At 38.0% G+C, this 72,089-nt stretch overlaps 2 protein-coding genes across 3 annotated transcripts; both read left to right on the plus strand.

Moving 5' to 3' along the window:
- Nucleotides 1-890: 890 nt before the first annotated feature.
- PPIP5K2 (diphosphoinositol pentakisphosphate kinase 2) lies at nt 891-42,687 on the plus strand. 2 transcript variants are annotated; one of them, XM_059833845.1, is made up of 31 exons: nt 891-1,250; nt 2,770-2,965; nt 3,686-3,776; nt 4,673-4,758; nt 6,149-6,303; nt 6,710-6,811; nt 8,634-8,795; nt 9,996-10,117; nt 11,662-11,763; nt 12,323-12,409; nt 13,361-13,436; nt 13,518-13,627; nt 14,660-14,745; nt 15,435-15,560; nt 15,661-15,782; nt 19,264-19,446; nt 21,445-21,586; nt 22,676-22,899; nt 24,455-24,582; nt 24,776-24,890; nt 26,217-26,324; nt 26,411-26,527; nt 27,286-27,459; nt 29,779-29,952; nt 31,181-31,250; nt 33,298-33,417; nt 34,472-34,534; nt 36,246-36,305; nt 38,407-38,550; nt 40,096-40,224; nt 40,885-42,687. In XM_059833845.1, exons 1-31 carry the CDS (start codon nt 1,107-1,109, stop codon nt 40,986-40,988), a joined length of 3,822 nt encoding a protein of 1,273 aa, XP_059689828.1. In that variant the 5' UTR covers nt 891-1,106; the 3' UTR covers nt 40,989-42,687. The 2 variants fall into 2 exon arrangements, with proteins under 2 accessions (XP_059689828.1, XP_059689829.1); XM_059833846.1 differs by lacking the exon at nt 36,246-36,305 and having other exon boundaries at nt 38,407-38,538.
- Nucleotides 42,688-53,170: 10,483 nt separating this feature from the next.
- On the plus strand, nt 53,171-64,178 carry MACIR (macrophage immunometabolism regulator). Its single transcript, XM_059833964.1, has 2 exons — nt 53,171-53,221; nt 61,792-64,178. The coding sequence occupies exon 2, from the start codon at nt 61,813-61,815 to the stop codon at nt 62,434-62,436; it is 624 nt and encodes a 207-aa protein (XP_059689947.1). The 5' UTR covers nt 53,171-53,221; nt 61,792-61,812; the 3' UTR covers nt 62,437-64,178.
- Nucleotides 64,179-72,089: the final 7,911 nt, after the last annotated feature.

The following is a 72,089-nucleotide window of genomic DNA, read 5'->3' on the forward strand; positions in this document are numbered from 1 at the left end:
GTAGTAATGGATTATAATTAATGGTATATAGCCATGCTCAACTTACAGCAAGAACAGTTACCTAGCTAAAACAACAGAAGACTGAGCTCTGAGTCTATATTTCTGTATACAAGTTATTTGGCCAAGATTTTATTTTCACATGACTAGTTAAAAGGGTACAATATGTGTTCACTTCACTAGTACATTAGTGCTTAGAAGTACTTTTGACAGAAGGCAGTACTAGTATATGTCTCTGTAAATATTAATTTTTCAAATTAATAAACTAAAGCAATTGTTTGTTGGAAATAAATAAGCAAACATCAGGCTGGCATATACATTCTGCTTTCACACTGAAAATTCACTCAGTTCTTGAAAGAACAGGTTTCTCTTTAAGAATAGTCCTAATGGAGGCTTTGTAGTTTTCATTAGCATTTTTGTCCGTTTGCCGTTGCCATTTGATCAGGAAACTTTTGGGGAAAAAACAGTTTATGAGAGGGATGGTGAGATAAATATCGCAAAGATTGGAGAAGATTTTTGTTGGTTTGTTTTTTGTATAAAAGATATACTTTGCACTTTACCCTTCTTAAGTCAGGAAAAAAATGCATTTGATAGTTTTTACTTCTGTGAGTTATATTTTTAAAACGTCTGCGTCAGTAGTTTGAAAATACTTGAAATTATTCCCCCTGCTCTAAACATACATGTAAAAGTGTAGACTGTGGGTAGTGTGCATGGTTTTATGTCTGATGCTTTCCTCAGGGGTGTGTAAATGTCTAAATGTTTTTTGTCAATGAGCAGGATTTATTTTTATGTGCCTTTATCAAGTGGGTTTTTTTCTTTTTGTTGTTTGTTTGTTTGGCTATTTCTTTTAGGTTAAAAAGTTGTTCTGTCATCTCAGAGAAGCAGTAGCCTATTGTGGGTTACTTGGAGCAGCAACTCAAACCAATAATGAGCAGATGATACCAGTTAAGCAGTGTCTGGCAGACAACGTCATTACAGTGGCAACACCGCACAAGCAACATCGAAGAGCAGGGGACTTTTGTGTTCCCGAGTCAGCGGGAAACATGCCCAGTATCTCAGCTGCCAAAGTGGCTTCAGCTTCCACATAGATCTCTATAGAACTTGTAACCATGTCTGTTAGCGCAACAGAGAATGATCCTCCTAGGTTCTTTGTGGGTGGAGAAGATGGAGAAGAATTACTGGATTCAGCCAGATCTACAGATTATGAACATTTCTATGACCATGGGGAAGAAGAGGAGGAAGAGTATGACTCTGTATGTACTGTAGGGGCATGTGTGTACTATTCTGTATGTTTTCTAGCATTAATTTACTTTGAAATGGCATTAGATGACAAAAGTCTAATACTGAAATGGTGTTCTGAATTGGGAAATTATTCATATTCAGATAATGATCTGTCAGTTATGTCTGGAAATGCAGCACACTTGAAAAGTAAGTATACCTTGAACTTTGAAGTAGATGTGCTTGACCTTAGGGCAGCTGAGATTGATGTGCCAGCTTTGCAGACTTGATTTGGATTCTGGGAATGAACTTGATGGCATAAGCCTTCATTTTATTTATTTGGATAATTAGTAGCAAAAAATGGAGAGTTTTTCTTTTGTGTGTGTTGTCAACGGCTGCAGAGTTAACTTTTGATTTTTCAGTTTGAAGAGATTCAACATTTCTTTTTTCGTCTTACTGTTGTTTTCATTGAGATCTGACATGTTTTCATTCTTCCTTGTCTTCGTGTATAGAAAGTGCGTGCTGAATCAATCTTAAGTTATACATTAATTTTCCTTGCAGAGTGTTCTGAATTGTATTTTAGCACTGTGCTTATCAATTTTTAGTTTGTTTAAGACAAACTTTATTTTATTATGCATAAGTCGTCATGTTATGTCATTTTTTTAGGTGTATTTTGCTGTTATTTTAGTCTGTAACAGTTCACGTTAGGGAATAGATTGGATTTTCACTGATTGCAAGCATGTCTAAAAACTTCAAATGCAAGGAAGCGTTAATAAAACACTTCACCATGATTAAAAGTAACTTGGAAATGCAGAGAAGTAGTGCAAAATTAGCAGCTCAGACAGCTCAATTCAGTCAGTGTATTTTAGCAAGGGAAGGTAATTGGCTGTGTTTTAAAAGAACAGTAAGGTGAAATAAAGGATGGCTCTGGGTTTTGTTTTTTTCTTTTTAAACAGAGGAGTAGGTTGGCTGTTGCACTTAGGAATGCCACTGGGGGAAAGAAATTTTTAAAGGCTTATAACATGAAAGAATATATAGAATATGCAGAAGAAAAGTGAAACCGTCTCTGCACAAAATAGCTCAGAAATCTATAATAGTATTTTCTGGTTTACTAGTTTTCATAATTCACTTGTAATATTATGTATGAATATGAGAAGCCTTGTGGCTACTAAGTAGATGTAGAAAAATTAAATAGTTTAAAAATGAATTGCTAGTTAATTTCAGAGTAAGCCGTAAGTATGATTTCATTGAGATTTGACATTTCTGACTTAGATTTTGATCCTGTGTATTTGTTCCTGATACAATACGTACAAAAAGTAGTGTATAGCTATTGAACAGTTTCATTTTTTGAGGCATTTTTCATAAGGATGCAGTGAAACTTACTGTCATGCTGCATTTTGTTACCTGATAGCAATTTACCTGATTGAAAAGTAAATTAAAGGTAGTATGTGAATTTTAACAGAAAATATCTGCTTTAGTATTGTGCTGCTAAAACCCTGTTGTGTTTTGAGAGAACTTAAAAATAATAATTGCTTTTTTTCCCGCCCTATTCAGCCACCAGAAAGACAAATCGCAGTTGGGATTTGTTCAATGGCTAAGAAATCTAAGTCCAAACCAATGAAAGAAATTCTTGAACGCCTCTCCATGTTTAAGTACATAACTGTGGTAATATTTGAAGAGGATGTTATTTTGAATGAACCAGTAGAAAATTGGCCTTTATGTGACTGTCTCATTTCTTTTCATTCTAAAGGTAAATCTTCTAATAGTACCATAAATATTTTTGACATCTGAATACTTCAACCAGTTTAAGGGTCTTTTTATTTTTTCTGTCTTGTAGTTTTATTGGATTTTCCTAGGAAACAATTAATTTGTCTTGTTTAATATAATACAGCTGACTTTTAACATACAAGCTTTTTAAATGATACTGTTTTCATTGCTTGAGAGAGCCCTGTCTGACTTGGTATTTAAAATAGCTATTCCATTGGTATATTTGTGGAGCCAGTGGAAATGGTGATCTAATACTTGGTCCAATAACTGTGAAGGCATACTACTTTCTCTATCGGAGTGTTGGGTCTCTGGCCCCCTTGTTCATGTATCTCTGCTAAAATCTAGGGTTTTTTTCTGGGCTGGGCAGTGAATCAAAGATGAGTAGGCTGAAGTTAAAAATCATATTTTCAGGCAGAGGCAATAAAAGCCTTAGTTCTGGCCTTATGGAAGTGGAGGGCATGTGGAGGGAGGAGGAGGGAATTGGAGACAGGACCACTACTTTTGGCAACCTATACTGAAATTAGGCTGCAGTTTCATGATCGTCTTAAGCTGATGTTATGTGTGTAGTCTATACTTGAAGGAGCAACCTCCCACTTCAGAGGTATCTCTGGTTGTACTCTAAAGCTTGAATATGAAGGTTCCAAACTATTTACCAGTGTTGTGTCTTGTAGTTTTAATTTATTTGCCTTAATAAATATTTTAGGATTTCCACTGGACAAAGCAGTTGCCTATGCAAAACTCAGGAATCCATTCATAATCAATGACTTGAATATGCAGTATCACATACAAGACAGGTAAGTAACACTAATTGCCTGTAAACAGCAAACTACTTTTAAGTCGGAGACTGTGAGGATCTGTTGGTATTGCATAGCAAGAGTTCCAGTGTATTGTACAGTGGAACTGAATAAAATTACAGCGAATGTTATGTTTTATTAATGTATGCATAGTTTCCTGGGATATGTCTTTAGGTGTGTTTTTTCTTTTGCTACTTTTATATTGATAAGTCTGAAGATTTGCCAAGGTAGAAATTTTGTGATAGATTTGGCTAAAGCTTAGCAAATAAAAAAGTTTAAACTCTGAAAATATGTATAGCATAGCTATGTATAGCAACTGTACCACCTCCTATAATTGTAGAATTCATGTGACTTACTAAAGGTCTTTCTTTCTGTTAAGTGGATACTTAACAGAAGTGGTTGGTATTTGAAGATCATGTGGTTATTAGTAGTGAGTTTTCTTTTGGGGCTGCAATTATGCATAGCAAATATTAACAAAACAATAGTGAGCAAAATACATAAACATTGGAACCCTCTGAACAGTGAGCAGACTTGCTATTTTGGATGCCCTCAGTTGCTGTCCTGTATAAACTTTTTCAACCCTTCATGTTAATCATCTCCTTTAACACGAGAATTATTCTATGTAAATTGCTGTTGTACTGCCAGCGTGGAGAAGACGGCACTGGCAGAGCAAATTACATTTTTATTGATATTGATGAGATCACTGCAAAGGTACAGCTGTGTCAGTGAACTTTAAAGCATTACATTAATAAGTAGAGTATTATATATGTAATCTTATCCTGTGTGATTTAAAAAAAAAAAAATGTATTTTTCTCTTCCCTTATTCATGTACTGTAAAATACAAATATTGGCAGGTTTTTCTGTCTTACTGTGCAACTTTTGTTCTTTTCTTCTAGGAGAGAAGTGTACAGTATTCTTAAAGCTGAAGGCATTTTACTTCCTCGCTATGCAGTTCTGAACCGTGATCCAAACAATCCCCAAGGTAAAAACTGGTGACTAAAACATCAACCATTGGCACTTCATTGTTTCTACTGGAGAACTGTACCTACATAGTGGAAAGCTAAATTTCACTTGCTAGACAATTAATTCATTGGTGCAGAGGTTGATTTCTCCTCCAGTATTTAAAGTATTGTTGTGGATTAACCCCTGCTGGCTGTGGGGGCAGTATGTGGTACAGAAAAGGCCTTGAGGCTGTGTGAGCACTGTTCAGCAACAGCTAAAACATCAAGACTGTTTTGGTCACAAATTCAAAACATAGCACCATACCAGCTGCTGTGAAGAAAATTAACTCCATCTCAGCCAAAGGCAGTACAAGTATGCATCTGAAAAGCATGATTCTGAAGCCTGGGGTCACAATCCTCTTACAGTCATCATAGAACAGCTAGAATATGAAGGCCTCCAACCTCAAGCTGAGATTCTAATATGTCACCAAAGAAAGCAACATTCATGATCTTACATTACGCACAATAATTAGTTATTTTACTTAGGAAAGCGATATTGACAGAAACAATTCAGGCTATTGAATACTTTCCCTTCTAAGTACAAGCAATGATGCAAGGGAAGTCTAGTCCATACAGATCTGCAGATTATATACTCTGAACATAAAGTGGAATTCATGTTTTCTGTATCTGAAAACAAATGAGACAGCTTTTTCTACTAAAACGAAAACTTACAGCAACAATAGGAGATTGCAATGACAGGTCAAGACACAAGAGTAAGAGATAAGAAAAAATAAAGAAAGTTGAAGTTTTGGTGTGGTGTAGGTCTTAAGAGGTAGGGAATTTTAGGTTAAAACGTCTGTGTAATCTAGGGGGAAAAGGACTCATTTATGCTACAAAAGTCAAGTAAAAGTCATGAAGCCAACCGGTAGTGAAGAGATTCCTGATCCCTGATTCCAGATGACCTAATCCTCTTCCAGGTGCGTCAGTCACACAGTATGAGACAGTTCTCAGCCTATTAAAAGTACTATTGCATCTGGAACCCACACCATGTTCACTGTCTATCTGCCATCCCCCTGGTATTTCAGAGAAAGGCACTGAAGAAAGAGACAAACAGCCCTACCCCCTGTCTTCAAAACATTTCCAAAAAAATACCACCCATGCAAGTTTATGCATCTGTAGGAGATGATTTCCTGTCTGACACTGAGGGAATCAACAGAAATCCTGAACATAGTATTAAAGTAACATAATACATGTATAGCAGACATGTTCAGCGCATGATCATCAAGTCTTTGTGCAGTCAGTAACAAATCAGTGAGACAAAAATGTAATGTAATCTTTTTATTTCAACCTACAAAATTACCCCAAATCTCTAATCATTTCATTCCGTGAATATATATTATTATATCTCTGTTGTTTGCACTGTTTCTTCAGAATGTAACTTGATTGAAGGAGAAGATCATGTGGAAGTGAATGGAGAAATTTTCCAAAAGCCTTTTGTAGAAAAGCCAGTTAGTGCTGAGGACCACAATGTTTATATTTATTATCCAACATCTGCTGGGGGTGGAAGCCAAAGGCTCTTTCGAAAGGTGAGGGTATTGTATTAAAGCTATTGAAAAGTTGTAGATGTCTAACAGAATTGCAGAGTAATTTTGTCATATCCGTGTGTTAGCTGGGACCTGTTTTGTCGTGTTCTGCTTGTGTAGGAGTAGTGGCAGATCAGAGAAATTAATTTCAGGACAACATGTAGATTGAATGAAGACCCTTGTTCCTTGTAGTAGATTGTCAGCCACTGGAGATTGTTACAAGTAAAAGAAACATACACTATCAGTGCACTTTTAGGATCTTATAAAAATCTTTTGGGAACAATCAAAACCTACTTGTTTCATTTGGTACAGGAAGTGTTTTCTCAATACAAGTGTGTTATTTTAAGGAGTTTTAAACTTTCTCAGACAGTAGCCTCTGAGTCTATTAATAGAAAAATATTCATTTCAGATTGGCAGCAGAAGCAGTGTTTATTCCCCTGAAAGCAGTGTGAGAAAAACAGGCTCCTATATTTATGAGGAATTCATGCCTACAGATGGCACTGATGTGAAGGTATGACAACTGCATGTTTTTATTTATATTTAGAACAATCAAATACTCTAAGAGCTTGTCAGTTTTAAAGATGAAAGTGTATCTTTGTGTCAAGGTTTGATTTTAATGAAGTTTTGATACAGTTCATAAGTAAAGAATGTAATTCTTATTCTAGCTAAACACAGTACTTGTAACGTAGAGCAGCTTTCCTTTTGTTGTTGGAATCAAGTGCTGGAGGCTTATCACCCAACACATTGTCTTTCTTTTTTGTGTTGTATTAGTGCCAAAACAGCATATAATTTCCTGTGTAAACAGATAGATGCTGCCTAGATATTTTGTCTGTAGTTTACAGAAAAAGATTGTAATTGAAAAAAGATTTTACCAACTATCTTAGTATTCTAATTAATAAAAAAAATTTACTTACTAAAATTATATGAAGTTGCAGAAAATAATGCATTGACCTTATCTGTAATTATTTTCACTCTTTTATTAATTTATTTTCTTAACAGATGTAAATATTCGGTATTGTAAAAGAGTGCTAAAATAGAGCAATAACAGAATAGATGTTAAGCCAGCCATGTATGGAGATTGCTTTCTTTCCCTTTGTGTTAGTTCTGGCTATTTTAAGCCCATCACAAAAGATGCAAAACAAATGTTTTACAATATACATGAGAGATCACCGTATTTAGACAAAAAGTGGAGGTTTAGAGAGTGTGAGATCTAATCCAATCTTAGGCCAAAGAGCCCTTTTATCAATTGCAGTCAACTTCTTCCACTTGGATACATGAGAGGAATGCTCGTTTTATGTTCTCAGACAAATTCCCCATTCTTTGAGTTGCTACATCTTCATGAGCTATACTCCTCAGATGGTTATACTGTGCAGCGCTTTGCAACAGGTTAATCTGAGTTTACAGACGTCTGTGTAAGAGCTTTACAAACTGTTTCTGAAAAGAGAAGTTTCTTGCAACCTGAAGAGATGACTTGAGGGGTGGGGACTATTTTGACCACTTGTTGTACTGTAGTCATCAACTAGCAGCTGTGGACTTTACCACCCCAAATAAATAACAGATTTTCGTCAAGTAACAAGACTGTCAGCCTTATATTAGGCAGCTTCACTCAACTTGCCCTCTTGCCTGAATTGACTAAATCGGCAGTATTTGCAATCATCTGGTTTAGCTGAACACTTTTTTAGTAAAGCTTAGAGTTTTGTTTTTAATTAAAGTGATAGTAGCCCATTTTTGAGAACTGCTGACAAGTCTCTTCTGCATATGCCCCAGTCCTTTCAGTGAGCATCAAAACTGTGGCAGAGCAGATAGCACAATCATTCTCTCAAGCCCCTGCCTTGTCATGCTAAAACTGGACAGATTTTGCTTTGTTTAGTCCTGCCTAAAATATGAGACTATTTTTTAATGAAGAGAATCACTTAGTCCTGCAGCCAGATTTTCATAGTCAAGTAAACTGAAATAATTCTCAAATTAATCTGCTCTCCGAGTTCAGCAGATGTTTTGGAGAGAAGAATATTATTCTTTACCTCTCTACCACCATAATTAAGAAACTAATATTTATTCATCAGATTTTATAATTACTATTTTTCTTTACCTGTGCTCCAGCTGTTTTCTCCTCTTGCTTTATCCTAGGTTGTCAGTAAATGATGGGTGTTCTCTGAAGGCAGAGAATGCCATTGAAGAAGGTACTTTGGAGTGATCTTATCAATGATGAAAGCAACTTATATCTTTTGAAGTCATTATCACATTTGAGATAAATTTAGCAAGATGTATGCATATGTGTAATGTAATTTAATTACACTGAATCAAGTGTAATGAAATCCTGTTTTTCAATAAAGGTGTACACAGTAGGTCCAGACTATGCTCATGCTGAAGCCCGGAAGTCTCCAGCTCTGGATGGCAAGGTAGAACGAGATAGTGAAGGAAAAGAAGTGAGGTATCCAGTCATCCTGAATGCAAGAGAGAAGTTAATTGCTTGGAAAGTATGCCTTGCCTTTAAAGTAAGATGATTACTTTCCTATCTGATCAAACATTTAGTGTTAATTAATTGTTTATTACATGAAAATTCTGCAGGGTTTTAGTGCACAGAGCCAGCAGCAATAATTGCTGCAGATCTCCTAGGAAGGTGAAAAGTTGAACTTCCACATCCACATCTTTTTGTAATCTAGAAAAATTCTTCCTTTAATGCATTGAAAAATTCTGGATGGGTTGCTTATGTTGCATAAGTTTCCTGAATTCACATGTTGCTATGGTGCTTTGCTAGTTGTACTGTAGTCATCAACTAGCAGCTGTGGACTTTACCACCCCAAATAAATAACAGATTTTCGTCTTGTGTATTGATTCTATGCATAATATGTTCACACATTTTGTTAATGGTTTCTAAGTTGGTGAAACAAAATTTCAGTAGTCAAGTTTTTGTAACTTTTGTTACCTAGTGTTTACATTGGGCCCAATTAAATGTTAATTTGGTACTGACATGACTAGGTGTTCTTTATTTGGAGTGTTTGATAGTTTCCATTTTAGTATAGTTCTAAGACCCCTTTGTTCAAAACTTCATTCAATCTCTTACCCTCCTTATACCTGTCTTATTACAAGGCTGTGTTTCAGTCTGTCTCATTACCTGTGTATAACTATGATGGCATTCTGGAGCCTCTAGAGTGTGAACTTCTGTCACCTAGCAAAGTGGGCTTTGAGATCTAGAAAAGTTATCTGTTGAAATAGCATCTGGTATCCTGTACTAATAATGTCAATATTATGTCAATGTCAAAACTATCCTGTCAAATTTAAAATTTGACAAAAACATTTTTATTGCTATTTTGTCATTTCTTGCCTGCCACTCTTAAAAACTATGTGTAGGGGGAAACTACTGTCAGAATGGGGAATTTGTAGGCCTATCATTGCTTACGCTGTAAATCTTGAAGGTTACATTTGTGCACGTGTGACCTTGACCCTCAATACTGATACTGCTAGCGATCTGTAGGAAGGGTAAAATCAAGTTGGGGATATAAAGTTAAAAACAGGAAGATGTTTGCATGACATGAGCAAACCTAACATGGAACTATCAAAAGGTACTAGGTATAAAATCTGTCATATTTTTGTCATGTTTTCAGATGAATACCGTGTTAAAATATAAAGTTTATTTAGAATAAGCAATCCTAAGGAAGGTGATCAATGACTTGAACTTTCATTCTTAAAAACAGCAAACAGTTTGTGGCTTTGATTTGCTGCGTGCTAATGGACAGTCCTATGTCTGTGATGTGAATGGCTTCAGTTTTGTGAAAAACTCCATGAAATACTACGATGATTGTGCTAAGATACTGGGGTAAGAGTTTCCTGATTTATTTCAGGAGTTTTGCCTATTCACTCAGTTGTATGCGACTGTAGTTTATGTACTAGTTATTCCTTATTCCTAAATGAAATATTTAAAATTAAATGCCACATAAAATAAGTCATTAAGTTAAATAATAAAATAAATAAAATATTAAAAAGCATCTTAAATCAATAAATAAGTCCTAAATAAATTCCTTATTCCTAAAATCATTCAAAGCATCTGAGTCTGAGTGTTTTGTGAACGCTTAAAGCTAACTGAATAAGTGTTTTGAAAGCTGGATTAAGTTCTTAATTTTCTTCAAGTAGAGAAGCTCCACTGGATGGTTATGTTTGCTGCTATTTAATGTGTGCCCAAATTAATGTACATTATCCTTGATCTGAAGCTGGTGTGGATTGTGTATTTGTGGATTTCATACTGGTAAATCCAAACTGATGTAGTACCAAGGTGTCTTGTGTCATAGCATCTTCTCTCTGCTACTGGGGGCAAAAAAAGGTATAAAAAGGGATCATACAGAATTGGGTAGTGAACTTTGGGCCAATGAAATATTGCCCTCAAAAGTAGGCTGATCCCATTTTGGCTAGTTAAACTGGCTTTACAGTAAGATTGCACTGATGAGATACAGCATGACTTTCTGCATTGTCAAATGGTCTAGGATCTTATTAAATGGAGTAAGAGCTAAGCTGAAATCCTAGATATGAACTGTAGTCCTGTTGTTTTAGGCCACTTTTTGGGTTAGAGTTAAAATTCTCAGAGCCATTTTGATTTCTCTTTATTCAAATTGTTGTAGCTGTTGAATTCTCTGAAAAAAGTTATCTCATACTTTTTTTTCTTATGCTTTATTCTTAAGGTAATATGTTGCAGTGTTAAGTAACAGCAGGTTTTTTTCAAGCTTTTTAGAAATTAATTTTTGGCTTATGCTACTTTAAGTTGCACAGGTTTTTTCCTCAGTTTTATTACTTCTTATGTAGATATTAATCTGAAGTTCAGTATATTTTTATGAATATTTGGGAAACAGAACATTAGCAGGACTTAACAACCTTCTGTAGGTGGAGGCAGTGTTACAGTTTTGTAGTTATGACCAGAGACTTTACCTGTTTTTCCAGTTCTATCACAGAAACTTCTGAGAAATTACCACTAAAGGTACCAGTTACTCTTTGATGAGAATGACTTGCTGATTATCAGGGACTTTCAGTTAGGCAATGGAATCAGGTATCTGAATATTAAATGAACAAGACTAAATCATATCCAAGGAACTCTTTTAGGAACTGGAATTAAAAACCTGAGGTTTCTTACAAATCCAGGGCCATTAGGCTAATGTTGTCTCTGTAGCAGTTGTAGTAGGTTTAAATTGTTAAGTAGGTTTTTATTACACAATTAAAAGAAAAATATGCATCTAGAGACTCATGACAACTAGTACTCTAAAACTACATTGATAAAAATGCATGTGTATATTATCTATTTGGTTTGGAGTGTGTATGTGTTGTATAAGCTGTGCTTTAAACTTAGTGTTTTTTTCTTTTTAACCCCTTTTTTAGAAATATCATAATGAGAGAACTTGCTCCCCAGTTTCAGATACCATGGTCGATTCCTTTGGAAGCTGAAGACATCCCTATTGTGCCAACCACCTCTGGAACAATGTAAGAAAATAGTAGCTACACCTGAATTGTGTAAACACCTAATGCAACTTTTGTGTGAAATCTTTTTTCTCTTCACAAGGTGTGCCCACTTTGGCCTATGAACGCTTGTTTTGTGTGATGAAATCAAGGAAGGAATCACAATCACTATGCCAGCAATCAGAGTTTCTGACCCCTAGTCAAGCTGAGTATAGAACAGCAGATTTTCAAGTGTAGCGTCTTTTATGCATAGCTTCTTTCACTGCTAATCATTGTTCCAGCACCAACTTAATATGCGCTTCTAATAAACATGCTCTCTCATTTAATGAACCTCAAAATTGTTTTTTTAAAAACTACTTAAAATAGATAATCTGTAGTTACCCAACTCTTACAATAAGTATTTATATTTTATATCTTACACCATTTTCAGTTACCCTTATATTCTAGCATATGCTTCCATTACTTCTGTAGTTATGTCAGATAACTACGACTTTGTCAATTGTCTTGATTCGTGGTGGTTTTACTACTAAATAAAAGACCCTCATATATAGAATTGTGAAATGTAACTCTCTTGAAATTTCAGGATGGAGCTTAGATGCGTTATAGCTGTGATACGCCATGGGGACCGAACACCAAAACAGAAAATGAAAATGGAAGTAAAACATCAGAAGTAAGTAGAACCTTGGTAAAAATTAGTTTGGATGCTTTAGAGCAGAGCTCACTTCTTGGGGATGTGCAAGCAATGAATTGAGCACAAATTGCATCATACAAGTTGGTTTTTGGGTTTTTTGTTTTCTTTTAAATCTAACTGATGTTGCAGCTAATTAACAAGCATGCACCTCTCTTTCTAACAGGGCTGTCAAATTACTTGTGCAGACTTCATCACACGGTGTGCCTTGTGAACAATTCTGCTTGGTCTTAATGAAAATGCATTTGTCTCTATAGATGTCTTTTTTTCAAAATAGTGCAGCAGAGAGTATTTCTGGTTCACCATTTGACTGTGACTTCTGCGTTTCTCTTTTTATCACAACTGATCTTGTGTGAGCTGTCATCTTATTGCACCACCTTTTTGTCTTTTACTTTTGTCAAAGTTTGATAACTCTGAATTTCTGGTAGATACTATCTTTATGTTAGCATTCATAAAGTGCCTTACATAACTGGCCTGGAATTAGGTGCAATTTCAGTAAAAAGTAATTATTTGTTTTGGGACTAGATTCTTGCATTCACAGATGTATGCTGTAAATGTGTAGGACTGCTCATTCGGTATTTTTGGTCCCTACTTCTGTTCAGGATCATTCTTGAAGATTAAGAATTGACATAGCTGTATATTCAAACATTATGTAACTTGATATCTAGAGTATCTTCCCTTTTTTTTTTTAACACTTAGCAAGTCAGTAAGAGAACATTTCTAGTGCTCTTATTTCTCTAATATGTTGAAGACTTTCTTGGGAAATGGGATCTGAATAAAGGTTGGTTTGACCTCTGTAGTGCAGGTTTTAAAATGCTTTTCAAATAGTATAAAGGTGCTAATTTCAGACCGCTTTAAGTTTAAGAGCCACTTGTTCCAGTCATATTTTAACTTACTATCTGTGTTTTTTAATCTATATTCTTTCTCTTGAAGGTTTTTTGATCTCTTTGAAAAATGTGATGGATATAAATCTGGAAAGCTAAAACTGAAAAAACCAAAACAGTTGCAGGCAAGTTTGTCTTTATTTTCTTGCTGTGGTATTTTATAAGTAGAAAATTATTTAAGTAAATCCTGTGTTTCTTTTCTTTAGGAAGTGCTTGATATAGCAAGGCAACTCCTTGTAGAACTTGGGCAAAACAATGATTCTGAAATTGAAGAAAGTAAAGCAAAACTTGAACAGCTAAAGACTGTGTTAGAAATGTAAGTATCTGATTTTCAGGCTTCATAGCAATGAAGTTGTGTCTGCTATTTTGACCTGTTTGCCCAGTTACTGTTTGGATTGCAATGGATATCAAATACATAATGATATATTAATTCAAGCACAAGGGTTATCAAGAGAAAGGATATCATGTTTGACATTATGAAGGAGAACTGGGCCATCACCCTGTTTTTCCTCCTTATCTTGTTAATTGAACTTAGTGCTTTATCTAGTGTCTCAGTATACTTTCTACATGAAAAAGTTACTTTCTTTGATCTCAAATTTTATCTTCTGGCATGTTTTTCAACTTAAAAGTATTTGAGTGCACGGTCTGCTTCTTGCAGTGTGTGACATAATGAAGTCTGAATGAGCCAGTAAGAACTTTCACCGTGTGTATTGTCTACTTACATCAAACTTGGAGGATTCCAAATAAATAAGGCTTTGTATATTAAGCTGAAATATTTAATAATTAAAAAAAAAAAAAGGAAATATCTCAGGCTTCAAGGTTTTTTAAAGAACTTTAAATGGTAGTAGATAACTTTAATTTTAAAAACATCAGAGCAAAGACAGTTATTATTGAAATTTATGACAATTATTTGAAATACTGAGTTCTGCTTGAGAACTTAAGTGACTAACAAGATAGTGACCATCTACCCTGGCAGATCAGATTCTGGATACTGATAGCCACTGTAGTTGTGGATCTGAATAGATTGTGTAGATCTGAATTGCTTGTGCAATCTGCAAGTGCCCTTTTTTTTTCCCCTCCAGTTTTATGTTCAGTGTTGTGAAAAAAAGTAGCAAATAATATTTTTAAATGTTTCATCATAGAATGGTTGATATTTCTGTAGTCATTCTGTGCTTGTTGAGTTAGGTTTGTTCTAAGCACTGCTTCAATAAATGGTGGTGAAATGCACAAATCAATGATCAGCATAGATTTATTATATCCTGTTACAGGAGCATAGCAGATTTGGAGAAAAATACTTAAAATGTTTCCCTCCCTCTTCTTCTCTCACTTTCCCCTATTCCTACTTCAGGTATGGGCATTTTTCAGGCATAAATCGCAAAGTTCAGTTAACATATCTTCCTCATGGTTGCCCAAAGACTTCCAGTGAAGAGGAAGGTATTGTATTACTTTTGCACCTAAGCACTTAATATCATGTGTGTATAAATAGTCACGGACTAGCGGTATAACGTCTTGATGTTAAGAAGAAAGAATATGTTGGTTTGAATAAATGTTTGTGATGTTGGCAGATAGTCAGAGTCTTTTAATCTGCTGAATCGTACTTTTAAAACTATGTAGTAAACTTGTGTTCTAACACTGATTTTTTGTGTTTCACCCTACAGAAAAGTAGGGTGAAAAGAATCTTCAGTGATTCACCATAAATGGTGTTTTGGGGCCAGGATGGGAAAATCCCACTCGACATTTACTGCTATCTTTAAAACTTTTATAAGCTTTTCTGGTCCTTGACCATGGTTATTGACTGAAATAAGTGTAGGGTATTTAGCATCCAATTTGTTTTAATTTTTCTGTCTCAATTTACTTTTTGTTTTAGATTTCATGCTAAATATTTTTCACTTCACTTATGTTTTCTCTGTAATTTAACTACTTCAGGTTTCTCTGTTTAAGTGCCTATTTAGTTCTCCAGTTCAATATTTTCTTAATATTTGAATACTATTAAAGATTCATAATGTTGAAGAGATCCTTTACTGAAGCCCTGCATAGTCCGAATATTTTTGTTCATATGCAAAAAAAATTTTAAAAAATTCATAATATACTTCACTACTAAACCCCTCTCTCTGTGCAATTAGATAGCAGAAGAAATGAGCCATCCCTGCTTCTGGTTCTAAAATGGGGAGGAGAACTGACCCCTGCAGGCAGGGTTCAAGCAGAGGAGCTTGGAAGGGCTTTCAGGTGTATGTATCCAGGTGGACAAGGTAAAAAAAAAACATAAAAAAAATGTGTTGAATGGCATATATCACTTTTGAAGATAATCAAGTACAAAATGAGAATTTGAGCAAACTGTTTGTTTGGTAGGAGATTATGCTGGATTTCCTGGATGTGGTTTACTCAGATTACATAGCACTTACCGACATGATCTCAAAATCTACGCTTCTGATGAGGGACGAGTTCAGATGACCGCAGCAGCTTTTGCAAAGGTACAATGTGAAATTGTATTTTCAATTTTAAAAATTCTGATATTCTCAAGTTTGTTTTTTCTTTTGAAGACTGGGGAGATTTATGGTTTATTAGAGTCCACAGTGTATAATGAGGCTGTGTTTTAAAAGAAATGTATTTTCAAACATATTTAGTTCAGTGTGAAAAAGTATCCAATTAATATGCCAAGCATTTGAAGTTCTTTGAGCAGAGGCAGACATCTTTTAATTATACAGCCCCAAAATCAAAGAATCATAGAATCATAGAATGGTTTGGGTTGGAAGGGACCTTAAAGATCACCTAGTTGCTACCCCCCTGCCATGGGCAGGGACACCTTCCACTAGACCAGCTTGCTCAAAGCCCTGTCCAGCCTGGCCTTGAACCCTTCCAGGGAGGGTGCATCCACAACTTCTCTGGGCAACCTCCTCACCACCATCTGTCTCACCACCATCACAGTAAAGAAATTCTTCCTAATATCTAATTTAAATCTACCCCCCTTTCAGTTTAAAACCATTAACCCTCATCCTATCACTACACTCCCTGATAAAGAGTCCCTCTCCAGCTTTCCTGTAGGCCCCCTTCAAGTACTGGAAGGCTGCTATAAGGTGTCCCTGGAGCCTTCTCTTCTCCAGGCTGAACAACCCCAACTCTCTCAGCCTGTCCTTATATGGGAGGTGCTTGAACAACCTGATCATCTTCACAGCCCTCCTCTGGACCCACTCTAACAGGTCGATGTCTTTCTTATGCTGACGGCCCCAGAGCTGGATGCATTACTCCAGGTGGGATCTCACAAGAGCGGAGTAGAGGGGGAGAATCACCTCCCTCAACCTGCTGGCCATGCTTCTTTTGATGCAGCCCAGGATGTGATTGGTAACATTTTTAGTTTGCACCTTGCTTATTTGTTTAGGGCCTGCTTTTCTCAAATTTTGTCAGATTTCTGTGACAGATTGTGTGTGTGTCTTGGTTAAAGCACAGACATTAGAACTTATTTGCGATAATGTATTCATTTTACATAAGCAAAAATTGCAATTTTCTGTCACTTCAGTGATTTGGACCAAAAGATTTGGAGTTGAAAAGGCAACACTTTTCATTGAAACTCTCTTTCGTTCATCGATTTCTAACTTTATAGAGGAGATTAGAGGGTTTGAAGCTATTAGAAATGTGGAATTAATAAACTACTTTGCATATATTTTAATGGTAAATTGTACAGACTATATATTCATGCCTTTTTTGTAATTAATAGAAGTAGTTTCTTAAAGTTGTTACAGGAAACTTTTTATTTTGTGCCTGTTAAAATGGATACCTAATAAGTAAGAAATGGTTGCAGTACTACATCTTGGCACTTTATAGAAATATTTTTTTACATGTATTTTTTGATGTGAAATTATAAATATTTTATGGTGATGTTTAAAAAGCATGAAATTTTCTTTTCAGTACAAATGTAAATTTATAGGATCTATTACTATAAAACACAGAATTCAGAACTTTCTACACCTATAATACTTGCCAAAGTATTCTTTTACCTCTCTTCATCCTAGGCAAATTCCTCTTTTGCTCCTCCTCCCAAGTAGCCCTTTGCATGCATAATACTTCTGCTTGTTAATAAATTATTCACTTATTTCCTCATTTCAGTGAGACAGATCTTTTAACTGTGTGACAGGACACAGTTGTTACTCTTAGATGAATGAGTTTCAGTAATACAGAGTGATAGAGAGGTTTAGGTTTCAGGGGGCCTCTTTAGGTCATCTGGTCTGACTCCACATAGCACAGAGCCAGTTTGGATGAGGTTGCTTAGAATCATATCCCATCAAGTTCTGAGTATCTCCAGGAATGGAGATTCCACAGCCTCTCCAGGTTTTTAATTCCACCCCTCATTTTCAGGTCATGTCTCTGTTCCTCCAAGTAACCCATCCCTCCTTCCACCTTCTGTGTGTTCTTTTTTTGTCCATGACTTTTGTCCATGACCTTCTGCATGACTTTCCATATGTCAGAGTGGACTGCTCTTGTGCTTTGGGGAGGTTGTCTTTGGAGATCATCCAGCTGCCCTGGGCACCTTCGTCCTTCAGGACACTCCTCCATAGGATCCTGTGAACAAGCTAAAGTCTGCTCATTTGAAGTTCAGGAGTCTAATGCAATTATTTGTCTTGTTCATTTCGCCAGGGATCTGTCAGTTACAGGTTTCAGTTACCAAGGCTGCCATTGACCTCCACATTCCTGACACTTCTGAGTAACAGGTCCAGGAGAATGCATCTGCTCAGTAGTTCATCAGTAACCTGTGTCAAAGAATTGTCCTGGCTGTTTTCCAGAGATCTGGATTGCTTGTCTCCTGCAATATTAATAGCCCATGCATAAGGTACCCAGGGCTAAGGGCCCTCATGGAAAACAGGGCCTGCAATCAGGAGGCTTCATCCAGTTATGTTAAGAAGGCTTCATCTATTTCCCCTTTTAAATCGGGTGGTCTGTAGCAGAGGCCCACCATGATGTTGCCCTGTGCTTATGTGTCCTCTGATCCTTACAAATAAGGTCTCAACTTGCTTGTCACTGGTTTGAAAACAAAGGTCCTGTTGTTCAAGCTACTCCTTTATATAGAGCCCAACTCTCCTTCCTTGCCTTCCTAGCTTCCAAAACACCCTGTATCTAGCTATAGCAAAACTCCATTCGTGTGAACTATTCCACCACGTCTCTCTAATCAGAATAAAGTTAAAGCTCTGCAAGTTTTCAGACTTCTTATTTCTCCTGTTTGTTTCCATGCTGCATGTGTTGGTGCAGAAGTATTTCAGCCGTCAGTCCTGCTTTCTCCTTGGTCATCAGGCTTGAGGAGACACCACCCCATTTTCTTCCTTATCCCAGAGCCCTTCTGTTGCCAGAAAAGTTACAAAAATTTCCAGCCTTTCTATTTTGGAAGTCTCCATTCACCTCTTATTCAATTGTAGCCTTTGATTTTCCTTCTGTGCCACACAGGGTTTGGGCTTTTGCCTCTGTAGGGTCTCTGCAAAGACCTTGTCTGCCTCCCATTTGTCCTCCCAGATGCTATTCGTTTTGCTAACTCTTCCCATAGCTACTATCTGGTGACTAAATGCCTTGAGCAAAGCATGTCCCCAACAAGTCAGGCTGCTATTTATCCCAGCCTCAGGGAGAAGGCACCATGCACTCACTGCAACCTAAGACCTGCATAGCTATGGCCTCCCAGGAGTAATGTTGGCACCACTGAGATGCTAGGGTCACTTCAGCCAGTGCTGGGGAGCATGCTTTATGACGTGTCACCATCACTGTTGCACCAACTGTAGCAATCCTGCACGCCAAGACGGTGTTCTGGGGGGCATTTCTATGCAAACATCTGCATTGCCTGCCAAGTCCCTGTTTATCTAACCCATAGGCAAGTAATACAATCTTGGATTTAAATTAGTGGTTTGGGTGATCAAGTTACTCTTATATTCTCATCTTTATCTGTTTGCCTAATTAATTTTGTATTATCTTCTTCAGGGACTACTGGCCTTAGAGGGTGAGCTGACTCCTATTCTTGTCCAGATGGTAAAAAGTGCTAATATGAATGGTCTGTTGGACAGTGACAGTGATTCTTTAAGCAGCTGTCAGCATCGTGTTAAAGCAAGACTCCATGAAATTCTCCAGAGAGACAGAGAATTTACTGCTGATGACTACGATAAGGTTAGCATATGATTAGTTTCCTATGAAATGAAATAAACAGCCATGCAAATTCTTGAGTAAAAGTTATGGGCAGTGATTTTATGTATCTATTCTGAAAAATTATGTGTGTTCTTGCAAATAGTTCGAACTACAAAGGAAGCTGTACCAATTGCAATATTAGATACTTTCAGCTGTCCTGCAATTTGAGTAATCAGAATAGCTACAAACTTTGAAACAGGAGTAGATAGGGATCTCATTCATAAATCTTTTTCACTGTTCCATTAGAAATATTTAAAATATTCAAGAAATGAAACTATAGTATGTACACTTCCTGTAATCTTTACTTTGACAATGTGTGGTATTACAAAATGTATTGCCTGCCTACTGCAGTTGTTTCAATATTTAATCTTCTACAAGACCTGTTTTTTAATTCTAAGAATACTAAGATGCTGAAAACCAGTAGAATACTTTCTAATCAGTGAAAGGAAATGTCTCATTAACATGCTAAATTAGTGTATATTAATATAGTTTATGCTGACTTAGTACAGAACACAAATGATTGTTCCTCGTTTTAAATGTAAGTAATGTTTGTTATTGTTGAGAAACTTCTTTCTCTTTCAGTTGCCCTTACTCTGTCTGGTATAACAACTAAATACAAGTCCTCAAATGAGGTTTAAGCTTAAACTGCTATTTTCTAAAAGGTATTGAGAGCAAATTATTGAAAAATAATTTTAGTACCCTGCATGTATACTCTATATGGATTCATTTAAACATATAGATTAAAAGTATCATCCAAACCATTGCCAGCAGTGGATTCATCAGTACTTGGAAAAAGCGAGAGGATACAAGGTCTCAAGGATTTATTTATATTCCTCCTTCCTTTTGCCTTACAGACATAATGGGATTTGAAAGGTGGCTGGATCTAATAGAGCATACTCCTCTAAGACAGTCACTGAAAGTAACTAATCTTTGGGATTATAAAGTGATAGTAACTTTTTTTGTTTGGGTTGTTGGGTTTTTTTTGTTAACTTACTTGTGCTTTGGGAAAACAATAGGGTTTTTTTTCTGTGCCACAGCACCTCTTCTATTGATTTACTTGGTCATAATATGGAGCTAGGAACTGTTTACTATGAGGTAGAAGGCAGAAGTTTTCCATATCCAAATTATCCTACGCATTTGAGGAAACTGGCAAAAGTGCAAATACGTATGTGTGTTATGTATATAAATTATTGTTTAGTATCATTGTTTGTCTACTTTGGATTATGCAGACTCTTCTGAAAAAATGAGTCTAAGCCTCACATATGGCTATTGACTGTATTGTTTTAGTGACACTCAACTTGATGGTGATAATTTGTAGCTTCTACAATTTCTATAATTAAGTCAGCTCTGAAGGACATCTTGTGTGTTCTTGATATATGTGCATTTAAAGGGTTTCTTTTGTTTGTGTTTGTGTGCTGCAGTCCTATAGAAACAAAAACCGAAAACAGGAAGAGACAAATTTTTTTCAGGTATCAGTTACTATTGCAAATCTGGTTCTTCTTTTCAGTTATGCTAAGAAGGGCACTTTATAGAACAAAAAGGCATGTAGCCTAACGATAACATTTCTTACAGAATTTTTTGTAAGCATTTGAATACAGTGGTTACTTGAACGGAAGTTATGGAAGGTTGTACAAAGTACAAAGTTTTAAAAGGCTTTCCAATTTTTCCAGTCTTGGAACAAAAAAAAGATTTTTAGGAACTCCTGGAACTGCTCATGTTTACTGTATAGAATTAGTTGCCCTATGAATTTTTCATCACCTTTGAATCTCTAGTAAGTCTTATTACCTTTCGCTATATTATCTTTTCTTAATGCCTCAAAGGGAGTAGATAATTGAGAAATGGTTTCAAAAATTAACAGCAACCTGCTTGAATGCTTTTTCTCCAATACTTGGAATCATTCATACATTCCATCTTATCTCCCTAGTTCTTTCAAATCTAGTCAGTTTGTTTAGATAATTTTGTGTTTATCTCAAATTGCAGCTTACTCCATCTGGAAGCATCTCATTGATAAAATCAATGCAAGTTATTAAAAATCCTGTAAAGACATGTGACAAGGTCTATTCCTTGATCCAGAGCTTGACTTCTCAGATCAGGCAAAGAATGGAAGATCCAAAGTCTGCAGGTACTTAAGCATTTTTGTAGTTGTATTTAGTTTCTCTACTTTACATCTGAGAGAGAACTGTAACATAACTTTTCTTCATTAAACTCACTTTTAGTAGAACTTTAACCAATAATGGGTTTGAGATTTTCACAGTCTGATTCCATATGCAAAATTTTAGAGTAAAAAGCAGGAGGAACATGTGGTCATATTGCAGGTAAGGGCTCTTTGTGGTGTTCAGAAGTTCAGGCTAGTCCTCAAATGTTTGCAGAAATTCTTGTCTTAATTATTTGAAACTCAGCAGTCAACAAGAGTAATAGGAAAAGCAGATGGTACTAAAGCTAAGGTACATAGATACATTTTTATATTTAAGTATCTTTCCTGAAGATCCTTGCTGTAGCATGTGTAGTAGTATTGCATAGAATGATGCTCAATATTAATGGTCGTGAACCAATGACATAGGAAGACTAGAGCTAGAAGTGACCACAGTGCTTTTTTGGTACTAGCTAAATACTGGAATATTTGCCATGCTTGTTCTCTGCAGTGTATAGTATGCAAACAGCTTCTGTTCTGAGGTTGAGCAGTACAAGTGTCACCTGTACATAGTATCAGTGGGTTTTGTCTATTTGGTCTAATCTCCTGTCCTGGGATGGGCATAATCCATCCTTTCTACCAGTCTCTTGGCTCTTGCTGTTGACGCATGCATGAGGGAGAGACAAATGAGATGTGTGGTCCGTTCTAAAACAGAGATGTTGTCTTGCTCTTTTTCCTCCCTCCTAGAATTTTCTTACAGCTTTTTTTTGCTGCTTTTTTTTCATATATGATCTGTGCTGTAGGACACTTTATTCTTGTTGCTATAGCTTCGCTTAAAGGGCTAGTGGTGCATTTCTGCAGCGAAGCTTTCTACTATCTTGACGTAGCTATGTAGCTGTGATGCGTTTAGCAGTAAAATTAACCATACGCACATCTGTTCCCTCTCCTTAGAAGTAATGTAGTTAACTTATTTGATCCCTTTTATCCCTCTGTATTCAACTGTTACTACCATGTAATTAAAATTTCGCTTTTGTTACTTGGATGGTCTTGATTACTTATATGAGATATGTGTATATTCAGATATTCAGCTGTACCACAGTGAAACACTAGAACTGATGCTGCGCAGGTGGGCCAAGCTGGAAAAAGACTTTAAAACAAAAAATGGAAGATATGATATTAGCAAAATTCCTGATATCTATGACTGTATAAAATATGATGTGCAGCACAATGGCTCCTTAAAATTAGAAAACACAATGGAATTATACAGGCTTTCAAAGGCTTTAGCTGACATTGTGATCCCTCAGGTAAGTATTTTCAGTTATTAAATAGAATAAATTGTAGAATAAATGCTTTTTCAAATTTTGTGAAAACATCTACTCTGCCTTTCTATTGAGGGTTTCTGTATTTTGCAGTAATAGAAGTCTTTAATGTTACCTCTTATTTTCCAGTAGCAAGCTGTTTATTTTGTTGTAAGAAAAATTTGATTCATAATTGATTAAGCTGTGTTCAAAGTGATTTTTTCTAGCAATTTAAGCTGTGAACATGTCGGCTTCCTTTACTGCAGTGTATTAAAATAAAGTGCTTCATAGATTTAAGTGGAGACGCTGTGAACAACTGTGTGTTCTGAAATTTCATTTAATTTTGTTCTTCCTGCTTCTAGAAATTTCATTTTCAGGCTCTTGCAAATTACACTATTAATCCTAATCTATCTAATTTCACTTGTCTTAAGCAATTTAAATTTAAAAATACCTTTCTGCTGCTTCAAAATGCTAACACTCCCTGATAAAAATGCACACTTTAAGTTTCATGGAATTTCAGGCCAGAAGCAGACAAGTTAAACTTTCATATACTACACTCAGGTTAGCTCTAAAATGTTGTAGGCTGCAAGACGTAAAATTGTTTTGTGATAACAGGACAGAACAGACTAAAGCTTTCCCCAAGTGTCCCTGCAGTTACAGAGCACTGTTGTAAGAGAGGTATTACCTGTATTGTATGCAGCAAGTGAGGGAACTTCTTCCTCTCCCCTTCTCTCAAACTCTCTGACAGCAAGGAGGACAAAAAGAGCAATGATACTAACTATGTGTTGTGTTACGTGGGCCTATTAGGCTTAAATTGTGAATAAAGTGTTAGAGAAGAGTAGGTAAAAATGAGGACACATACTGAAGGAAGAAAAGCAAACAAAACTTGACAAGCCTACATACTGCAAAGGCAAAATGCTTATGTTGCTTTCTAGGGTAACCAGAAGATCTATCATTGTGATGAGAGCACTTTCATATCATGTGCAGCACAGAGCATGAAGCTTCTGGAAGAGGAAATTTTTAAGTATTGTAGATACTCTAACAGACATAATGTTTTCCAGTTGTATTTGACTACCATTTTCAGTATTATTTGAGGTGAATAGGAGATTTTCTCTGGGGTGGTTTACAGCAAACTAAGATAGACATATTAAATAGGTAATGTGCCTATGTCTCTTTATAGACTGTTAAAAAAAAAAATAGTTACTTGAAATCAGGTGAGATGAAATGCATCATAGATGTCTAAATCCAGGGCAGGGAGGAGGAATAATTCCCTAGATGTTCTGCTTAAGAAAAAGAGCTTCATCATACCAGAAGGTGAATCTACTTTTGTCGTTTAACTGGTGAATGAAAAACTGTTTCTCTGTCCAATCAAACAGCAAAAAGGCAAACACTTTGTCACTTGAAGGGACGTCAGTAATCAAATGTAATAATAATGCTAAACAAAACAGTTTGCAGCCAGAGCAAACTAGTAGATGACTAATTGGCTTTAATATACAAACTTTGAACTAGAATGTATTTTAATCTTTAACTGAATTCTAAAAATCCATTTCTTCTTACACAGGAATATGGTATTTCTAAGGCTGAGAAACTAGAGATTGCCAAAGGTTACTGCACTCCTCTAGTTAGAAAAATCCGTTCTGACCTTCAGAGAACTCAAGATGATGATACTGTAAATAAGCTTCACCCTCTGTAAGTCTTTTATTTTTTTACATGGTTGTATTAATTTCTGTAAGACTTAATGGAGATATTCTATAGCTTACGTATTTGAAATGTTTACTAGCTCATAGTAATTTAAAAAGTATGATTTATTTATTTATTGATGGCTATTTCTAAAATAGGGACATGTCTCATTACGGTCTAATAAGATCTTTTTACTTTCAAGTTACTCCAGGGGCGTTATGTCCCCTGAACGCCACGTTCGTACACGGCTGTATTTCACCAGCGAGAGTCATGTCCACTCCCTGTTATCCACCCTTCGTTATGGTGCCTTATGTGATGTAAGTTGAACACTTTTTCTGTTAAAGCTCTGATATTTTGAGAGGAACCAGAAGGACTCAATCTTACTACAATTATATCAATTGAAAGCTTAATTTTCTTAGGTGGCTTTGAAATTTATCACACTTTTTCAAACATTTGCATATTATATATGCAGAGACATATTTCAAATTGCTGGTGTGCACATTGGTGGAAATCAGCATGTCCTTTAAAGTAATGCTGAGTTCCACTGGTGTGTTCAGCTGTATATGTAACGGTCTCAAAGAGATATGAAAAGGGCAGAGAATCCATTTTTTTGTCTTATGTTGTCACCTATAAGTCTTTCAACTCTTCTTCCTTCAAGTTATCATTAAGGGTTCTCTTGAATTCACTTTTGGACTGGCTTATTATTTTTGACCATTGACATACTGTCAAGACCTCCCTACATGATTTGAAGAATGCTCATATAGTGCAAAATTTCTCCAGTTCAGTGGATTGTCTTACTTTCCTATACTGTCGTAGAATATCTTGAAAGTGGTGTATTATTTTCCATCTGATTGGCTTTGAAATGAAGGAATAAAAAAGACAAGGTCTCCAGATTCAGAAATGACCTCACTGAGCTCTTGGAGAGGATAAATGCAGCACCACAAAGCCTACGCGGCAGCTTCTAAGATAGAGTCTGATTATTATACTAACTTTTGAAATGGTTGTATTGACATGTTTGCTTCTGGTAATGGATGACTAAACTCACTGATGGCGAAAGCATTTTTGGTCCTAGACCTCTGTGACATATGCTACAGCAGATACTCCTAGTTTTAGGTTGATAAACTTTTAAGTTTCCTTTAAGGTGGATTACTGAATGTATTTTTTGTAGAGCATAAAAAAAGGTGAATATTCATTTTATAGTTTGGGATGTGATGGTATTCTTTCCTCTGTATACGAGAAGCCTTCATTTACTCTGTCTGTTTGACTGGTAGAGTGGTATCTAGAAACATTTTCTACAATATACTAGTTGAAATGAGTTTATTGCAAAATTAACAACTGCCATCAGGAGAGTTTAAAATGGTGCCTCTGTCTACAAGACATACATCATCATTGGCGAAAGAACATGAAAGATACACTGAAATAAAATAGGAAAAGTTCTAATATCCATTTCTCATTCATTTGATGAGTAATTTTAAGTTACTTTTTTTTTCTGGTTATATCTCTGTTTTTTCCTTAGCTGTGAAAAGCTTCGTACTTCTGCTGTGAATGTAAAATCCATGTAGATGGGGAAAAAGAGAAATCATCAGTCTTTTTAAAGAAAATAGCTGGGTTTTATTTGTTGATTTTTTTTCCCTCTTCATAAGGAATCAAAAGACGAACAATGGAAACGAGCTATGGATTATTTAAACGTTGTAAATGAACTCAATTACATGACACAGATTGTTATCATGCTTTATGAGGATCCAAACAAGGTATTTAAAATGGATAAATATCTTCAGAAATGCGTAGTGCTAAGCTATGTATTGAAGTATAAACCTATTTAAACATTTTTCTTCAGGAACTTTCTTCGGAAGAACGTTTTCATGTTGAGCTGCACTTCAGTCCAGGAGCCAAAGGCTGTGAGGAAGATAAAAATTTACCAGCTGGATATGGATACAGACCTGCCTCTAGAGAGGTAATAATTATGTCTTTTTTTAAAGCAAAAATTAGTTTTTCTGGATGCAGAGACCTAAAATAAACACTGGGAAATTGTTGGGTAAAAAATACAAATGCCATTTTTATTTTGGTAGAAAAAACCTCTAGTAAAATATAGTCAGTCCCAATGTATTATTCCATTTTGAATGGACACTGAGGTAATGGACACAGATAATTTGGACCTACTATGGATTTGCCAGAATTTTTACAAGAAATACAAAATACTCATTGTAAGAAAAATTCTATCAACCATCAGTGTCACATCAAGGATATTCTGGCAACTGAAAGAAATATTTAAGAAAGTAAGTTAGTTTGGCATGTTTGTGAGTACAGATTGTTGAGGAAGGATTGATATTTTCAAAGATGTATGGGCAGGTCTGTGGAGTTACCACCTGCTCTCTGAGAAATGAATGAAAGCAAAGCTTGGCTAAAATTCTTCTACTGACCTATGGGGCCAGGATTTTATTACTATGTCAACAGAAAATTGGAGTAAGATGTGTTGGCTGAACAGTGTGGTTAATTAGGACCATGCTATCATATGCAGTGGCTGGTTAACGAGCAAATACACATAGATTATTAAAGCCTAGAGCAATTTGTTCAATAATACGTGATTTACATCTTGTATTTTTAAAATCTGCTTACTTTATGTTTACGCAGAAGATTTATTTAACAACCACTTCTCTCTACATGTTGCAAGGTGTGCAGCTAAATTGAACATGAATTATGTATTGTTTGTAGAATGAAGGCTCGAAAAAAACCTCTCATAGAAATGATAGTGATGAGGAGGCACATGCTTCTAAAAGAGATGAAACAGATCGATCAGTAGTGATGTTCAAGCCAATGGTATCAGACCCAATTCACATACACAGGAAGTCACCCCTTCCAAGATCCAGGAAGATTGGTTCTGTTGAAGTAAGTGTTTATGTTCCAGATAATGTCATTCACAGAAATTAACTTTTGCTTACTTTTAACAAAACAAAACCAAATATAATTCTGCTTTTGATTACACAGAACCAGTATGATGTTATGTCTCACAAAAAGGTTGCTCTTATTCTGTGGGAAATCCTACATGGCAGTAATTTGTATGAAGGAATTTTTTTTTTTCTTAAATGAATTCTTATTTTGCTATAAGACTTATTTCCTTTTTTCTTTTTAAGCCATTTTAGAAAAAACGATATTTGAAAATGAAGACTTTTTCAGTCTAAACCTACATCTTCAAACTAACATACATTGCTTTTGTATTCAACCTTACAAGACAGCTGCTATTGGGAATTAAGCAAACCTTCAGGGTGATCATACTGAGAGGGAACAGAGGGATAGGGGGCGGTAGGGGAGGTACAGGAGGTGAGAGACATGACTTCTGCTGTATTTGCTTTCACGTGGGGTGAAAGTGACTCCACTTGTCAAGCGTTTGAAGGTAAGAGAATAAACTGGAAGTTTTTTTTTTAAGTGGGTGGGGTTTGTGTTTCATGAATGCTTTAGATAACATCTTGAACAGTCTAGTCCCCTGTCTTGAAGGTCATGACATCTAGGTGTGCTTCACAGATACGGCTTTAATATCACAGAGGTGGGGGGTTGCATGGCAGTATCACTGATACCATTTGTAGGGTTGAGTGGCACTTCTGTGATATTAATGCTAGAAGCAGACTAACAGCTTCTTATTGCCTCATTTTCAGTTGCTTAAAACCATCAGAAATGAAGATTCACACCAAAAGCTTTTCCTTTTATGTTTGTGTTGGGAATGGGCTGTTTGTATGCAATGAAAGTATTACAGATTTGCAAGTAACTTGGTTATTGGTAGTGCGGAGAGAAAAAGATGCATGGTTCCCTTCTATAAGGATATGTGTATAACTTCACATTACTTTCACAAATTAACAGAGATAATAAATGTCTTATATTTTCTATTTCCAAGTTTTATCATAAACAAATGCTCACACCAGCAATATTTTGGATTTTTAAAAGCTGTTTTCACTATGATCATGCAAACTCCCCTCCTAGCTATGAGTTCACATACACACAACTTAATAGTCTGTTACTTTAAATTTCTACCCATTTTCATTTTCATAAACTATGTAGAAGTTGCTTTCAAAACGTATCAATAACATAAATTGCTAAATTTTGACTGTGCAGATAATATATGTTCAGATGGAATGTGTTTCAGCATTCAGTTTATTTGCTGGAAGAAAATAGCCAATTTAAAGAAAACATACACTACGAAATTTGTTTTTAAAAAGTAAAATTGGCAGTTTCATCTGGCCAACTGAAATCTGCAAAACCAGTATTTGGCATATTTAAACCAAATGGTATTTTCAAGTGTTTAAAAAAAATCATTGCAACTTAAACTGCAACTGCCTTGAACCTTTTTTTTTTTTTCCTGTAAGGCAATTCTCTCTTCACCTGTGTCCATTAATTTGAAAGGACACTGTCAGGAGTGAGATTATGTACAAGTTTTAGTCTGGGGTATAGTCAGCAATATTTACAGAAGGATCACAAAAGTGATTGAGTCATGAAAATTAAAAAAAAAAGCAGAATTCTAACAGTAAAACAAGAAAGTAAGGCTCATTGGCATTGGAAATCAAATTCTGTATTGTTAAAAATGTTGATCGCTAATGACACAGAACGATGTAGGGCATGCGGAACTCTTAGCCTGATGCTGTTGTCCCTTGAAGTCTTAATAGGTATCCAGCATCGATAATTTTTAGGGCTTTTTTAAGGTTGGAAAACTACTACAAGTCAGGTTGGTGCTCTTACCAGTGAGTCAGCTATAAAGTCTCAAAGGCGGTTCTAAACGTGAGAATCTTATAGATAAGGTTATAGGCTAGAAATTAAAACTATTAAGTAATAAATAGGAAAGTTTAATGTACTTAGAGGGGGAAAACTATTAAACAGTATGTCAAGGATAATATGTTCTGTTTCCAATATGTGGGAAATTCTTAAAATTATGAATCAATTATTGATAACAATTACTTCTCTCTCATATCTAATAATTAGTCTACCAGAAATTTGATTAAATTCTTGTATTAAAAGGTATAAATGGATTAAAATATGTAAGTGGAACTGATAACTTCCTAATATTGTAATATTACTCTTCCCTATTCGCTGTTTAATAGTTTTAAAAGCAGTAAATAAAAGGGTGCAAGCAGATTGGGTTTTTTTCTTTTCTGTTCATTTGGCTCTGTTGAATCTAACTTTGCATGCTTTGCTGTTTTTTGCCCCCTTTCTCACTTCCAGGAAGAGAGCCCCCTGAGTGTGTCTAGCCCAGAGTGTATTGGTACCTGGCTGCATTACACCAGTGGTGTGGGTACTGGGCGTCGAAGACGCAGATCAGGGGAACAAATCACTTCTTCCCCTGTCTCCCCTAAATCATTGGCTTTCACATCCAGTATTTTTGGCTCATGGCAACAGGTTTTTAAACTTTACTTCATTAAACATTATTATGCATTCCAAGCAACAACCAACTGTCTTTAAGGACATCTAATCCCTTGTTATGGATTATGTTTGAAGCAAATTCTTCCACTTCTTAAAATTAGTTCCCGAGAATGTTTGGGGGAAAAAGAGCAAGTGCATGTTTTTCCACTGAATGTGTTAAACATTTTCTGAAAAATTTGGTTTCTTTATAGGAATTGTAAATGTTACCACGGTAAAAAAGACTTAGTCTACTGCCTAATGAAACAGATTTCTGCTTTGGTTTAGTTGTCCTTTAAGACTTTTAAAAACAGCATTGCTTAATTTGGTGGTAGGTAAATTGAAAATCTTTTTTTTAATAATTGCAACCAATACCATTTAAAATAATTTATTTGGTACTTCATATTGCTATTCAAAACTTGTTTTGCCTATATCATATTTTCAGTGGCCTGGTATTAACTGTTGCAGGGAACAAACTCTAGCACTAATAATTCTCGCCTTCTGTATCTGGAGGTATCTGAAACTCCCAACACAGTACATCATCCATTGACTTGTACAATATTTTGAAGATTTTTCTAAATGTTGGGGGGAAAGGCAGGAAAAAAAGAAACTAAATTTTTTTGAAGTATGAGTGAAGATCTAAAGATTATTTAGTATGTCAAGATATTGTTTACATGTATGACAATGGATGGTGTTCTGTTAACCATATCCTTTTTCTTTGAAAATTTTCATAATTTCTTTTTATTGTGGAAAATTCTAAAACTATTTACATAGGAAAAGTTTCTATCAGTAAAGGCTGTGAGCATCTGAAGATTACACTGATTGAGCCCGTGCATGGATCAGTGATTGTATGGTGTCCTCAATAGCTTGTCTGTCTTTCCTTCCCTCCCCTCCTTTTTTCAATACAGGCGCAGTTTAGGAGAGTGCATTTGGTAAAATGAAATAAAATGTCTCAAATGTCTGTTCTCATATCTGTCTTGGTCTGTGTCCTTTCTCATTCTGAATGCTTGCTTTGCACCACTTCATTGCAAGGAACTCATATGTGAAATGGACTCCCTTCAGAAGGGGATATTGCATGGTCTTTCACATTTCCTTTACATATTTTTACTAACACTTATCATACAGCTTATTAACACTTGTCTGTCTGAAACAGGCTGCTCTATCAAGTTAAATGGACGTTTCATGCTGCTGTTCTACTTTCCCTTATTTTTCTGTTTTTTATATCCAGGTCCTATCAGAAAGCAATAGTAACTTACGAACACCAAGAACTATTCTGGAACAAAAGCAGAGTGGTCTAGGTATGTGCCTACAATTGAAAGTTTGTTTGATGTTAGCAGCTTTTCATCTGCCCGTTGTTATGTACAGTTGTACATTCTTTGAATAGCTTTTATGTTAACAGGACCCAATAGTACTTGTTATCAATAACATACGCTGAGTGTCTGCCTATGAACTGAAGAATTTTTCTGCAGCAAAAGTTTTTAAATAAATTATAACTGAAAAAAGCAAATTGTTTGAGGCTGTTCACACTACTGACTCTATACTGCTCGCAACAGGTACACAGGATTATTTTTAACATAAAGTAGATTTTTAAGATAATGTAGTTCATGACAGTTTTTGGGTTTTGCCAGAATCTTTTGTATTGAAATGACCTGGACTGGAAACTGTTAAAACACTTTCCTTGAAAATTAATGTTTCCTACTGTGGGCAATTGATGGACTTCAAGGTGTTTTACCGAGGGGAGGTGGATGGCGGACAAACCTCAAGTTTCTTGATAATATCAGGGTTTTGCACACATTCCCTCTCCTAAAATTAATTTCTTCCTTTCAGCATTAGAATGAATCATGCTATAATTCAATGAGTTGTTTCAAATTCTTTTAATTTAAGTGGTGCTTTTCTGTTGCTTCTTTGAAACAGGCATACATATGACTGATATGCAAAAATATGAAATCTTGCACTCCTATAAATCAATATAGCATTTTTTTCTAAGTGTGTCTTTTCATGGGAAAAATGAAGTGTAGAAAATGCATAAGCTATATGCATAAACTTAGAAGTAGCTTTTCCTTTCTTTGTAAAGATCTGTATATTTTGTATGTCTAATCTTTCTGTGATACTTTTCTTCCTATTATACCTTTCCCTTAGTAAAATGCATACATCAGGTGCTCTTGTTTATCGAAGTCATGTTTTTTATTGTGTGCTTGCTAGTTAAACAACTTTTCTTTTGCCAGTCTGTGACACATATGGCTTGTGGAAGTTGTTGTATTTCTGTGCATAGATTAAGGTGTTACATTTGGTATGAAAGGCTTTTGCCACAGACCAGGCACCAATTTATTTTGGCTGTGATTGGTCACATGTGCTAGTAATGTTTCTCCTCACTGGGTCATTAAAAGTAATGAAAGGAACTATCACTGGATAGATAGTTGGTTTTCAAAAAAAATCTGCTGCTACTTATCTAAGATGTAAAAGATAAGTTTGGAGTGAAAAACCACTTCTCCTTTCAATTAGTAGTAAAAACTAAAGGAAAAATGCAACGTTTTTTTCCATTTTATTCACTTTTGTATGTAAATTTCATTTATGGTTGATGATTATAAAAGTTATTTTTATATTTCCATCTGTGGCTTTCAGTGATTTGTTAAAACTCTCACCCTAGCGGCAGAAATGTATGAGTTGTAACAAAAGTACTCTCACTTGCATGGAGACGTACAAAAGTCTTCTCAGGAAAGGAAGTCAAGCTAAACTTGGTGGAACTTTTAAGTATTTTCAGTTTGTAACATTGTCAGTGATGGTGGCTGAAATACAAATACAGTGTTTCCAATTTGGTTAACATTTTGTTGGGGTTAGAAGGGAAATATTTCCATATTAAGTCTGTGGAAATGCATGAGTACTTCATTGCAGCCTGTCATCTCAAAGGTTGATTTGAAAGCAATGAGCAGTATTTTTCCAGTTTATATATATTTCAGAATTGCAGGTTTTAAAACACACAACTTTCACATCATCATCATCATCTTGGTTTTGTTTTCTTGTTTTGGTTATGTTTACATTGATGCTAACTGGTAACTTTTCTCTACCAAAAGTGAAAACAGGACAAGAACTCACTTTGTTAAAGCCAGTCCTCTCTTTGCACATATAGCAGAGGGTGCTGTGTCATGAGTAGAAGCACAGTAAATTATGATAGTTTCAGCCTACAAGTACCACTCTGACATTACAAGCATATTGTGAACCTGTCCAAGGCACTGCCAAAAGCTGCCTTTTGTGTGGTAAGAGCCATGTGCTTGCATGCTGCATGCATCCCCAATGTGAATGGACGAACACTTGGTTGTTGTATGTATTCTCTCTAACTCCCATCAGGGTCTCACTGTGCGGGCCTGTTTAGCACCTCAGTGCTCGGGGGTTCTTCAAGTGCACCTAACCTACAGGATTATGCTCGTACTCATCGTAAAAAGCTGACTTCTTCTGGCTTCATAGATGGTATGTGCACACTCTCGCACATGCACGCACATTGTGCCACATTAAACTTCTAAAGATAAATCCTAGGTTACTGATTTTAATGGAATCCTAGAATCCTTTGCCTTAGTATTAATTGTATGAGTTTCTATTGCGCATTGTAAAAAGCTGACTTCTGGCTTCATAGATGGTATGTGCACACTCTTGCACATGCACGCGCCATGTGCCACATTAAACTTCTAAAGATAAATCCTAGGTTACTGATTTTAATGGAATCCTAGAATCCTTTGTCTTAGTATTAATTGTATGAGTTTCTATTGCTTCTTTATTGCCCGTAGCTTGCTTATGTTTAACTTAATAGTACAGTTAATTCTTGTTTCTGTCTTGAATTGAACACTAGCTCACAGACTTGTAATATGTGCCAGGAGATTTCAGCAAGTGCATTTTTACAGTAAACTAAAATTTTGGTTTTGAAATTCTATTCTCATTTTAAACTTCAGGATTTATCATTACTTATTGATCTTGAAATAGAATAAATTACTTGGAGCATTACAAGGAATGAAAGCAATTATAAACTAATAACTTAAATACTGATGGTGAAAATTTTAGGATTCCTGACCTTTTTTTGGTGGGGTTTGGATTAAAAAGGAGCAGGAGATTTTCAGTTTCGGATAATCTGGGGTAGAGAAGAAACTCTCTCACTAGATTTCAGAATGTACAGATGCCAAAGCACACCTTTATAACTCTGAGATGAAACAGTATTCATGCTGTTTTCCCCCCAATTCACTACTCCATGTTCGACTCTAACCTAATATAACCTTGTATGCCAGAATCACCAGCTCATTCTGCTTGTTTTCATACACTTCATTACACATCTTGTAGTTATCAACAATACAAATTTTCTTCTTTTTAACCTCTATTTAGATTTTAGCCCTTTTCCTTGGTCCCTTCTGCATGCCACTCAGTTCTAATACCTTCTCATCTTTTCTTTTTTCCTTTCTTCTTCCTTTCCTTTTTTAAAATGTCCCTCTTTTGGTAGCTGTTACAAATTTCAGGTACCTGTTTTTCTCTTTCTCAGACACCACACGCGGTTCTGCTGTAAAAAGGTTTTCTATCTCATTTGCTCGACACCCAACCAATGGTACGTTTTGCTTTTATTTTAAAAACAAAAACAAAAACAAAAGGTTCCTTGCTTCATCCCTTTTATTTTTATTTCAAAATAAAATACAGTATCATCCAGCCGTCTGTTGTTCCTAACTTCAAGCACAACTCCAAATATATTTGTAATCATTAGATATCCTAAATCCCTTCTTTACCATTCATTAGTATAAATACAACATCAAAATTCATTCCTTAGAAAAATCCTTGAAAAAATTGAAGTGCTACTGTTAATCATGATCTCCGTAATAAATTATTCTCCCCAATTTCTTGTGTGATCGGACTGTATGGTACAAGATAAAAACAGAATTAAATCTGATCTTTATGGGGCATACACTTCTTGATAGCTGCTGCTTCTTCTTTGTCTTTCTCTTGCTGAGCTGTTCCCCTGAGCCTCCTGATTCTAAACTAAATCACTGAATTGACAACTGGAGTTTATGACTATCTTCTTGAAGTGATGCTAAATTAAAAAACTAAAGCAGAAGCTTTGGTTCCATTCCTGTTAAATTGCTATATTTATCATCGGACAAAAATTTATTTTACCTTATCATACTTCTCTGTTCATCAGACGTGCAAATTACTTAAATATTGCACTAAAAATCACAGCAAGAGAGCTGCCTGTTGCTTACACTGACCTCTTGAGCTTCAAAAGTGAGAGTTAACTTGCCTTCAGTCTACCATAGTTACAAAAAAAGTCTGGTTTAACACACAGGACAGAGGTATGTCTTTCTCTTCCTCAGCAAAATATTTCATGTCTACCTTTCTACGTGATTAAATATGCCCAAAATGTATCCTGTTCATGAAAACTAGACTCGGTCTTCAGCATCCATCGGATCTTAATGTAGCTTTTCCAGATTTCTAAATTGCAGTTTTAAAATGTGCATGACAGCTGGCTGAGTACAGTGATGGTGATATTATTGAAACTGCAGTGGAAATCATCAGCATTTTTGTGTTAGATTCAAAATGCATTTGCTTAGAAACAAGGTTAAAAGAAAAGACTGAGTTTTTGTTTGGCTTTCCTGAGAAGCAAGTAGTACTTTATTATGTTCATTTGGAATCCATAGTGACTTTTTGCATTGCAGTGCTTCTTGAGGGGAAACTGCTATAGTAAGGCTGAATTAATACCATTAAGACTGCGTTTGATCTAAAAGGCCAATTCTAGTGTTCTATTTCAAATAGGAAAGTTAGGAGTCCATTTTTTATCTTTAGACTCAAACCAAATAATATTTCCAAAACATACAAGGTCAGAAAGAACTGCATTTGAGTATCAATGTCTAATAATATGGTTGCTTTCTCTTCCATTTAGTACTATCTTTTTGTGACTGCATTCTTTAAAAAAAGTATCTAAATTGCTTTTAATGAATGCATTGATTGTTATGATTCATTTAATACAGCAGTTTTACCACACATCTTTTACAAAATTAATGCATGCTGAATGAGCTCCTATCAAACCTAATATTGCAGGTTTCCAAGGGTTTTCTACTAACATAAGAACATATTGATGTTGTTTTGTCTGTCCTCTGGACTATCATTTTGATTCTCCTTGTCCCTTTCACTCTGTTCTTTCTTATTTTTATGTTGTTATCACACCCTCTTAACTCATTTCAGAATACCCCCCATCTTTAGTTCAAGGAACATGGTGAAACAAGTATCTTCTGACAGTGCTTTAACCTATATTCTGGGCCTCTATGCAGAACACCCACACCTCTTTAGGTGCTGGTCCATTTCCTCTGTGGAATTTCTAGGCTCCAGTGGTATGTCTTTCTAGCTTTTGAATGTCAGACAGCAAGGTGGCTTTTTGAGATGCTGCGTTAACCCTTTCATTGTCTTGCCTTTTAATGGGGACAGTGCTTTAAGAATAAATATAGCCAAAACTCAAAGGCTATTAGTTTACAGGAAATTGCTTTTTTAAAGGGATACTGTCAGGCTTCTCCATCATTAAAATTCAAATTTATTTCTCATAACATCATAAAATATTTATCATAAAATACTCAAATAAAACATTGCTGGTAGGTTTCCAGGGTATCTTTTAAGTCATATCTCTTAGATGCAAAGATACTACAACAACATGCTGGGATATGGCTATCTGACAGCAGAATTGTCAAAACTGAACAAAAAACCTATGGTGGGGAAATTCCTGAAAGAAGAAAACTTTTTTTCTTTTCTTTTTTTAAAGGGCGTGGGTGTATTTTGAAATTCCTTTCTGGTTTTCTGTAACACTGCACTATAACAGTAATAGTTATTAAAAAGTTAACCTGACATTGTCCCAGTACGTTCTTTGCAAAATTAAAAAAATAAATTCTCAGTCAAGTGATAGTGACTTTACTGTCAGGGTAAAGAGATAAATCTTATATTTTACTGTAATGCAAAGAAAGGGTTTGCGCTTTGCATGCATGCGTAGTTATTTAGGATAGTAATATGTATGCCAAACATCTTAGTGCTTACACTGAAGCTTAGCTGCTGTCTTTACAGAAAAATAGAAATTAAGTATGTGAAGTTTCTTTTGAACATGAAAACCAAGCTTCCATTAAATGCAACATTTAATTTATAATATAAATGAAGCTGACATAAGTACACTTCAGTTGATTGTTTATTTGAGGTGACTGTGCCTCAAATTTGAGTATGACCAAGGTGGATCCAAATATAAATACAGACATTTGGGGGTTGAAATTTTGTTGAGTTACTTCTCTATGGAAAGCACTAAATGGGGACTGAATGGGGAACACTGGATATCACAAGAATATTGATGCTTATTATTTTAGGGGAGGGAACAGTTCACAGTCATAATCCTATCTCTAATAAATGTACCTTGAACTGAAATTCTAAACATTATTTCATTCACTATTGTTTCTTCATTTAAATATCTTAAAAGAAGTGTAGCTACTGTAAATTTACAATATTGAGTTGCAAAGTTGTAATGTTACAGCTGTATGTTGAAAACACTAATGGACATATTTTCCTCTTCTGAAATGCAATTGGATGAAGAGCTTGTTCATTGAGTTATCAAACTTGCATCACTTTAGAGAACTGCAAATTTTTTTTTATCAAGATGTTTAAATGCTTTTTAGTATGTTAGTAATATGGATATGCATGGTTGGTGTATAAGCAATACTAATGTAGAAAAGCAAAGTCCAATAAATTTTTAGGTTTTGTGTTGCTATATTTACCTGTTCTAATAGATGAAACTTATAGTCTTTTAAGTACTGTTTTTAAATGCATAAAGGTAGGTGAAAATCGGTCTTACAAAGTGAAAACATGTAACCTCAAGGTACAAAAGTGCTAACAGTGGTTTTCCCTTGATATTTAAGGCAACAGTTTGTTTTCACAGAATACTGAAGATGATAGAACGTGAATTCTGCACATTTATTTCTTGGAAGTTGTAGCATTTTTAGCTCTTGTCTGCTAACAGTTGACAACATAGCTATCCCATTTTACTTACATGAATGAGTTACCTATTTAGTGTTTTGCCAGATATGAGAATGAGTAGGAGAAATACTACCATTTCCTGACTATTTTTTTTTAGTGTTTTACTAAGTTTCTCTTAGAGAAAAGTTATCTTTCATGAACTGATCTCGAGTAGAGCACAGCTGCAATGTTTGAAGACCATTTTATGTGTACGTGGGATTTGTATCCCATGGTATGTTAAATTGTACCTTTAGTTTAGTACATCCTGGAAATTGGCACATCTTTTTCCAACTCCTTTAATATTTAGTGTCCGTGATTTCAAGAGTACTATGTGTGCATGTGCTGATTTAAAATAAGCACTTTTTATTGCGCACTAATACCTGCCCATGCAATAGCTTAAATCCTGTCTTATGTTTGGAAATCTCTTTTTTTTTACTCTTTTTCTTTCAGGTTTTGAACTATATTCCATGGTGCCTTCTATTTGCCCTCTGGAAACTCTACACAACTCCTTGTCTCTGAAGCAGGTGGATGAATTTCTTGCCTCTGTTGCTGCTCCATCAAGGGAAAATCTACAGGAGACATGTACTGATTTTAGTTTGTAACTATGTTCATTTTAAATTGCTAAATATTGTCTAGTTAATATTTCTGGTATTTTAGAGCTAACAAGTAAACTAAGAATACTGCTTTAAAAAATTGAAATATGTACATAAATCATAATTTCAATTTTTGCAGTATCCTTTTGTGGTAGGGACACTGTCATAATTCATTGAAGTAATGTCTCTGTTGACTGGGGTAGTGAATTAAGGATTTAATGAAACCGCAATTGGTTTATTTCCTCACATTAAGAACTTCTTTGTACTTTCCACATTGTTAGCTGAATTACAAGGAATGTTTTTTAGTGAGCATGGAGTATTTCCAGCTTTATACTGTACTGTTGTACAGGCAGTAACCTCAGAAGAGTAGTGCTGCCTTTTACAAGCCTTTTACATCTTAAAACTGTGTTATTTCCTGTTTCTTTCAATATTACTTGGGGATTCCCCTGTGGAGTGCCTTGCAGTTACTTAGTTTTTTAGTTTGTGCTGAATGCTTAATGTTTACGTGATCTTGAAATGAAATGCAAACTGAGTTCTATCCATGTGCATGTGTCTGGGAAGATGACTTCCCATTGTGATTCTACTGCTGTGTCTTTGAAAACGGTTTCAGTTAGGTCAGATTTACCACTTACTAGGATGCTTATAATTCTTGTGTCAGGTGACTGAAAATTATTCTTCTTGAGGAAATGTCTGAAGTCTCATGCTTTGATCAGAAAATATGTACTTGCTAGTACTGATACAAAGGTTTCCTAGATGTTAGGATTCTTCCTTTTTTTCCTGTTATTTTAGTTTTACACAGTTTAGATTTTAATAAGCAGCTAATTTGATAGGGTAGGCCTCCTATACCTGAGAAGGAAGATAAGCAGTTTAAGAAAATAGATGTTACTGAAAAAGGACTCAGGGAGGCTTACAGGTATTGTAAAATTCTCAGCAATTTGAAATTCTTTATTACACTGGTTAGGAAGTCCTTGTCTCTTCAAAGTCAGTTCAGAATTTAGAGTACACAAGATGAAAAAATATTTAAAAAAACCTGTCATACTTCTGTGGTGGTCTGGTTGTCACCTTTCTACAAAGGAGTGGTTGGAAATTATACATGATAGAATTGAGGCCATAGGTGCTTTGTTCTCCTTCTGCTTTCCTATAACGTTTGAAAGTTGCCTGGAGAATAATCTATTGTACGCACCTTTTATGGGTGTTTTGGACTAAATGCCTGTTCCAGTGCAATCTTCATAACCTATGAGAAGTAGCATTAGCGCAAGACTTCTGGCAAGGCAGCTGTTACTGAAATTTGGCTTAGCTGCTTTAGCCGCATGAAGTTATCATGTTGCTCTCTGAGATAAAAAGGAGATTTTTAGTTTGTCTTTCATGCTTTGAAGTTTTGACACTAGAGTCAAAAATCAGTAGCTGAGCTGCAGGTTGCATAACTGTGGCATTTATATTGATGGACAGATACACAGTTCTGTGGCTACTATTTTTGACATTTTGCTTAGGTGAGAGTATTTTTATTATTGATGATGTGTATCTTCTTTTTTCCCTGCCATTTCAGCTTCTCCAACTTACATGATTCCACTGTCAGGAAGAAAAATTTCTTTAAATACATATACCCCTGCAAAAATTCAACCAACACCACTTAAAACTTTGCCTGAAAGGCTAGCAATAGAGAAACCAATCTCATGTAAGTAACTTCTGTCAGAGGCAGAATGGCTAACTTCAATACATTATTTCCAGCAGTAGGATTTTTTCTTATATATTACATAATTTCTTATGGCAGCTATTTCTTAACAATCCCTGTCTATGTAAGTGGGGTCATTTTATGGGTCAGCGAAAACTCAATAGCATTGCACAAATAGTTTTAGCAGTAAAACTGTGCTAATAGTTACCTTCTCTTATCCTCTGAAGTGTTTGAAAGAATTTCTATGGCCTGAAAATTCATGGGTTTTTTTGTTTTTAAGTATGACAGTCTTTCTAGCTAACTCCAAGTAAGACAAGCAAAGAAAATTTATTTATTTAAATGGCAGAATTTCTAAGATGTTTTCTGAATATTTACTATCGAGCTCTGTGACCAGGTTCTGACTAAAGCTTCCAATAACATGATGATGCATTCAATCATCAGTATATTCAACCTGAAATGTTGGCCAGCTACACTGTCTGCTTTTGGATAGTTCTGCTGTTTTGAGGAACTCTAGAAAAAAATCCCATTGCATTTCTGGTCTCATTAGATGCAGTGTAGCTTTGTGTGTGTTTCTGTGCTAGACAACTTGCATTTTTCTTGCTTTTGATGCTTTTTAGCATGGATATTCTTAAGTGTAAAACTTTTTTTTCTTTATCTGTACAGCTACCCCTGGATCTTCTGTTTGTGTATCTAATGTTAAGCTATCTCTTGAGGAGGCCTCGCTAGATGTAGAACTTAGTGGTGAAACTCTTTCTGAGAAGAAATGAAGTTGATCAAGCAAAACTGGAAGCAACTTCTTAAACAATTCTTTAGTGTGCATTCAACTAAATTACTGAGCTTTCAAAAGCCATTCATGTCTGCAGTTCATAGTGCACTTAAGAATCTTTAATTTATACATAGTTAACTAGTGTGCACACTACATATTTAGGTCAAATGTCTCTCATTTTCTAAAACATTTCAGGAAATATGTTTATTTATCAGTTTTATGAACTGCACAGCTTTAATGGAAAATCTGCACATGAACCATTTCAGTGTCTTCAAATATTTACTGTAAACTTGTACAAAAAGAAAATACCAATGCAGTGGTATGTGTTATAGTGGCTCTGTTGATGTCACTGTAATGAAGGCATTGTCTGTTGTCATTATAAACTTCTATTTTCAGGAGTTTATAATCTCCCTGTGAATTTCTTTTGTGGGCTAAATGCAACACATATCTTGGCTAGAAGCTTTTTTTAAATTTAAGTACATTTCCAAAGAGATCTCTTTTGCCTGGTTTTGAAGATAAGCAGATGTTTTCTGCATTTGAATTATTTTGTATCATATATGCTGCAATAATTAGGTATGATGGAGTGAGTTAATGTATTGTCACTTTTGACTCTCCTTATTTTTATTCTGTGTTTACATCAGACCTGTAACATTCAAATACACCTTCTCTTTTGTTGTTTAGTATACATGCTTGTATACAGGTATCTGTATATCATCCAGCGGATAAAACTGTCTTTTATATGTTTTTATCAAAAACTTCTTTTGTTTACTAAAAGACAGTTTTATTTGCTTTGCCATATGTTTCTACAAAAAGGTGATATTAAAAAGCAGGTTTTATAAAAAGAGAAATGGTTACAGCTGGTCTGCTAGTAAGTTTGTCCTAAAAATTGTAAATATTCCACCTATGCTTTATTATCATCCCTTCAGAGTAGAGAGAGGTTGTGGTCTACCAGAAATCAGTGCTTACTGTTGCAAAATACTCAGGATTCATGATGGCCTGGGAATTTTCATACCTCTCTCCTTGCAATCTAGGTGGTTGACAACAGCTCTCATAAAAAAAAAAAAAAAAAAAGAAAAATTTAAGATTTTATAAGAGCTGTGAGAAGCATTAGTAAGTCAGTGGAACTTTGAGTTATTGGGTTATGTATCCAGTCTCAGCAGTTCTTGTGATTTTTATCTGTGGCATGAAAAATTATTGAATTATTATAATTATCCCAAGTGTATGAAAATATTGTCCACTTTTGAAACTTCAAGTGGCTGATTATTAATAACTGACTTCATAAACTACAAGCTAGATAATTCCTTTCATGTTTAAGTTGCAGAAGAGATAGCTTCCAAGTAATATTTTTAAGTAGGGCTCTTAACTCGTCTCCAGAGCCAGTGCCACTATAATTACATTCACTTTGCCACAGGGTCTGTTTTCAGTGTTTACCGCACATGAAATGGCTTCAGCAAACTATTTCTAAAAATGCTGGTTAAATACCAAAAATATGAAGGGTTTCACAGCTATATACTTAAAGCCTTTTATTTTCTGTAGTGTAATTGTGTTATTGACAGTGTTGGTCTTGCACACAACTGAATGTACACTTGTTTACTGTTTTAAAAAAATACTGTTAAAATTTCAGTATGTGTATCATTCCAAATCAGTCAACCAAAGCTGCGGCATAACTTTTTTTTATGTGCTCCTAAATAAAAACAAGGTGGCTGGCAACTTCTCTCCATTTTGTTTTCCTTTAACAGTATATCTGAAGTACAGTCAGTAGCTGACTCAGTAGTCTTGATAGAAAAAAATTGTACAAATAAGCCATTAATACATAAATAAGCCAAAATTTCTCTTGGTGGTGAAGGACATGACTTAAAAGAAATTAGGGTTTATCATTTTATACTGAAATCACTCCTCAAAAAGGCAAATGGTAGTCACTCACACACGAGTGCTTCCTCATGTTCCAGAATGGTAACATTAAATACAGAACCACTGTCAGCACTCTTCTATTTCCTGTTACTACTCCAGCAATAAGGCAGAACATGGAGTGTACTAAGCTGATTTGGACCTATTTTTAGTCCAATTTCTTTGTGCAATTGGACTGTCTCTCACAAACTTCTTCAACTGTACCATCCTATTGCAACCAGATTTGACAGAGGTCAAAGAATAAGTTCATAGAAAATAAGGGGTTGAATATGACTGTAACTTCCAAAATACTACCACCCTGAAATGTCGTCTAAGTAAATGTTTAGCATTTCCTTCAAAAATGAAGCATCATTACCAAACAGAGCAAAACACAAAAAAGTTTCTAAAACCTCCAAAAATTATTTTTAAATCTTGTTTTATCCTTTTCATTTTTCTTTGTTATAATAAAGACATAAATTTGAGTTCTCTATATAATTATACCAGCAAGTAAAACTTGTTAAGAGAAAGTAGATATGCTTTCATAGTTCAATTTTGTAGGAATCTATATAAACAAGCCCAGGGAGATATGCATACAAAAAAGAACGATCATACACTGATGAATAGCATCACAACCAGCAGAGTTCAAAGGAAGGTGGCAGAAGAGATGTAACAAAGACATATAATAGCGATTTCAAAGCAATTGACTATTCAAGTGGCAGAATGTAGGGATTTAACACTGTTTTCTGTCATCTAACAGAGATGGAAGCATAACGTTCCTTCATTTTTCCTGTATTTTTTCTCTATCAGTTTACAACAACGTATTTTTTTCTATCATAAAGTTGCTGGAAAAGAGGAACTTTTACATGGAAATTACAATGTCTAGTGGTGTATTCTTTTTCTAAAAGAGCCTAATTTGGTGATAATTGCTCTGATGTAAACAGGATTATGTGGTTGACAGGTTTGCATGATAAATTCTTTGGTATTAATCAAGGGATAAACGAGAAGTGCAGGAAAGGAAATTCTCGTATTTTACATGGGTATCTCAAGATTAGCCTGAAAGGGAGTTATAGTAAGCTATTTTGGTCTGGATGCCTTTTTTTATCCAATGTGGTTTTGAGAAATCCACTTTTGTGCCACATTCTTGATCTATATAATCCAATGTCCAAATAGAATGGAAATACCATCAAAGCCATTTTCTGATGCACCACACTTACAGATCTCCATTCTGTTCAGTAAAAGGGATCAACATCACCAATCAGTGAAAACAAGGTAATTGGGTGATGCACATTTTGTAGCAGATTAAGAATTCTCGTAACAGAATGCAGTATCTTTGCTTCCAACAAAGCCTATTTGGTCTGAGTGCACGTGTCTCACTAAGTCTTTGCTTCCAACAAAGCCTATTTGGTCTGGGTGCACATGTCTCACTAAATCTTCTGTTCTAATATGTCTCTCCAGAAGAGGGAATAACTGCTCCTTTAATAAGATTATTATTAATTATTGTATACTAATATAAATACTAAAACTCTTGTGAATCTTTTACAATCTGAATATACGTCCATTTGGATGTCCTGTCTTACTTCTCTTCAGATTCTTGATAACTTTTTAATACCCTTTTTGGGTAAGGGCTGGGAATATATTTAGATTTAAAACATTGTTTCTAAAGCCTCCATAAGTTATTTTAGAAGACTACTCCAGGAAATATTTTAAACTATTTATGAATCTTAACTAAGAGTCTATAGTCATTTTTAATGAGCACTTGCACAGTAAATGTAGAGTTACAAACTACTGAGGTCTGCAAAGGAGAAAATCAAACCAAAAGAATTCAAAAGACTGAAATGACATTGTACTTGAAATAGAATGAAAAAAAAGCAAAAGCTTGGAGATTCCTGCCTTTTCTAGGTTGAGTATTAGTTATGAACGAGTAAACACTGACTCAAACTATATGCAGCTCTGGGCCCCACACTTTAAGAAGGATGTTCAGGTCCTTAAATGCATCCAGAGGAGGGCAACAAAGCTGGTGGAAGGGCTGGAAGGCACGTCCTGTGAGGAGCCGCTAAGGACTCTGGGTTTGTCTAGGTTGGAGAGAAGGAGGCTGAGGGGTGACCTCATTGCTCTCTACAGCTTCCTGAGGAGGGGAAGTGGAGAGGGAGGTGCTGATCTCTCTTCTCCCTGCGATCCAGTGATAGGATGCGTGGGAATGGCTCAAAGCTGTGTCAGGGGAGGTGCAGAGTTGACATTAGGAAACATTTCTTTTCCAAGAGGGTTGCCAAGCACTGGAACAGCCTTCCTAGAGAGGTGGTCAATGCCCTATGCCTGGCAGTGTTTTTAAGAGGCATTTGGACAACGCCCTTAGTAATATGCTTTAACTTTTGGTCAGCCCTGAAGTGGTCAGGCAGTTGGATCAGATGGTCATTGTAGGTCCCTTCCAACTGAAATATTCTATTCTAAGCCATTATTAATTCCCATACATTTTGACCTCAACATATGCTATGCATTCGGTCCACAACAAAAATGTTAAACAAAGATCACAGGAACACAGAATAATTCAGGGCCTCAGGAGGTCTCTAGTCCAACCTCTTCCTCAAATCAGGGTCATCTGTGAGACCAGACCATGTCACTTAGGACTTCATCCAGTTTGGGCCTGAAAACCTTGAAGGATGGAGACTGCACCACCTCTGTGAGCAACCTGGTCCCATCATGAACATGTCTTCATCACTTCTCTTGCTTATTTAATAGATTTACGTTTTTATTTTGATAAACTTACTTAGGTTCACTTAACAGACCTACAGTTACGTTAGCAAGTACTTTCTGTTGCCTACTTCTATACATAGAATCATAGAATCATTTAGGTTGGAAAAGACCTTTAAGATCATCAAGTCCAACTGTTAACACTGCTAAGTCCACCACTAAACCACATCCCTAAGCACCTCATCTGCACGTCTTTTAAAAATCTTAAGGGATGGTGACTCCGCCACCTCCCTGGGCAGCCTGTTCCAATGCCTGACAACCCTTTCAGTGAAGAAATTTTTCCTCATATCCAGCCTAAACCTCCCCTGGCACAACTTGAGGCCATTTCCTCTTGTCCTGTTGCTAGTCACTTGGGAGAAGAGACCAACACCCACCTCTCTGCAACCCCCTTTCAAGTAGTTGTAGAGAGCGATAAGGTCTCCCCTCAGCCTCCTCTTCTCCAGGCTAAACAACCCCAGTTCCCTCAGCTGCTCCTCATAAGACTTGTGCTCTAGACTCCTCGCCAGCTTTATTGCTCTCCTTTGGACATGCTCCAGCACCTCAATGTCTTTCGTGTAGACAAAACTGAACACAGTATTCAAGATGTGGCCTCACCAGTGCCGAATAAAAAGGTAAAATCACTTCCCTCCTCCTGCTGGCCACACTATTTCTGATACAAGCCAGGATGCCATTGGCCTTCTTGGCCACCTGGGCACACTGCTGGCTCATCTTCAGCCGGCTGTCAATCAACACCCCCAGGTCCTTTCCCATCAGGCAGCTTTCCAGCTACTCGTCCCCACATTGCATGGGGTTGTTGTGACCCAAGTGTATGAGGTTCAACAAGGCCAAGTGCTGAGTCCTACACTTGGCCTTGGCCCATCAATCCAGCCTGTCCAGATCCCTCTGCAAAAGCCTTCCTACCCTCAAGCAGATCAACACACCCGCCCAACTTGGTGTCATCTGCAAACTTACTGAGGGTCCACTCGATCCCCTCATCCAGATCATTGATTAGTTACTAAACAAGACCGGCCCCAGTACTGAGCCCTGGGGAACACCGCTTGTGACCGGCCGCCAACTGGATTTAACTCCATTCACCACAACTCTTTGTGCCCAGCCAGCCAGCCAGTTTTTTACTCAGCGAAGAGTGTGTCTGTCCAAGGCATAAGCAGCCACTTTCTCCAGGAGAATGCTGTGGGAAATGGTGCTAAAGGCTTTTCTAAAGTCTAGGTAGACAACATTGTCTCATTAAAAGGAATGTAGTTTTGAAATTTGTCTGACAGAGTCCTGGGATTGTCACTGATTCATTTATCAGAGCCCCAGCAAAAGGACTTGCACTGAGCAGATGCGCAAAAATCGAAATCGGTTATTTTATTGAGAGCGACAGAAACAGATTCGAGACTGCCGTTGATAAATTCACTAACTACAATAGTGCTACTAATTAAGGTTAATATTGCTAGCAAACTTGATAGTAATACAACAACCCAGGGATAACTTTCAGCCAGAGGGTGAGAGGTGCAGCGCTTACCCGTAGAGGTGTCCCTGCCTGGGGTGGAGGAAGAGAATGCAGCCTGTCAGCTGATACGTCAGGTACTGAGGTTTTCCTTTCCACCTTAACAATCATTTTCTCCATATTTTATCATGAAAACTACAAGGTTCCCCCCCATATGTGTGAGTTGTAATATGCATTTCACTAGTAATGAGGCAGAGGTCAGTTATCGGACACGAAGTCTTTTGAAGAAACAAAGAACCCCTCAGATTCCTGTTATTTTGCTGTCTTTGCTGACCACAAGCAGGGCTGTCCTGGCTCCACAGGGCCCCCTCCTTATCTGCACCCTGTGTTAGCCAGGAGAGTCTCCACTCCCCCAGGTCACACAAGAGAGAGCAAGGGCAGTCTTAATGGTTCTTTGAGCAGAGGAATCCCACCTCACTATCCAAATTCCACAAACATCCACAGCCTTTCCCTCGTCCACTAAGTGGGTCACCTTGTCACAGAAGATCAGGTTAGTCGAGCAGGACCTGACTTTCATAAACCCATGCTGACTGGGCCTGATTGCCTGGTTGTTCTGTACGTGCCACATGGTAGCACTCAAGATGACCTGCTCCATAACCTTCCCTGGCACCGAGGTCAGACTGACAGGTCTGTAGTTCCATGGATCCTCCTTCTGGCCCTTCTTGTAGATGGGTGTCACATTTGCTAACCTCCAGTCCACTGGGACCTCACTGGTTAGCCAGGACTGCTGGTAGATGATGGAAAGTGGCTTGGTGAGCACTCCTGTCAGCTCCTTCAGTACCCTTGGGTGGATCTCATCTGGCCCCATAGACTTGTGGGTGTCTAAGTGGTGTAGCAGGTCGCTAAACATTTCCCCTTGGATTGTGGAGGCTTCATTCTGCTCCCCACTGCTATCTACCATCACAGGGGGCTGGGTACCCAGAGAACAACTGGTCTTACTATTAAAGCCTGAGGCAAAGAAAGCATTAAAGTACCTCAGCCTTTTTCTCAGCCTTTGTCACTATGTTTGCCTCGCATCCAGTAAAGGATGGAGATTCTCCTTAGCCCTCCTTTTGTTAACATTTTTTATTGGTTTTTATGGCAGTAGCCAGGTTAATTTCTAGTTGGGGTTTGGCCCTTCTAATTTTCTCCCTGCAAAACCTCACAACAACCTTGCAGTCTTCCTGAGTTGCCTGCCCCTTCTTCCAAAGGTCATAAACTCTCCTTTTTTTCCTGAGTTCCATCCAAAGCTCTCTCTTCAGCCAAGCTGGTCTTCTCCCCTGACAGCTAATCTTCCAGCACATGGGGCCGGCCTGCTCCTGCGCCTTTAAGACTTCCTTCTTGAAGAGTGTCCAGCCTTCCTGGACTCCTTTGCCCTTCAGGACTGCCTCCCAAGGGACTCTGTCCACCAGGCTCCTAAACAGGCCAAAGTCAGCCCTCCAAAAGTCCAAAGCAGCAGTTCTGCTGACCCTCATTCTTACTTCTCTGACAATCAAAAAGTCTTATCATTATTTCATAATCACTGTGCCCAAGACGGCCTCCCACCATCACATCCCCCACAAGGCCTTCTCTGTTCACAAACAACAGGCCCAGCAGGTGCCTTCCCCAGTTGGCTCACTCACCAGCTGTGTCAGGAAGTTATCATCTTCCACACACTCCAGGAGCCTCCTGGACTGTTTCCTCTCTGCTGTATTGTATTTCCAGCAGACATCTGGTAAGTTGATGTCCCCTACGAGAACAAGGACTAGAAACTGTGAGACTTCTCCCAGCTGCTTATACAATATTTTGTCTGTCTCCTCATCCTGGTTGGGTGGTCTGTAACAGACTCCCACTAGGATATCTGCCTTGTTGGCCTACCCCCTGATTCTTACCCACAGACACTCAACCCTATTGTCACCATCGTTAACCTCTAGACAAGTCAAAAGCTCCTTGACATACAGGGCTACCCCACCGCCTCCCCTGCCTTGCCTGTCCCTTCTGAAGAGTTTGTAGCCATCCAGTAGAGCACTCCAGTTGTGCGAGTCATCCCACCACATTTGCATGATGGCCACTATATCATAGTTTCCCTGCTGGACAATGGCCTCCAGCTCCTCCTGTTTGTGGCCCATGCTGTGTGCATTGGTATAGATGCACTTCAGCTGGGCTATTGATCCTGCCACCTTTTTTGGGGGAAGAAACCCTAATTCCTATGTGAGTACTCTCAGGCACTTCCCTGGTTTCTAAAATACCAATAATCCCTGCGACTTTGCTGCCTTATGGGTCCCCATCCCCTACCCCCACTGAGACGGCAGACCAAAGGTCTTCACCAGCACACCTCCCCTCAAACACTGGCAAGCCATCCTCAGGCTTATCTCCAGCAAGCCTGGTTTTATACTTTCCCCCTTCAAATCCAGTTTAAAGCTCTTTCAATGAGCCCTGCTAATGGCTGCACCAGGATCCTTCTCCCCCTGAGAGACAGGCATTCCCTGCTTGTCGCCAGCAGGCCTGGTGCCATATAGAGAGACCCATGATCAAAGATCCAAAATTCTGCCAGTGACACCAGTCTCTGAGCCAGGTATTGATTAACTGGCTCTTCCTGTTTCTTCCCTTCTCATTCCCTGCCAGCGGAAGGATGGAGGAGAGCACCACTTGTGCTCCCAATCCCGCAACGAGTCTTCCCAAGGCCCTGAAGTCTCTCTTGATCACCCTCGGGCTTCTTGTTGGAACTTGATAGCTGCCTACCTGAGGAATCAATAATGGATAATGATCCGAGGGCCATAACAGGGTAGGACGTTTTCTTGTCATGTCTTTAACACGGTCCCCAGGGAGGCAGCAAACTTCCCTAAGAAGTGGGTCAGTCTGCATATGGGGCCTTCTGTTTCCCTCAGGAGAAAGTCCCCTATGACAATGACCCGTCTTTTTTTCTTTATGGAAGCAGTTTTTACACAGGGCATAGGCCAGCTTAGCCTTGGTGACACCTCCAGGCTAGGTGAACCCTTGTCCTCATCATTTCCTTCCACTTGCAGAGCCTCATACATATTATGCAAGAGGACCTGGGAAGGTGGGGTAGTAACAGAGGAGGCTCACCTGCTGCACCGGGCAGGAACTTGCTGCCCTTGCCCCCTATTCCCTAAGTCACCCCGTTCCGGTGGGTGGAGAGAGAAAAGGGAATCTTCCATATCCCATGCACTGTCTGCCTGTTGGGCCTGTCCCAGGGAAGGTAGGGTGCGATTCCAGTGGTTTGTCTCCCTCTCGCACTCCCTGATGCTCCTCAACATACCCACCTCCTCCCGGAGCTCTGCCACTAAGCGGAGGAGCTCCTCTACCTCGGCGCACCTCGCACAGGTGAGCTCGCTGCTGCCGTCCGGTACTGGCGTCAGCGCAGGGAACACCCTGCAGCCTGACGCCTGGGTGGCAGTGCGTACCCACCGGAGCTCGCTCTGGGAGGCTGTGTCAGTGGCCGTGGGTGCAGAGCTTAGAGAGGCCTTGGCTTTCTGCCGGGTGGATACCAGAGCTCCCTCGCTCAGCCGGCAAAGCTTTCTGTGCCCTCCTGCACAAGCTGCCGCACCATAGCAGTTTTCAATGTACAAGCCTGGAATATACAAAAGCAAAGAAAAAAAGTCTTTTGATAAAACCTCTCTAAGGATAATAAATAAGGAAGAAGTTACAGAGAAGAAATTAAGCCCTTTTTCTGTGTGTTTTACTTCTAATATTATGGGATTTTTTAAATTGAGTTATATTGTCATTCTAATTGACTGTCATTGATGCAGGAACCTGCTGATGTGCACAGCCATCATAAGCTGTAGGGCACTTCATGTTCTGGTCAGGGTGATGATGCAGAGAAAATGGTCTGTGATGGTCTGTGTTGAAGCAGCGCTAAAAAGTGTTAAGCAGACCTTCAGTGCAGAAAACAAAGCTCAAGCACGTCAAAGTATCTTTGTTCTGCATATAAAATCTTGATTGACTTTAAGAGCACTGCAAAATATAGTGAAATACAGTAGTCAGTCTTGGGACAATCATAATGCCATTGCTGGTTGCATGGAAAATGCAGAACTTCGAAAATTATGGGGTTTTAGGAAGATCTAGGTATATTTTCAAATATTTGGTGTGGAGTTCAGATGCTATCTTTGGGAGAAGTTTTCAGAATCCACCTTTCTTTTGGTACCTAGAAATTGAAAAGACAATTTTGCACCATGTTAATGCTGTCAGTGCAATAAATGTTACCAAATATTACAGTTTATTAAAGGTCAAAATACATGATTTGTGGGGGGGAAACCCCTAATCTCTAAAGCACGTTTTAAACAGTTACTTAGCTAGAACATATTATGATCACCCCCAAGCATCTGTTATCTCCTGAAGTCATTCACCACTGCTGCCCACCCCCCCATCAACCTTGGAAGTCCATCTCAGAGACTGACTGACAACTCAGTTGACAGCGAGGAGGAGAAGTTGGGGGGGAAGTTTGTTGGTGGAAAGTTGTGATATACTGACTCCCTGGATTTTATAGCCTCATTTACACCGCAGGACAACATAGAAATATGAGATTTCTGACTCAGGCTAAAACTAGTATTGCAGATGTCAACATGAACCAAAGGCGTTTGTGTACTGTAAGCAACATAGAGCATCATAATGACTCTGAATTACACTCCAAATTCCTTTTCTCACACTGCTTCTTGACCAGATCTATTCTCCATGTTCTGTACTAAAACCACTCATTTAGCTTTTAGAACACTTTTGTGACCTTGCAAAACCGATGACTCTTAAGGGCTTGCAGAGCTAAAGAGACTGTAGTTAAAACTCCTTACAAAACCCTCGCTGTTTCTTTCTCTGTTGTTTGTTCTAGCTGAGAATTTCCAAGAAATGCAAATTCCAGGTGTATCTGGGTGCACAATGAGTGGCAGTCTGGGTGCATACCTAATGCTGACACCCTTCTCTGCAATTAAAGACTGGATGGCCTGCAGCCTTCCTGACCATTGGGACTAGAAGGAGGCCAGAGCATGGCCTTTGTGCACAGAGGACATCTATGCATTGCCAAGGAAGGTAATAAACTTTAGCTATGTATTTAAGAATGTGTCTTTAAAGACCCAGTTTTATGAACAAAAGCTGGCTCATCTTTACCCCAGGGGCATCAGAAATACCAGCTGCGTGGTTCAGCTCCCAAAAAACTGAGAGAAAAAAAAAAAGGGACTATGATCTTACACTTTCTCTTCCCCTTTACTTTTATTTTTACTTACAGGAGGGTAGTTAGGCAATTGTTTGCAAGTTTCGGTGCAGTAATACCGTCTTTGCTCAATCTTTTGAGTAGCAAAATATATGTGGAAACACCATGGAGGCTATACACAGAGATGGGCAGTATTTCAGTGAAAAGAAAGTCACCGAGAGATGATTACTTGGTCTCTTAGAGTTGTGCACAAAGTGAAAAGATATGTGAGGCTAAAGCTTGCTAAGCCAGTACCTGATGGAACGGGTGGAAGACAAGGCTTATGCCAATGAGGCTCACTGCCTAGCACCCCAAAGAGTGGCCTCTGCAGGGGGATCTAGAAACACATTTCAACTCTTACAGCCCCACTGACTTGGTGTCTCCTCCCCCCTCCAGTGCAGCACCCTGGCCCCAGCCGCAGGGAGCCACAGAGCTGCGTGGAGCCAGCTCTAGTCCGGGGTGCCGTGGGCCGGCCCAGGGCCGCCTTCCGGGGTGCTGCTCACCTCGGGGCCCGGCGCGGCCTGTTCCACCCCAGCCGTTACCGGGCCTCAGCCTCCTCCTCACAAACACCAGCACACGAGGGGCGGTTTTGCGGAGCGCGGGAGGGAAGAGGACGAGACGAGAGGGGGCCACGGTGCCAGCCGGGCCCGGGTCAGATCGGGTCGGGTCGGGTCGGGTCGGCTCCGCCCCGCCGCGGGGTGCGGAGAGCCACCGACTGCCGCTGAGACCCGACACCCCGCGGTGCGCCGCCGCCGCAACGCGCGGCACCACCCTCCGCCACCACTAGCTGGCGCTCCGCCCACCGCCGCCGCGCCCTGCCCTCAGTCCCGGAGCGCGGGGCGGGCCGGGCCGGGCCGGGCCGGATTGGGTTGAGTGAGTCGGCGTGCGCTGTACTCGGTGCTTCGCTGCTCGTTCCGCACCCCGCGCCGGGCCCCGCCGCCCTGGACCGCAGGTAGGAGGCGGGGATGGCGCCGCTTCGCGGCCTTGGGCCTTGCCCGTGCCTCACGGAGCGGGTACCGGAGCGGCGTCGGCGGGTGGGCCCAGGGAGCGGCCGTAGGGCGGGGGGAGCCGGGCCGACCCTGGCGCCCTGGCGGAAGCGGTGCCGTGCGGTGAGGCCGAGGGGCGGCGTGGGGCGGCCGGCATTGTTGGTGGGGGGCAGCCGCGGGCCGCGGCGGGGCCCGCTGGGGAGCCACGGGGAGCCGCTCGGCGCGGCCCGGCCCTCCCGCGGGCGGTGGCGCCTCTGTCCCCTTCCAGCGGTGCTGGGCGGCGCGGCGGGGGTCACTGCCGGCCTGGAGCCGCGTGGCGGCTGGAGCACAGGCCGCGGGAGCCTAAGATCGATTTTCCCCGCGCAGCGCCGAGGTCCTGGCGCATATCCCCTGCCTGCCTCTTCCGTGAGCCGAGCGGCGGGCCCCGCGCTCCCTGCAGGAGGAGCTACCCACAGGCCCGTGTACCCTGCTCTCCCAGCCCACGGCTGCTTCGCTTTCCCCAGCAGCAGCTGGTGAATGCAGTGGAGGTAAGGAGGCAGTGAGGAGCACCGCGGAGCGTTTGTGGGGCTGTCCGGGCCGGTGTAGGAGGACACCAGGGTGTTGGGCCTGGCACCTGCGTGCAGAAGGAAGCCTGGGGAATTCTCATGTGGGGCCTGAAGCCTCCAGTGAAGTTGCTCAAGTGCGCTTTCGGTGCCAGCAGAATGTAAATGGTGGAAAAGCCAGAGTTGACCTGTTAGAACCTGTATCTGTTCATAACCATTTGTACCTCTCTTCAGTTGTAACTTACAAACGCCAGCAGCCCCCGTACCATTCTTAATACTCTTAAGCAAGTGCTAAACCTGAATATGACTTTACTATTCAGTCTGATAGTAACAAAGTGCACTTGTGCCCAGCTTTCCATGGGTAACTTCGTATTTCCCTGTAATAAATCTTGCTTAGTGAAGGGTAAATGGAGGCTCAAAGCCCTGTTTAAATGTTGAATGTACCATCAATATACTCATTGACTGCATTTGTGCACTCTAGCATGCATTAAAGTGTTACTTTACAGAGTATTAAGTTTGCTAAGTTGCTTTGGTTTATTGGCAGGCGTGTTTTGCCAATTCTGTCCCTGCATATTAAGATGCCGGGGGATTGTCTCTGAACAGTGGAGGTGCTGTTCTGAGTGGTCTACAGATATGTAGGAAAATAGTCTCAGATCTTGATTTTTTTATATACAAGTTATTTATATGCTATTTTACATAGGGGTTTTAGCTGGCGTAAGTGTGAGCGTATATGTACCTATTATAAAGAAAATAGCAAATGGTGTGCATTAGTAGATATTTTCTATGAATATATCTTTGCTTGTTACTGTGCTTTCTAGAGTGGTGCAGTACGCCACTGTACATGCATACATACGTGCTTGCATAGCTGCATGTGGAAATGAATCGATGGTAGAAGCCTGCGGTTACACAGCTCTCAGTGAGAGATGGAAAGGGTCTGCGACGGGGAGAAGGACTTGCTGCTTCTACTGTTAGTTGGCTGAGTTCTGACGTGGCTCATCCTGAAAACAGTAAGAGTTGTTGGAGCATTTTGAGGAGGGGTGTTGTGAGGGCTGGGGAGCTGATGCTTTGTTTTGCCAGAAGGAGTAGAACTGTGCAGCATTGATTCTCCTTCCTACTCTTTCACAGTCATCTCCCTTACTGAAAGCTTCTCCTCCCACCACCCTGCTGCTGTTGAACCATATTCTGTCTTACATGGTGTGTTTGCTTTATTTTTTTTTTCCCTTGAGGAAGAGCGCTTATTAGAGTAATGAAGATGGAGGAGGGTGGTTCTCACAGTGACTTTGGAACAGAGGGAAGTGAGGCAATGGCAACGCGACCACTGAAATTAAGTTCTTGCGTAACAGTACCAACATTGTAGCATGGCTTTCTTTATAATCTCTTCTTCTTTGACCAGTCTTATGCTGCTGGCTTGGCCACCAGACTTGCACAATCATACGCAAATGCAGTATGTTATGGTAAAGTCAGATGAACTGAGTATTCTGGGTCAAAGTTTTCTGTTTGCACTAGTTGCAAGTTTAATATAAATTTACTGTACCTGCATGTGCTCGTAGGCTTTTATTAATTTTTATTCCATACTTACATTACACTTAAACAGTTGTTTTTAGGTAGCATTTAAGTATGGGAAGGAGCATTTGAGAAGGAGGCAGAAAACAAAACTTTAAAGCCATTATATACATAACTCTAGTATGCTTGAGGAAGTGACCTTTAGCAATGTGGATGGTATAAGTGAATGAGACATCTTTCCAACAAACACCTAAAAACTTGATGCAATCTGCAGCAGATAAAGACAAAGAACTAGTAATTTAAAGTGCTTCAGTTAAAAACCAAAATCAATGCAAATTAGGTTTTTTGGTTAAACATTTTTTTCCTGATATGTTTGAGTAGGTCTTATTTTTAACTAGTATCTTTCTTTGAATAGCTGTTCCTAGTCAAAGGCTGAATATAGTATTGTTTTTGTTTAGGTTATTAGTTTCAAAAACAATTGGTAGTAACCAAACATGCATTTTGGTTTTTAAAGGCAAAAATCAGTGTTTATTCAGTGAAATCTGTAATACTTTAAAAACTCTGGGGTTTTTTTCTCCCCTATCTATCTTTATTATGTTAAAAAGGCAACTTAATTTTTGTTGACAAGTCAGGTTGTGGTATGGTTTTTTGTTGTTTTTTTCCAAGGGGGCTAACCTGAAACTGGAGAGAAGAGAACTTTGAAAATGAAACTTACATTTTGGATGGTGAGGAGATGAAAATAAAAAATACAGAGATATAAAATACAATTAGTTTTTTAACTTACTAACCAACTGAAGAATACAAATTATTTGTCTTACAGTATGCATCAGCTTTTCTACATGTGTCTCACTGTTTCATTTTTAGATGAGTAACCATAGTAAACAGCTATCTCTGTGCTGGTCAGGAGTATCAGCTTACTCATGGAGTGGTGGGGAAGTGTTAGTCTGTGATTCCATCCAGCAAGAAAGTCGCATTGTTTATTTAAAGGACTCTAAATATTTCAGAAAAGTTACCCTTTGTCAAACACTTCCATCTAATGTTGCTTGGCAAAGAGATGTTAAAAGTTAAATTGCCTTCTTCCCCACCATTTTCTTTTACTTTCGTTGCTTACTAAGTCTGCTTATACAAAATTCATTAGCCCGGACCAGCTCTTGAAATTCCATCTGTCTCTTTGCTGTGTAAATTGTATGCTCTGTCATGCTGATCTGGTCTGAGCTAGTCACTGGAGTTGCCAGTTGTAGTTCCTCAGTAACACATTTGTGATCCTCTTCATTTTTAAAAGGCAGCTTCCTGGATCATAATTGTTTTCCATTGAAAGCTGCATTAATAAGAATTAACAAACTGGCTAAATAGTTCTTGCTTCTTGCAGTAGGAACATATTATTAGAAATAGATTTAATCTTCTTTTGCAAAACATTTAATAATTTCTTGTTTTGTGTAAACCATCTGGTATTTATTGTCCAGTGTACTGGATTGCTGAAGCACTTAATACTTCACCTGTTGACAAGAACCTCCCTGCCCCCCCCATTCTGTAGTTAAAATTTTTACTGGTTGTTTTGTGGACTGTTGTTTTGCATCACATCCTAAAGTTATTCCACTGGCTTTATTAATTCAGTAATATCCATTTTCTTAAGGCTTGCAAGATCATAACATATGCTTTATGCATCATTTCGTTTTCTTGCATTTAATTTTGAGAAGAAACCTGTGCTAAACTTCTTACTGCATCTGAATGTCTTCTTATGTGGTGCAACAATTTAATATTACCTCCATTTGCTTTTTGTTTAGCTTAGAGTAGTTCGGAATTTCTCATAAAGAACAGCAAGAGTTGGTGAAGAATGTGTATAGTTTATTGATACCTTTCATGAGCTTGTTCTCTGTGATTTTTTTTTTTTTTTACCCTCCTTTCCTGTCTCTACCAACATAGTATCAGTCTGTAAAACATAGCACAACTATTATAGGGGACCTATATGTTGGCAAAGCAACTTTAGTCTAAGTCCCTTCAGCTGGAGGTAAAGAGCATGGCTAAAAACAACTATCTGGCTCTGGCAGTATGTGCAGCAGTATCATCACTTGCACTGGAAGAACCTATAAGCTGCATACATCTCAAAGTCTGTGGCCTGGCTGCCCCAGCTTTAGAAAAAGATACTCTTACATAGCTAAATTTTAACTTGATTTTTTTCCCTTTCAACTAAATATTTCACTTGTTTTAGTTGCAGATTGGAAATCATTATTTCCAGAAAACTTTGCTCTACGAGTACATAACTGCATCAGCATGTTTCAGTGACAGAGAAACAAGATGGGATTTCCAAGATCACATACTAGATGTATAAATTTTTCTTTTCAGACTGCAAGAGGAAGGATGTAGACCTTATTTTTCCGCTTCACAAACAGAGACAATTGAAATAACTAAAAGATGTCATTGGGTGCCGTAAGAGCACATGGCAAGAGGTCATTCTAACAACAAATGATTTACAATGCATATGTTAGCATGGTGTGTTGATAGATGTTAGTGTGTCATACATGTCTGGTTTTTCATTTGTCCCATGCTAATCTTTGAGAGATATCTGACACCTTCGTGAAAGATTCAATAATCAGAAAGCCTTTATATTTGTAAAATGTGGAGGTTTTGATGTTTTTAACCCTTGAAGAACTATCCCAAGTATAATAATGTATTCTTCAAGGTAATACAATGATTTGTAGCAGTTAACCTAGTATTTCTGTTCATTATTCCTTTTCTCTGTGTTTTAGACAGTTTTGTCAATATTTAGCTGGATTGGGTCGGATTAATTTATATGCAGAGCCTGCTTTATATTAGAAAAAGAATCAGTGAAATCTTAATGAAGTGAATTGTATTCTGGAAGCACTTCTGGTGTGTATTGGTCAAGTGAATCCTCTTGGTAACTGTTATTTTCAGTTATTTTCCATACTTTTTAAATACATGAAGCAGCAGCAAAGAAAGGCATATGCCATCTTGTTCTTCTTCTCCTTGTTTTGATTCTATAGTAAATCTTTAATTATAAATTGTCTTGAATTGGCATCACTCCATTGTCATTCTCTTTGAGAATCAAGAATACAAGGCAGCTGTGATCTGAAGAAATACTCTTTTTAAACTGAAGTACTGTTTTTTTCAGTAGTATAATTGATGCTGAGAATTACTGATGAGCTTACACCACTACACAACAATGAACCTAATAGTAGTCATCTAATGCCTTATAACCATGGAAATGGCCTAAAAATGAAGTCTAGAAGTTTTAAATACGTGTTTGTAGGTAATGGTATCTACATTCACAGATACTGTGAATCTCTCAAATGATTTTCTTTTATAGAAGTCTTCTAAATAATATTTCTCTATCTTTTTTTACCAGATAAGGAGACAAAGCATGTTGAAGCCATATGGCAGCTTGAGTAACTCACATTAAAAGTCTTGGGAAAGAACAACTGAACACATACATATTGAGTTTTGGACCTCTGCCTGTGGAGCTGGCCAGTCATTCCTCTCACCAACTAGCAGTGCTGTTCCTCTGAGCTTCTGACGTTTATGGCACCAGCTTCTGATGCTACCATTGCTTTCGGGTGTTTGTCAGATTTCTTGGTTTTAGGGCTGTTCTTCACACTGGAGAACAGAAATGGAAGTTCTGCAGTTTCAGGCTGAAGTACTAGGCTGGAGCTTGCTGACTTGAAGGCTTTTCTGCTCTGATTTTCCTTTATACTGTTTTTGGCCAGTGAGGGGTAACTGTTCAGCAGTGAACTCCTGCCTCCTTCCCTCCTGCTTGTAGTTATTCTTCAAAGTTGATTGCTTTTTGTTATCAGGACACACACCCATGTTTCAAACAGCAGCAAATTAACTGTAAAAGCTGTGGTCTGAGAAGAGCCTTTGTGTTGCTTTCAAGTTCTCAAGGCTTTTTTAACTCAAAAAGTGCATGGAGACATCTCTTCCTCCCTCCCTTTTCTTAGGGCACGTTTGCTGTGGCAAGTGATGGTTGGTTTTGGGTTTTTTTTCTGTTGTGGCTGCTGTTTATGTGTGACTAGATAGTATTACTGATTTCTAGCCGTGCTGTATGACTATTTTATTTACACTTTTTCTGGCAGTTATTTGTACTTTTTCTATCATCATTTCAGCTTTTTAACAGAATGGGTTGAGTGTTTCTAGAAGATTACTGGAAAGATTTCTGAACTGCAGGGTAAAAATCAGGAATTAAAAGAACAGGAACAGTTAAATATTAAGGTTTCTTGGCTAACAGCACAGGGTAGCCAGAAGTTTTAATGCAAAATTTTTCTGTGCTGTTCCTCCATTAACCATGGTTCCTGATAGTGCAGGAACTATAATTTCTATGTGAGGAATTGTCATGAGTATCTTTAACTCAGTGGCTGAAACCTCACCATATTTATTGTCTCACTCCTAGATATGGTGCTAAAGTAGGAAACAACAACTGCTTCTGCTATTCTGAAAGTTTTAATTGCCTCCATAAATATGTTTCACATAAATTAAATACAATGGGCAACATTCTCGAGTTTTATGTGGATTTTTTGTCAGTGAAAAATTCTGGTGTCTGGTTTGCTTCAGTATTTTAATCCTTTATTTAACTTTTGCTGTGTTACCTGTATTGTTAAATTCAAAATGCTTAAAAGCTGACTGGATGAAGTGTATCTGTGTATCTGTAAAAGCAGCACTACACAAAACTGATAATGAAGAATCCTAAGTAGACCATGATTGTGAGAACTGAAAAAGGACAATTAATACTAAAGGAACATTAGTAATAGTCTGTCTGTAGTAGAAGTTTGTCAATGGCACATAAAATCCTCTTCAGCAAAGCTATGGGGATTTTGTTTATTCCTGGTTTATTAGCATGAGGCAGGAGCAGCAGGTTGATTTGAGACTAAGCAGGGAAGCAGAGTTACTTAAACTGCTCCTTCTCAGTCCCTGAACAGAAACAAGGTAGGTTTAAATTTTGCATGAGACTGGATTATTTTCTTTTGCAAGTGAGATCTGCACGCAAATTCCCCTCTTATTTTAAGACAAATTAATAGAGATTGATCTTGATGGGGTTTTTGGGGATGTCTAATTGCATAAGTTTGAATAAAGTATTGAAAGGGAGGGAGCATTTTCCTTCCCTTGCTTGTTGCATCTTTGCTACTCAGCCTGTGACCTCCTAAGCCTCAGAATAGCAGCAAGTAGCAGCTTTAAAAGTTTGCAAACTGATAATAGCATGTTTTAAGTCACTCTCATTTGTGAAACATTATTGAGCTTTTGAATGTGGCTTATGATCACCTATAATGAAATTCAGAATTGTGTTTCTGCTTGACACTTGCATACCAACTTTGCATTCATGCATACCATACTTGCTTTCTTCTTTGAGTCTCATTGCCTTTAAACATTACAAAGCTATGCTGAATTTTTTGTGAACTATATTTGCTAGAGAGTCACTGGCTACTGTTTAGAGCAAAGATGAGTCTGACAATGAAGGAAGCATGGATTTGGAAACTAATGTGACCTTTCTATTTTGTGAAGTAGCTGTGTCACTGAGGTGGTGTAGATGATGCTGAAAACAAAGAAATGAAAAGAATTAAACCTTCTCATTTCTGGCATCCACTGGTGTATACTTGCTGCAATATTGACCTTACCTTTCCATGTTAGAGATAGTAATGGCTTGTGGCAGACAGCTGTATCTGTAAATGCACCAAACTGTATATTTGGAATAGTTGTGAGGGAAGAAAGGTCAGGGAAAAAAAGTCTGCTTCCAAAAGAAACAGAAAAACAAAAAAATACCATAGAATTCAGAATATTGCTGATTCTTAAGATGCTTATAAGAATCTTATGCTATACTCATTGAACGCTAGTATACTGTTTCCTTTGTTAGAAATACATTAGAATAAAATAGTGTGAGTTTGTGAATTGGTTGTGAATAAGATGATAGGTTTTCTTTGGTGGGGGAAGATTGTTGATGACCTATAAAGACAGCTATTGAACAGCCAGGATACCATTCTCTGAATCTAAAGCAAGCTGTCTTCACATCTGGAAGAGGGAAGCATTGCAGTACCCTCAGTAGATCAGGTCTGGGCCACGGTCGTGCCTGACTGAGGTAGTTGCTGTTAGACACGCTTTTTAAAAACTTTGTTTATTGAGATTATTGTCAACAGAAAAAATACACAGCTGAACATGGGAGAAGTTGCTGTGGATGTGCAATGGATGTAGATGGCCTCAGAGGAAAGGGGCTATAAGGAAGCAAATGGACTAAAAGGATGAAAAAATGGACTGGAAAGAGGCTTCTTTTTGTGTATAGTACTACTCAAGAATGTTTTTAATGTTTAAGAATATCAGTAGTATATTTATGGTATCTTCTATTAAAAAAATATCCAAGATAATTTTAAAACGCGGATGACGGTGATAGTGTTGTTACGCGACACCCTGCAGAGCATAAGACAAGGCTGAATAGAGAAGTACTGGTCATGACTTCTGGGTGATACAAAATCTCATTTCTGTTTTATTTTTAGGAGGATAGTATTGTGTTTAAAATGGAAGTTGACATAAATGGAGAGTCCAGAACTACCCTATCCACCCTCCCTGTGCCTCTTGCAGAAGTGAGTCCCACGGGCAGGATGGAAGCAGAGAAGCCCCGCTGTTCCAGTACCCCCTGCTCACCAATGCGACGGACGGTTGCAGGTTATCAGATCCTTCACATGGATTCTAACTACCTGGTTGGCTTCACGACTGGAGAGGAGCTGCTAAAATTAGCCCAGAAGTGTACAGGAAGTGAAGAGAATAAAGGGGAATCTGGGCCAAATTTGCGCTCCAAACAGCTTGATTCAGGACTTGCACGTTCCTCCCGTTTGTACAAAGCTAGAAGTAGGTATTATCAGCCATATGAGATCCCAGCAGTAAATGGACGGAGGAGGAGACGGATGCCCAGCTCAGGGGATAAATGCACTAAGGCTTTACCATATGAACCTTACAAAGCACTTCATGGTCACCTGCCTCTTTGCCTTTTAAAAGGTAAAAGGGCTCACTCAAAATCCCTGGACTACCTGAATTTAGACAAAATGAACATTAAGGAACCTGCTGACACAGAAGTGCTACAATACCAGCTCCAACACCTTACCCTTAGAGGGGACCGTATGTTTGCAAGAAATAACACATGAGCTATCATCTCAAATTTAGAACCAATTTCTGATTATTTCTCTGTTGCTGCAAAAATCCACTGTTGTGCTGTGTTCATGACTGTCCACATTGTAGGTGGTTGTATCAGCTAAATGTTATCAGAAAGTAATTTATTTGAATAGAATCTTGGCAATGCAATATGTCACAAATACTCAGAGGGAGAGATCTTTCCTAAGCAAGCAGCTTCTGATGCAAATTTGACTGAAACTGGTGGATATTTCTTTGGACACCTTTTAACAAAAAAAAAAAAAAGAAAAGCTTTTGATTTTTGGGTTTGGGATTTTTTTTTTTGTATAGTTAGATCTAGTATTTACAGTAATTTAACACTGAAAAATTGGTGATGTCTGGTTGGTTGTTGCTAATTTTGGCTTGATGTTAGAAACTGCTCTTGGATAAGTAGTCAAGTTTAGGAGGTTTTTTCGTTTTACTTTGTTCCTGTATTCTACAGTAAAATGTATGTATTATTTTTTTACATCATGGAGAGGAAAGTGAGCTTGGCTAGACTGGATCACTTGCTATTTAAACAATCCAGTTCAAACATTTGCGAACTGTGCTTGCACTGTGTGATGAGGGTGAGATTCACTCATAAAACAAACCTTTGCTACTTGAATCCTATTAAATTATTTTTTAATTTCTGCATGGAAGTAATTGCTTTGCCTCCTCTGTTCTATAAAACTTGTTCAGGATAAGTATTTGGGTTATTATAAACAAATCTTTCTGGGAAAGAAGATTTTTTTTTTTTTGTTAGTGGGGTTTATTTTTTACATTGTCTTGACACACACACAAGGATTCACTTCAGATTCCAGTAAATACCCTGGAATGTCTGCATTGTTATGTCAATAATGTTTCTTATTTTAATTCATGATTTCTGTATCATGTATAGTAACAGAAGGTGTCAAATAGCTTCAGCATTGCTTCAGAAAGTTAGTTGATTTGGTGCACATGAGATCTAGAAGGCTGATTTCTTTTGATGGAGTGCAAGTGAAGTATTTCTGTATCAGCATTGAAGAGATGACCCTGGATTACTCAACAGAATAGATTGAATACACTGGCTTACTTTGTTACTTAAGAATTTTTTATCCAAACATGACATCAGCTGCAGTTTTGATAGCTGTATTCCTAGATGTATTTAAAACATTTTTCTTTTTTAAACATGAGTTACCAAAATAGTTTTCAGACTTTTTTTTAGGTGCAACCTTTTTCTGAAGCTGTGTGCAGATTGGTTTTGGCTGATGACCTCTGCAGAAGACGTTAAAAATAAGATCACATTGTTTTGAAACATAAATTATTTGATCAATTGTTTGTGGTAGAATTAAGATTTTTTTATTATTATTATTTTGTTGTTTGTTTATCATTCAGAATGAATAGAAAGCACTAGTTAGTGTATGCACTGTGGTAAATGAAGAGGAGTTCTCATTCTGTCACTTACTCCACAGTTGTAAGTGAAGATGGCCCAGTAGTCTGCATTTTGCTGGTTTGGTTATCTTTTTTTAGGTTTATTAGAATCTTTGCAACAAACCGATGTGTATTTTTAAAAGTTAACTACACCTGTGTAAATCTAATGTATTGAACAATGATCTTGAAAGTAAAATCTTCCTATATAGTCTCTAGTTTGAAAAACAGAATATGGTCAGATGCCAAAGAGATGGGGGTTTTGTTTAAGGAGTAAACACCATTTATTGAAATACCCTATGAAACTGTATTTCTGGCTAAAAAATAAAAAGGGTGGTATAAACACCTATTGTTGTGGTGTCTGTTGCTGTGTAGGAAAAAGAGGACATTTAAAAAATAAAACTTTAGACCAGGGATCATTTAAAAACAACTTTAAAGTGGGAATCTTGGGCTTCAGTCCAAGATTGGATTTGTTATATGTTTCAGGAAATGGGCCATGCAATAATTAATATTTTGTGCGTGTTTCTAATGTCATCCTGTGCCATAATTCTGTAGCTACACTAATAGAGAGGTTGATGGCTATAGTTGATGGCTAAGTTCATAAAATATATGTCAGTACTTTATCTGTTTGGTGATTTGCTCATGAAGGTGCTTACACTTAGTAATATTGTTTGCTTAACTCATACACTCTTGCAGCTCTTATAGCATATCCTCATTCAAGACCCCAATGTTTTGCAAATTTGGTTTGTAATGTTCTTTATCAGAACTCTTATAGCCATGGGGAGTTCCTGTTTTTACCTCTAAATTAAGCAAAATCTCAGCCAAATGAAAGCTCTTGATCTTGTCTTATTTTTGCTACTTATAATGTCTTCCATTAAACTAATGTATTAAAATCAAAGATGAGATGCTTCTTCAGGCTACTAAAATGAAATTGAATATGAACAATACTGACCTTTCAAAGTGAGTTCTCACTGTTCTTGTAATAAATTAAAAGAAAAAAGCATAAAAAAATTACTGTTTCCTTGTTGGCTTTAGGTATCTTCCAGAGGATTAAAAAAGTGAAGGTAGAAATGATACAGCGTAGTAACACAAATCTTGCATTTAACAGACCATTAACACCAAAGCAGGTCTGGAGTCAAGTACAAATGTGTAAGCTGGGATATTGAGGCAGATCTTAAATTCGGGCACACTGCTGGCACTTCTAAAGATATACCAAAAAAGGATTGGTATGAAATCGATTCTTTATTTCAGTGTTTTCTTTCATTTCAGCTGTAAACTTGTAACTACTCCTGTACTGCTGTGTTATGGTTTGTGTTTACAGCTGTACACAGTACTTAACTGACCTTATGGTTTCCTTTACCTTCTCTTGGGTGATGATCTCTCTTGCTGAGCATGTTTACTGTAGTGGCATTGTTAATTGCAGAGTAGGGCTATGAGACAATATTGCAAAGTAAGTAACAGACATGCTTTCATTATTTTGTGGGCAAATAAGAGAAGGACAAGTGTAATTGTTAAGAACTACAAGAGAAGAGCAGAAAGGCTATAAGCTGTATAAAAAAACTTCCAAATTCTACAATAACTGCAGAAATATCAGCTGATTAGTTTCAGTAAAGCTAGGTGGTGTCAGGCTGTATAATTTGCTGTTGAAGAAATGAAAAAGCTATCCAGAACACAAAACTGTGGTCTGAAAAAATCTAAGTGAGTTTCAAAGTATGTTTTCATGTGGTAAAACACAGGATTCAGTAAAAAAAAAAAAAGTCTTAAGGTCATTACTAAGCTTATGTCAAATTTTATGGATCAAATGAATGCTCGTAGTAGTAGGAAGGGAAATACTACCTATAATAAGTAAAGAATTGGTAATGGATAACATAACTGTTGCTTCAAACTCATTCAATGGTACCAAAGAATCTGAAACAGAAATTATCCAATATAAAATTTTGACGTTCTGGATGTTTGGGAGGGTGGTCTGGCTGAAGTCAGGTATTAATGTTAAATTTCATCGTAAAGAGGAATGAGTGCTAAAAAGAAGGAATAGAAAAAATTATCTTCAGTGAGAGTGTAAGCAGAAAAAATTAAGAGGAAGGCTTAAAGTGGAGCTACTTTGCACAAATGTAACTAAGTCTTTAAGCTGTTGTAGGAAAAATGCGGACCTAGAATTGAAAAATGTAGATTTATTAAAATGCTAATAACTTTAAAGACAATATAAAGCTTGGCAGCTGATAATAAAAGTGCACATTTCTTTGCATGTTGTCTGAGCATTTGGCAAATACAGTTTTATTGTTGATTCTTTCTGGGGACTGACTATTTGCATGAGTGGTTTTCAGTGATTTGATACGTTAATTGGGATATCAGTTTCCATGATGGGTAATTACACTGAAAAAGTGGCAAAAACATCTGTCTGATAGACGGATCCTCAGAATAATGCACTTAATGTTTGGATAATCTTTTTTTTGTCTGTGTCACACCATGTTTTTTAGCCAGAGGTTAATTCCAACTTTCCAAGGCCTTGAGAACCTTCAGACAGATTATGGGGGTTTTTTTCCCCCAGTGATTTGCTAGTGAAATATTTTTTTTCCTCTTTATTCCATCATAAAAGCACTCAGGGAAGATGGAGCTGTATCTTCAGGTCTATAGAATATGGAAAACTTCCTTTTTTTGGAAGGAGCAAGGGGGATCCCTAGTTGTCTGCAGTACTTGCTTCTGATCTTGCAAAGCCAAGTATCATTATTAAATGTGTGATACTTAAGCACAGCTCACAGCTTTCTGTGAGCTACTTTGGTAGGCGTTGTCTTCTGACTCTTAATCATGGGTGCAGCTGGTGTTTTCTTCTGACTCTTAACCATGGGTGCAGCTTGGAAGAGTGTAGACTGTTAAGAGATGCTGATAACTGACCTACAATGCATTAGAGGTTCATAAAAAAAAAAAAAAAAAAGTCTCTCTTGTGCCTTAGGAATCATTATCAAGCAATTTTTTGGCCTTTTTTCCTTGCATCAGAGTGATGACTTCCATCAATCAACAACCACTTTACTTTCCTCCTCTATAACACAAGGATCATTCTTAATGATACTGCTCCCTCAGAAGTTGCCTTTGGTTGCTGCATTTAGCTGCTTCTGGATGGCAGAGTATTCAAGGTTCAGTGGTGCTGCTCCAGTGTAAGTGCTAAACCTAATCTTGTGCATTTTTGTGGGTTGGTTCAAGGGAGGGTACATTACCCTAATGTTTCAATACCCAGTCTGTCTTATATCCTGCTTAACTTCTTCTTAGCTTTAGTAGCTTGGTGGTAGAGAATGACATCAAGGCAAACCTACAGAGGAACTATCTAGGCCACATTAGAAGATCCGAGGAAAGAAGACTGTCAGTCCGTGGAGAAAAATCCAGAGTCAGCTGGCTTGCACTGAAAATGTAAGGTAAGGATATTAACTGACCACATTCCATCCATTTTTAGGAGATAGTTGTCTAAACTTGCATGGGCTTGATCTTACCTTTCAAAGAGTTGGTCTGGAGTGAAAAGTGGGGGAGGACAAAGAAGGAGAGCTTTGCACAGTGCTTTTATTTCTGTGAAGAGTGGGAGGGCAGGAAGAATTCATCAGAACATATCAGGGGAAAGGCTGGGGAAATACATGGTGTGAAATGGAGTGAAATAGTGTATGGTTTCAGTGTCAAAACAAGCAAAGACATGGAAGGAGATGGTGTGCTCATCTCAAATGTCTCTAGAAAGCAATTGTCCATACTTCTGGATGATTAAAGAGGGTGATGGGACATTTTAGCAAAATGCTGTGATCGGAGCTGTGCTGCAGTGAAGATAGAAAGGAGGAGCTTGAGGCTGTGTGTGTACACTTTCATACTCCTAAGCTTAGATGTGATTTAGAAGAGAGTTCTGAGGGAATAAAATAATAATCTTTATGCTATTCAAATATGGTCTGAATTAAAATCCTGTGGTGTTTCTGTGGTATTCAGCAGCTCTACACAGTGACAATAGGTAGATGGTGCAATTTCATAGTTCTTAGACAAAGCAAAGTGTAAGAAGATGCCTGAACAAGAAGAAAACTTCTATCTGTTATGTTCCTTTATTATTATTTTCAGTTTAAAAAAAAAAAAAAACTTCAAGCTTCTTTATGTATTCTGGTATAAATACCAGCTACAATATCTGGTAGGATTATTGCCCCATTTCATTTTGCTAGACTCTTGCCTGCTGAAGCTGCTGATGACCTGTTCTTTCTGTGAAGGTGAAGGAGACACAAGTGCCAAAATATGCAAGAACTTTGAGAACAGCATTAACAGCTTGAACCCTGTGAAAAATGGAGCAAGCCATGATTTGCTGTAGTGCTTTACATTAACCTATTTTTCAGAAACTCAAAAAATGTTGAAGAAAAGTGTTAGGTACTGAGATGCCTTTAGAAGTCTATTTCAGGCCAGTAATACTGTAGTGTAGAGCTTCATGGTATGAACTGTAGTCTGCAAATGGACAAAAGTACAGCGGGAGAGATAATGTCGTAGTGCACTGGAATACCGGGTGGCAGAGGACCAACATTTTAAGCTAGATGAGTGAGATAGAGTGGGGAGAAGAATGTAATAAATGTAAGATTATTTTTTTTTCTGCCCTAGCTCAATGATTTCATGTTTTTTATTTTAATTGGGGCAAACATCTTCCAATTTTTATGAAGGAAAATTGAAAGGTATACAGAAAAGTTACAGCTCCAAGCAACTGACTGTATGCAAGATTTCTACCTATCTGTCTATATTAATGTTTTCTATAGAATTTAATTCTCTTCAATTTTTATCAGTATTTCAATATTCAGCTGATACTATTTCAGAATTAGTTTTGGTAAAGAGATGACTGGAAAAAAACAGTACCGGAGGAAGGAATGCTGATGTAAATAAGTTAAATAGTAGATAAACTTCATATAAATGGTGGCATTTGTATTGGTTTTATAATTTTGAAATAGAACTGCAAACACAGCAAAAACATCATTCATCACCTCAGGGACCAGAGGTGGGACAAGATGATCCGTAAAGACTTCCAAGCTGTAAATTCTGTGAGATGCAGTCATGTTCCAGAGGTAATTAAGTGTTTCACTTAACACTTCAGAAGGGTATTTAGAAGGCTGGGTTATCCAGTTGTCATAGAATCATAGAATCAATGATTTCAGTTGGAAAAGACCTTTAAGATCAAGCTGTAAACCTAACACTGCAAAGTCCACCACTAAACCATGTTCCTAAGTGCTACATCTACACATCTTCTAAATACCTCCAGGGATGGCGACTCAACCACTTCCCTGGGCAGCCTGTTCCAATGCTTAGTAACCCTTTCAGTGAAGAAATTTTTCCTAATATCCCATCTAAACCTCCCCTGGTGCAACTTGAAACCATTTCCTCTTGTCCTGTCGCTAGTCACTTGGGAGAAGAGACCAACACCCACCTCTCTGCAACCCCCTTTCAGGTAGTTGTAGAGAGCGATAAGGTCTCCCCTCAACCTCCTCTTTTCCAGGTTAAACAACCCCAGTTCTCTCAGCCGCTTTTCATAAGACTTGTGCTCTAGACCCTTCACCAGCTTCATCGCTCTTCTGTGGAAGAGCTCCAGCACCTCATTATCTTCTTGTAGTGAGGGGACCAAAACTGAACACAATATCCAAGGCACGATCTCACCAGTGCCGAGTAAAAAGGTACAATCACTTCCCCAGTCCTGCTGGCCACACTGTTTCTGATACAGGCCAGGATGCTGTTGGCCTTCTTGGCCACCTGGGCACACTGCTGGCTCATCTTCAGCCAGCTGTCAATCAACACCCCCAGGTCCTTTTCCACCAAGCAGCTTTCCAGCCACTCATCCCCAAGCCGGTAGCATTGCATGGGGTGGTTGTGGCCAAAGTGCAGGACCCGGCACTTGGCCTTGTTGAACCGCACAAAATTGGCCTCGGCCCATGGATCCAGCCTGTCCAGATCCCTCTGCAGAGCCTTCCTACCCTCAAGCAGATCAACACTCCTGCCCAACTTCGTGTGGTCTGCAAACTTGCTGAGGGAGCACTCACTCCTCTTGTCGAGATCATTGATAAAGATATTGAACAGAACTGGTCTCATTACTAAACCCTGGGGAACACCGCTTGTGACCAGCTGCCAAACGGATTTAACTCCATTCACCACAACCCTTTGGTCCCGGCCATCCAGCCAGTTTATATCCAGCGAAGAATATGCCCGTCAAAGCCATAAGCAGTTGGTTTCTCCAGGAGAATGCTGTGGGAAATGGTGTCATAGTCTTTACTAAAGTCCAGCTAAATATCACCCACAGCCTTTCCCTCATCCTCTAAGCGGGTCATGTTGTCATAAAAGGAGATCAGGTTAGCCAAGCAGGGCTCGACTTTCATAAACCCATGCTGACTGGGCCTGATTGCCTGGTTGTTCTGTATGTGCCACATGAAGGCAATCAGGATGACCTACTCCATAATCTTCCCTTGCATCAAAGTCAGGCTGACAGGCCTGCAGTTCCCTGGATCCTCCTTCCAGCCCTTCTTGAAGATAGGTGTCACATTTGCTAACTTCCAGTCAACTTGGACCCTCCCCAGTTAGCCAGGACTGCTGATAAACAATGGCAAGTGGCTTGGTGAGCACTTCTGCCAGCTCCCTCAGTACCCTTGGGTGGATCCCATCAGGTCCTATAGACTTGTGTGTATCTAGGTGGTGTAACAGGTCGCTAACCATTCCCCCTTGGATTGTGGGGGCTTCATTCTGCTCCCCGTCCCTATCTTCCAGCTCAGGGGGCTGGGTACCCCGAGAACAACTGGTCTTACCGTTAAAGCCTGAGGCAAAGAAAGCATTAAGTACCTCATCCTTTTCCTCATCCTTTGTCACTATGTTTCCCCTGCATCCAGTAAAGGATGAAGATTCTCCTTAGCCCTCCTTTTGTTGCTAGGGTATTTATAGAAACTTTTTTATTGTTTTTTCTTATGGCCGTCGCCAGGTTAATTTCTAGTTAGGCTTTGGCCCTTCTATTTTTCTCCCTGCAAAACCTCACAACTTCTTTGTAGTTCTCCTGAGTTTCCTGCCCCTTCTTCCAAACTTCATAAACACTTTTTTATTCCCGAGTTCCACCCAAAGCTCTCTGTTCAGCCAGGTTGGTCTTCTTCCCCACTGGCTTGTTTTTTGGCATATAGGCACGGCCTGCCCTTATGCCTTCAAGATTTCCTTCTTGAAGAATGAAATCACGAACTAGATTAGTTTCCACATGCTTGCATCTCAAGGCAGTCTGATGGTACCTAGGGTGTTTCAGCAGCCATAAATGTGAACTAAAACCAACCATCTTTAAAACACCTTCAAAGGCTAAATGGCCAGCTGTGAAAGGGAAGGAGCATAAAAAGTGAGGAATTTTCATGGTGAATTAAGGGATTTGTGACAATTGCTCAGAGGTATGAATTTTGGGATGCTTTATCTTGGAAGGTAACTTTGCAGAATTAATATTCAAAGTTGTAATGGGATGAAAAATACTAAAGCCAAAGGCCTGAATTTATTCTTTCTTAAACTGATTTTACAAATTTAACTGAATGCTCCTCTTTCAGCCTAGGCTTCCAGAGAAGGCCCAAGTTTTGTAGGGAGTAGTGTTGATGGTGAAGCAAACAGCTGTTCCCATTGAAATTATAATGGCCTTGAATGGTGATATTGGCACCTAGACTGCCACTAGCAAATCAAAGGAAAACTTCACTGAGGTCCTCATGCTGTATTTTTTAAGGTGACGCATATTGTACTTGATTATGTAGCTAAGTTAGAAACTGTCTGAGAAAACCTGAATATTCAGTTCAAACGATTATTAAAATGGTAATATCATTTTTACAATATTTGGATGTTTTTTCTGCGTTCCAGTTTTAAAAGATCAGTGATGCACTTCATACAATTCTTCTTCTGTCTTCTTAGATCTAGATTAAAAAAAAAAAAGAAAAAAAATGTTCCTTATTCTTACATATTCTTGAAATATAATAGATGCTTTGTATCACCAACTGAAGAGTAATCCAAGATATTAATCAGTATTGAAAACACTGTAACAGTCATTGGTAACTTTTCTATTTGGCCTTGAAAAGAGATTTTTTTTTTAAAATGCATATAAATGATGGCATGTTCCCTACTTGTATGCTTTTTCCTTCAAGTCAATGAGAAAATGGCCATTGGTTTTAATCACAGAGGCTCTGGACTTCAGAAAAATGAAGCTGTAATGCTCTATTTTGATGTCAAACCTTCAATCAGCTTCGTGCTTCCCCAT

This window comes from Gavia stellata, chromosome Z, assembly GCF_030936135.1.
Source record: "Gavia stellata isolate bGavSte3 chromosome Z, bGavSte3.hap2, whole genome shotgun sequence".
NCBI classification, from domain to species: Eukaryota; Metazoa; Chordata; class Aves; order Gaviiformes; family Gaviidae; genus Gavia; species Gavia stellata.

Excerpts from the sequence above, each read along its gene's own strand:
- PPIP5K2 (XM_059833845.1), top strand. The coding sequence starts at position 1,107 with ATGTCTGTTAGCGCAACAGAGAATGATCCTCCTAGGTTCTTTGTGGGT. Across the intron at positions 21,587-22,675 it reads GGAAGATCCAAAGTCTGCAG|ATATTCAGCTGTACCACAGT; the intron begins GTACTTAAGCAT and ends GTGTATATTCAG. Across the intron at positions 40,225-40,884 it reads AATAGAGAAACCAATCTCAT|CTACCCCTGGATCTTCTGTT; the intron begins GTAAGTAACTTC and ends TTATCTGTACAG.
- MACIR (XM_059833964.1), top strand. The coding sequence starts at position 61,813 with ATGGAAGTTGACATAAATGGAGAGTCCAGAACTACCCTATCCACCCTC.